The 55381-nt window shown below is 51.3% G+C and overlaps 4 protein-coding genes across 4 annotated transcripts; 2 read left to right on the forward strand and 2 right to left on the reverse strand.

The window, feature by feature from the left end:
- Window positions 1-2163: 2163 nt before the first annotated feature.
- Window positions 2164-3366, forward strand: LOC120713904 (germin-like protein 8-7). The gene is made up of 2 exons (XM_039999868.1): window positions 2164-2352; window positions 2560-3366. Exons 1-2 carry the CDS (start codon window positions 2235-2237, stop codon window positions 3120-3122), a joined length of 681 nt encoding a protein of 226 aa, XP_039855802.1. The 5' UTR covers window positions 2164-2234; the 3' UTR covers window positions 3123-3366.
- Window positions 3367-5241: 1875 nt separating this feature from the next.
- On the forward strand, window positions 5242-6838 carry LOC120711640 (germin-like protein 8-7). Its single transcript, XM_039997235.1, has 3 exons — window positions 5242-5833; window positions 6001-6577; window positions 6630-6838. Exons 1-2 carry the CDS (start codon window positions 5716-5718, stop codon window positions 6558-6560), a joined length of 678 nt encoding a protein of 225 aa, XP_039853169.1. The 5' UTR covers window positions 5242-5715; the 3' UTR covers window positions 6561-6577; window positions 6630-6838.
- A 3573-nt stretch (window positions 6839-10411) lies between these two features.
- On the reverse strand, window positions 10412-20186 carry LOC120711638 (RNA-binding protein L-like). The gene is made up of 7 exons (XM_039997234.1): window positions 19766-20186; window positions 18667-19126; window positions 15915-15964; window positions 15701-15831; window positions 15502-15604; window positions 15250-15432; window positions 10412-10696 (listed from the first exon to the last, which is right to left on the reverse strand). The coding sequence occupies exons 1-7, from the start codon at window positions 20150-20152 to the stop codon at window positions 10694-10696; spliced, it is 1317 nt and encodes a 438-aa protein (XP_039853168.1). The 5' UTR covers window positions 20153-20186; the 3' UTR covers window positions 10412-10693.
- A 1034-nt stretch (window positions 20187-21220) lies between these two features.
- On the reverse strand, window positions 21221-22755 carry LOC120711637 (tryptamine benzoyltransferase 1-like). Its single transcript, XM_039997233.1, has 2 exons — window positions 22369-22755; window positions 21221-22207 (listed from the first exon to the last, which is right to left on the reverse strand). The coding sequence occupies exons 1-2, from the start codon at window positions 22753-22755 to the stop codon at window positions 21221-21223; spliced, it is 1374 nt and encodes a 457-aa protein (XP_039853167.1).
- Between the last annotated feature and the right edge of the window lie 32626 nt (window positions 22756-55381).

Raw genomic sequence — 55381 nt, forward strand, 5'->3', positions numbered from 1 at the left:
GCCTCCCTACCATGTCCACAACCCGTCGCCACCGCGCCGATCATCGGCCGCTGCCCAAGGTCCCTCTTTCGAATTCCGTAGACCCACCATACAAGACCCGGCCCAGCAATCCAGACCCTGAACTTGGCGGCAACAACACAGTAGCAGCGAGCATCGCATCCTTCTACAACATCTCTGTTCGCAGCCACGTGCGAGATAAATAGATTTCCCCGACGTGACTGCTATTGTCTTCCATGGGCAGCTTAATGATGCCAAGAAAACAAGGCCGCCAACACTGATCGTGCTTCAGGATATTGTAAGTTAAAACTAGTCTAGTAATAAGGGAACAAATTAATCACTGTAGGTCTCCCATAATAAGATTAATGGAGAAATAATCTTTATGTGGATGTGCACAATCATGATTTAGATTTAATTCTGAATAAATAAAATGGATTTTGCGTTTATGTAATATCAGTATTTTAAATAATATTGAGTTATGTGCATTAAGGCACGATTAGCTATTACCTAATTAATCTTGTAGTTCTTATATGTCATTAAGAAGAATAGTTGGCCTAAATTCAAGAGCACTTTCACATGCATGTTGCAGATCCAAGTTGCCTCAGAAGGACAGCATAGATAAGGGTGTGATATGAACAAGTCAAAGAGTTAAATAGGCAGATCGTGGACACGTAACTTGGTTTGACCTCATACCAGATTGAAGCCTCGCCTGAATAACTCAAAAGTAAAGCGCTTGCGACAGTTACTCTTATACAACTTCTACCCCTGTTGGTACGGATGCATTGTACTGGACTAAATCTTCTATTACTCACGGGTGGTCAGGGATCATGCCAAGGTGTGTGACCCAAAAGTAAAACGTGCACGACTGCTAAATTGACAAGTTCATCCCCTCTTATGTATGTGATCTGGGCACAATAGATTGACCGAAGCACCGGTCCATTTTTCTAGTTTTCACATCCACCACCGTGCGCGCATTTGCCAGGGTCTCATATATCGTGTGACTCTCTCCATTTTAGAAAATTGGATCTTCTACATATATATATTAGCATTTTTTCTGTCAACTAATTTGTAAATAAGAATGAGGTCACTTGTTATTTTAATTTCTTTTTGAACCATATCGACAACATTAATAACTAGTAATAATTAACAAACACTTACCTGCTTTAAAAAATTTTCTGGGGATCTTGAGCACTTTTGTGATTACTAGAAATCTCCCTTATGTACTCTACTCCCTAATTTAAAATATTTTTTTTAGAAAAGGTGACCATCTTGAACTTGCATCTCAAAAAACGGAAAAAGGCATAGTTTTTTTTTCTAATGTCTTGATAACAGCAAAGAGAACACATCAAATCTGTTACTTGAGTCTGTGATACATGTGTATCCTCTTTCGCACACAAAAAGATGCATAATGTGTATCATTTTACATGCATATATCACAGCGCCACAGGCCGCGTATGCTTGGCCTAACTAAATACAATTTTTCATGAACGCAGCTGCTTGGATGTTGCCTGAGGAGCAGGTAAGGATGGTTTTGTGATAGAACAAAGTCAAGAAGGTGACTAGTCAGACCACGTAGCTTTTGATCTGGTACCTATTGATGGAGGACTATTTCATTCTTTAACTTGCAATATTAATTAAGTAACCAAACAAAATGTAACCACTCCAACTCAATGGCGACCAAGTAATCCTAAAAGACAATCATTCTGTGATTAAAATTATCCAAGAATCCTTGTCATTGTTATCATATTTAGTATGTACGATATGCATAATATGGCTATATATGTCTGAGTCTTTTTCATACATGACTTTATTTTAGGGACGGAGGGTATAACTTTTTAATTTTTAAAGTCTGAGATTTCAAATTGAAAAGGGAAAGAAATCTTTTGTATGACACTCAACACAAAGTAAGGAACGGGTATGAGTATTCCATCTTTGGCCAAGGAGCAAAGCGACCCGATCAGATTTGGTACTGCCGTGTAAAGATATTGACAATGATATGCTTTGAAAGGTTCATATAGCTCCTTATTTCATCAGCAGGTGCTAGCAACCAGAGATCGTTTCTTCTGTTGGTCCATTCAACTTATTGACTTGCTCAATTGTTCAGAAGTTCGAGCAGCTGCGTGCATGCTATGGCTATATAAGCACATCCCATCTCCCTGCATCAACAAAAAACAAACACAAGTAGCTGGTTGGCCTACTGCAAAGAACGCAACAGAAAAGGCACGAGACGAAAGAAAATGGCCCCATCCTACTACTTCCTTCTAGCTGTTCTTCTAGCATTGGTCGCATGTCTGGGCAATGCTTCTGATCCTAGTCCTCTGCAGGACTTCTGCGTCGCAGACAAGCACTCTCCTGGTATGCATGCTTGCACTTGCTGTAATTCATGTAGTTTTGATTTTAATGCAATAAACAAAAATCAAAACGGTAATCATCTGTCAGAGGGTACATATATATTATTGTGTATGTGTTTTGCTTCTTCTATTTGTACAGTGAAACTTGTTATCGTTTGCGCCACCCAGTTTCTGATCTTGTATATCTATTTTGCTTCTTCTATGCGTACAGTGAAGGTGAATGGATTTGTTTGCAAGGATCCCATGGCCGTGAATGCTGATGACTTCTTCAAGGCAGCTAACCTTGACAAGCCCAAGAACACCAAGGATAGCAAGGTGGGGTCTATTGTCACATTGATCAACGCCATGGAGCTCCCTGGCCTCAACACTCTTGGCATCTCTCTGGCTCGCATCGACTATGCGCCATTAGGTGAGAACCCCCCGCACACGCACCCACGCGCTACTGAAATCCTCACGGTGCTCGAGGGGACGCTCTATGTTGGGTTTGTCACCTCCAACCCAAACAACACCCTGTTTGCCAAGGTCCTCAACAAGGGTGACGTGTTCGTATTCCCCCAAGGGCTCATCCACTTCCAGTTCAACCCCATCCATGACAAGCCAGCGGTCGCACTCGCTGGGCTCAGCAGCCAAAACCCTGGTGCTATCACCATCGCCAATGCAGTCTTTGGATCAAAGCCGCCTATCTCCGATGATGTTTTGGCCAAGGCATTCCAGGTGGAGAAGGGGACAATTGATTGGCTTCAGGCTCAGTTCTGGCAGGACAACCACAACTAAATCAAATCAAGCATGGGTTTCTAGTATGAAAATGTTTGTTTTACATGCATTTTGTATACAATTACCTGTTTTTAGTTTATATTCTATGTTTGGTAAAATAAATGGCGAGTATTTATGTACTGCGCCAATGTTATTGTGTACTTGCGAGGATTACTGCCCTCTTTGGATAATTATTTAAAGTGAACATTGTATACAATTTATTCAAGAATATGTATTCATGTTTTGTTGGTCTGATTGCATAAAACAATAATTATTACAAGCCCATTTTACATGTGTGTGTGTAGCACATGGGTTTTTTTGAGCCCGCAACAGAAAATTGTGATTTGTTGTATATGTGGCAAATGGTCAAATAGGTAGGGCACTGGAGTCACAACTACAAAAAAGATTTGTAGGAACACTCCCCATTTTTCCAAGGGCGGGTCAAAAAGTAACCCGCTCCTACAAAGAGAGCGGGGTTACTGTAGCAACTGACTCATCCATGAAAATATATTTCTAGAGGAGGGTGATGGCGTCACCCGTCCCTGTAATGCCATCACCCACCCCTAGAAATGACCATCATTTTTTAGGGCGGGTGACGCCATCACCTGCCTCTGAAAATTAATTTTTAGGGGCGGGTGATGGTAATGATCCGCCTCTACAAATGGTATTACACAAAAAATTATAATTTTTTATATGATCTCGGATAAAGATAAATTTTATACCAAAATTGTAGAGCTTGATGAAGATCTAAAATTTTATAGTTGATAACTTTTTCATTTAAGGTCATTTAATAGTCCAAAAAATTATTATAAGTTCTCTAGTTTCAAAATCCACAAGTTTTGGTTTATTTTCAAACAACCTCGGATGTAGAGTAGTTGCATATCAAAGTTGTAATGGTAAGATCTAAAATTTCATATTTTATATATTATTAATTTAACACCATTTAGGATGACGAGATCATTTACTAGTTGTACCCTACATATAGTATGACTATATACTATCTCATACAACTCAAGTTATATTATAAGTTGTCATAATCCTAGGGCTATTAACGTTGCCAATGCAGTAATTGGACCAAACTCACTTCCTTTTAGAAACCTGGTTTGTAGAGCTGCAACCCTTTGAACAATCTGTGCACCGATTCAATGAAGAAAATGAATCAGGTGGGGGATGCCCCGCGCCCCCGCCCCGCCCCCCCCACCCCAACCCCACCCACCCCTCCATTGCAATTGATCTCACATTTCTATGAGAATAATAATAATCAATACTAAAAGGCGGAACTTTATGGATATATAAGAAGATGTGTATAGAGAGTTTCCAAGGATTATTTCAATCTCTATGTAACAACCAACAAAATGAAGTTTCAGGGGATGTTTGGTTTAGCCTCAGTCAGCCACGCCACAGTGTGGCGTCAGTAGCGTCGCCACGGCCGAGGCAACGAGAAAGCTTGCCTCACCTGCCGCAACTCACCACACTCGCCACCAGCTAAAGGATAAGTGAACAGAAGCAAAACGACAAGCAAATAAATGTGTGGCAGCCAAATTTTACTAGACAACCAAACACCAGTCGGACAGGTGTGGCTGCCTCACTTTACTCATGGCGAGTTGCGGCGGCAAACAAACAGCCCCTCACTGCGTTCATAGTTCTATACCAATTACGTTTCCGGCCTTGAAATCGTTGAAAAAATAGGCTTCATATGTAATCATTAATAACATATGATGTGTCGTGCTCGACCCCTATATTATGTTAATTAATAAAAAGATAAATTTCTTAAATTCTTCTTACAAATTTTATACGATGCCTCAATCATGGTGTGGTTGCCCATGATTTCAAATGTGGAAATGTGCATGATGTTCACAACATGGTAATAAATATAAACCCTAACAGTCTCAAAATCCTTGTGCACACAATTCACACGTACGATGGTCGTGCGCACTCCCCTGGTCGGTGTATGTAGAAGCTGAGGGTCACTAATCAGTGTAACAAGGTTTCAATGGATCGGATGGTAAGAGACAATGACAAAGTCCATTTGCAAAGGTGTGCTTAAGGTTGAGCTCAGAGTGTCCCAAAACACGAACAAGTCACCCCCCCCCCCCCCCCCCCAAACGTCAGATTATATTACAGTAGTAATAGAAAGCTAGCTTTGAAAGGTTGATACAGAGACCATTTCATCCGTGTCTACTAGAAAAGTCAAGCAGTACTGGTGAGTATTGTAAGCTAAGATATAGGTGACTGGTACCACGCTAAGATAAACAATCTTGAATACGCAACGCAACATACATGAGCAAAAGAACAGGTATCATTTTACTAAAAAGTTTTGCTAGAGCAAAAGAGACCACGTCTGAATAGTTAGTTGGCAGAGTAAAAACGATTAAATTTAAAGTTGGTGTAGCTTTGAAGAGTTCATAAAGGTAACTGCGTATACTACGTAGTTTCATCAGCAGGTTCTCTACCACACCCGGAGACCAATTCTTCTGTTGGTCGGCTCAACTTGACTGGTTCAGTCTCTCACAAGTTCACGCTGCCGCGTGCTGTGGCTATATAAGCACATCCATCTCCCTCCATAGCGAACCATCAGCAAAACAAACACACCCACCTGTGCTCAATTAACCAAATGGCCACCTCCTCTTACTTCCTTATATCAGTTTTTCTAGCATTGGTGGCCTCTCAGGTCATTGCTTCTGATCCTAGCCCGCTCCAGGACTTTTGTGTTGCCGACCTGCACTGTCCTGGTATGTGTGCACTTAGTTTGTCATTTTCTAATGTTCTTGTTATGCTATAAGTCACTTATCAGACAGTAGTCATTCGTTAAAATACACAAATACACACTGCAAACATTTATATGCACAGCCCAATTTCTTATGTCTGTGTATCTATTTGGCTTCTATAATCCATACAGTGAAGGTGAATGGATTCGTGTGCAAGGACCCTATGGTTGTTAGTGCAGACGACTTCTTCAAGGCAGCCAACCTTGACAAGCCTAGGGACACCATGAAGAGCAAGGTGGGGTCTAATGTCACTTTGATCAATGTCATGCAGCTCCCTGGCCTCAACACTCTTGGCATCTCTCTGGCCCGTATAGATTATGCTCCCTTAGGTGAGAACCCACCGCACACCCACCCACGTGCCACTGAGATCCTCACGGTGCTTGAAGGCACCCTGTACGTCGGGTTTGTCACCTCCAACCCAAACAAACTCTTCGCCAAGGTTCTCAACAAGGGTGATGTGTTTCTATTCCCCGAAGGGCTCATCCATTTCCAGTTCAACCCCGTCTATGACAAGCCAGCGGTTGCTATTGCTGCACTCAGCAGCCAAAACCCTGGGGTCATTACCATTGCCAACGCAGTGTTTGGATCAAAGCCGCCAATCTCTGATGATGTTTTGGCCAAGGCATTCCAAGTGGAGAAGGGGACAATCGATTGGCTCCAGGCTCAGTTCTGGGAGAACAATCACTACTAAAAACTATAACACGTGAGGTGAGGCTCAGTTCTGGGAGAACAATCACTACTAAAAACTATAACACGTGAGGTGATGCATATCTTGAATCTTCGGTCGGGAAGTGCATATGTGTTTAATCTTTATGTAACAAACAACAAAAGCAAATGGTGTGTATCCAGTCGTATACCAAGTATGTTTAAGGCCCTCAAATCACTTTAAAAATTAGAGTTTGTATTAAAATAATGTTGTATGATGTACTACTGAGTATTCCTTTACATTAACAAAGTGGTAAGTTGCATGAAGTTATGGCAGAAATTTTATATTGACAGCTGACTAATGATGCAATAATTATACATAATTTCAAATGCAGAATATGCATGAGAGCCATAACAGGGGGAGGGGGGGTTGGTCTTGTAACAAGGTGTGTTTGGGATAGCCTTGTCACTTCTAGACTTAACGAGGGTGGGTTCACAAAGGCGGAAAGACAAACCTATGTGTCATCAAACCATCTGCAGCTACCATTTGCACAATCGAACAAGGCAGTCTCCGTGCCACTTATTCACCGTCTCCGTCTAGCACCCTCCCTGCCTCCCCACCATGCCACTTACATGTCGCGCCATCTCCATGCTGCACACACTACTACAAAACAGGCCTTTGATCCTCACATTTGTCCCGGCTGCCGTTGGACCCGGGGCCAATGGAGGCTTTTATTCTGGGTCCAATGGCTAGCCGAGCAGGCGGAGAGTGCAGGGGGCTTTTATTCCAGTTGGAGCCACCAACCGGGATCAAAGACTCTTCTTTGGTCCCGGTTGGTGGCTCCAACCGGGACAAAAAGACCAAATCTTTTAGTCCCAGGTGGTACCACCACCCGGGACCAAAGGGTACCCCTTTGGTCCCGGGTGGAGCCACCAACCCGGACCAAAGGGTTCTTTACAGGTTAGTACAAAATGAATGCGCCTTGTATAGAGTCACATGTGACGCGTAGGGGAGATGGTAAGGAATCTGTGTGGGAGGCAAGAGGTTCTGAGTTGAAGTCCTGCATGGCGCTAAATATTTTTTTCGTGTGACAGGGACCCTTACAACCGGGACTAAAGGCCATTTTTGTAGTAGTGACACCACCTAGGGTGGTAAAGGGCTGTCAAATTTGACCGAAAGAGCCGAGCTCTAATTCTATTTAATTTTGAGCTAACAAATTAAAAGGTCTAGTTGGACTATGAAATGACCACTACCGCTACCACCCCTAGTCACCACCTCTCCCCAGAGCGAGGCAGCTCAAGGTCACGGTGCCGGCCGTGAGGAAGATGGCATCCACCTGCTATTGTCAGCTCCCCCACGCCGTGCAGCCGCTCTCCATTGCGCCCCCCATCTCTCTTCAACGCCCCCCACACCACCTCAAATCAAGCCAGAGAGGCGCCACAAATATACGCGGGAGGAATCGGTGATGATCGATGATCTTATCATAGGAACGAATTTCACAACGATGCAGCTCAAGGGCATTGCCATCCATGAGTAACTGGCGCTAAGGTGGGCAACAAATCAAGGCGAGGTAAAAAGCATGGTTAGGCTCTCCGCAGTGGACTCTGGATCGCGCTCTCTACACGTTTTACAGTTCCTTTTACCGCAAAAAAGTGCTGCAGCGGCACTCTGTAAGGCGCTCTCCATCGTTGCGTGCGGGATTTCCGCGCGCCAAAGCTGGCGCGGTAGCGGCCGCTCTCTACCGGCGACGTGGCGTGGGGCCCGCCTCCGTCCGTTGCTCCCGAGCATCCCTCCCGCGCTCGCCCATGGCCGCCCCCGCCGCCGCGGCCGCTCCGCCACGCCGAGCTCGCCCGCGCGGGGCTCGCCCGCACCGCGGCGGAGCGGAGCTCGCCACGGCGGCGCTGCTCGCTCGCCTGCGGGCCGCTGCAGCGCCGAGCTCGCCCGCGCGGGGGACGGGGCGGCGAGCTCGGCGCCCACCCAAGGCAGTGAGCCGGGGAGGAGGGGCCGCCGGGAGGGGAGGGGCTCGGCGCCCACCCAAGGCCGTGGCGGCGCGGAGGGAGGGGCGCGGCGAGGAGGCCGAGGAGGAGGGGCCAGGGCGGAGTAGCCGGAGAGAGGGAGAGGGAGGACGACCGCCGGTAGCCGGCCCTGCTCGCCTCGCCATGGCCGCTCGGAGGGGTGCCGCCCGGCCGCCGCGAGGCCCGCCGCCCCGGCCCCACGCCAGCCGTGCCGGGCGCCGAGGCCATGGGAGGAGGCGGGAGGAGCGACGAGGAGGGGCGAGGAGGGAGGACCGGGGCGCGGGGAGGCGAAGGGGCCTTCGGTGCGGCGCGTTCCCCGCCAGGCCCACCGCTCGCCGGCTCGAGATGGAGGGGAGGGTGGGCGGCGCGCGGATCCGGGGAGGGAGCTCCACCGAGCCATGGCCGCCTCCGCGCCTGCCTCGCCGGTGCGCGCGGGCCTTCGCCTTCGCCCGCCATGGCCCGCAAGGCCCGCCGCAGCTCGCGGCGGAGGGAGAGCGGAGGGAGGAAGGGAGGGGGAGGAAGGCCGCCGGAACGGAGGGAGGAAGGGAGGGGGAGGAAGGCCGCCGCAGCTCGCGGCGGAGGGAGAGCGGAGGGAGGAAGGGAGGGGGAGGAAGGCCGCCGGAACGGAGGGAGGAAGGGAGGGGGAGGAAGGCCGCCGCAGCTCGCGGCGGAGGGAGAGCGGAGCTCGCCTGCGGGCCGCTGCGGCGCCGAGCTCGCCCGTGCGGGGGGAGCAAGGCCGCCGCGCCATGGCCGCGAGGGAGCAAGGGCTCGCAGGGGAGGGGGAAGGGGGGAGGGGAGCAAGGCCGCCTCGCCATGGCCGCCGGCGGAGGCCGGGGGAGGAGGGGCGCGGTGGCGGAGGGAGAGAGGAGGGGGAGAGAGAGAGGCTGTGGGGGAGAGAGCGGGGAGGGAGGGCGGGGTAAAAAAAGGAAAAAAAAATACGACATGTGGGTCCCACGTTGTGGTAGTTGGTATAGAGAGTGATATAGAGAGTGAATGAACGCGGAGAAACTGAATATAGAGAGGAGAATCTCGATGACTAGGCAGGAATATTCCTTTTAGAGAGTGAATTTAGAGAGTGACGAGTGCGGAGAGCCTTAATGGTTACGCCTACACGCTGGCGTCTTGGGCTCCAGCTCACCCGAGTGCCAAACTTGTGGTGGTGGGCTCCGCCTTCATTTAATAATGTTTATGGGTCAGCAACTTGCCAGAGCCAATGGGAGGCAGAGCAGCTGCGCTGCAGAGCAAGTCGTCCGGCTTTTGGCCGGTGTTTGCCCAGACGCTCGCCTCTCTCTCTCTCTCTTCGTTCTCTCTCTGCCAGCAATGCTTTTATTCCTACGTGTCCAGTAAGTCATCTGCTGACGTCTACGTGTCGAGCAAGTCGCCTACTGATCCAGGCTTATAATACTTGCTCTAAGACAACTCTGCAGTCCGTGAGTAATTGAACTATGGAGCTGCTCTACTCTACCAGAGAAGCTGCTCATGTGCATGTTAATTATCCATGCTGTTGCCTTTAAGACTCTAGCATGAACATTACAACATTACCCGTGCCAGCTCTTTTTTTTTTGTAGCTGGAAAGGATACTCAATATCCCCTACTGTTGTGTTGGTGCGGCCCTGCATGATCTGTAGTAGCAGCAGGGGCACCTCACCAAAAGATCGACATTTGCAAGGGGCTCAATGAATACCAAGTGTATAGCCAGTGATTTTTGTCCGTCCTTCGCGGAGTGAAAAAAAAGAGCAATCCCAAAGCGGGCAAGGAAACTCTGATTATAAAGGATAATCACAGATTAATCCTGTCGCCGAGAAAAATGGGTGCAACTCAATCTGCACGTTCGTTAGCTAACAAAACATAACCGACCGAAGGCAATCATCCATGCCACACTTAAAATTTTAAAGCGCGATAGTATAAAGAAAAATGCCAGTGATAAAACGACTTGACACAAAAGCATACGAGCTAGCAAAAGGTAAATTAACGATACCATGACACGCAACTTGTTTTAGGATCATGGAATACTAGAATAGAACCACAGTGCACCATACAAGGCGCTAAAACTCTGAAGGACTACAAATCATATTTGTATAGCCTTCATGCAACGGTCGCTCTATATCTTACAACTCAGTAAATCACGCTTGCATCCACGCACCCAAGGGCTGTCTCTGGATCTCACTGCGCAGGATGGAAACAATTTGTCAGATTCTCATAGCAATATACATGCAAACTAAGTACATATTATGCAGATAAAAAGGTCAACAATGACTCGAGGCCAGTGGGACCAAGGTCGATGCATCAATTTATTTTGGTCTACAAGAAATAAGAGATAAAATTCAGCAAGTTTATAAGATCTAGTTTCAGAGCAGTTTACAAGAAACAATCCTAGGTTCAGAGCATGAAGGATTGTGCACTTTAGTTCAATTAATCCAGTTTCTTCAACTGATCTAGGCCCTGTTTCTTTCTGAATATAATCGGCTTATCAGTGAATATAAGCGACAATCCCACCAAACACCCCACTTATTTTGCTTATTTTCGCTTCAATGGGCTACAGAGCTTTGAACTACGAGAAGCGATGAGCGAAAAAATCTTCGTTCGGTTTATAAAATAACCGTGGCCAAGAGAAGCAGAAACAAATTGGGCCCTAGTGTTTTAACTGTTTAGATTTCTACAGCAATGTCCAACAATGGTCATTTCAGACGAAAGTACTCCCTCTGAACAAAAAGTACAGTTAAAAAAAGGAGGATATCTAAACAGTGAGGGTCCTGCAAATGTAACTCTAATGTCTTTTCGTACCAAATACATCAATACTCAAATGATGGCTGATACAAATCAGCCAAATGAAAATAATAAAGTTCCATCAAAACTAGTCAAATCTTAAGAGTTAATGAGATACTGAATTACTTAAGTTAAAGGAACTGGCATCTAAGAGTTGTGAAGAATATAAGTGTCGGAGCGCTTCTCCAGCCGGGTGGCGGATTGCACCCGCCTAATCCTAAGTGTAGGATGAGCTTGGGGGCTGACAAGGGATGCTCGATCTAGAGGCGTAAGAACACAGAAAGCACACAAGGATTTAGAGTGGTTCAGGCCGCCGAAGCGTAATACCCTACGTCCACTACGTGATGTATTGCCTGAGCTTGTGTGCAAGCTGGGGGAGGAGCTGAGCTAGTGAAAAGTTGTTCTTTCTACCGTGCGTGCTCTCCCTTTTATATGTCCAAGGGGAGCACATACACTGAGCGGGGCCCCGACAGGTGGACCCGGCGATGTATTATAAACTACATTTTGGCCTTCAACGCCTCAGATCCGGAGATCTTGTCGTCGGCTTCCATGCGTAGCTTCTGACCAGGTATGGTCTTAAGCTGTCTTGTCGGTGTAGAGTCTAGCCTCTGCAGCCGCGCGTCGAGGTCATGATAAAGCGCTGAACTACTGACTCAGTCCACTGTAGCAGCGTGCACTGTTGCTCCAGTCAGTAGCTGGTCATCATGACTCGTCGCCCATGGGCGCGGCGCTGCGTCTTTAGTGCTTGCCTTAGTAACTGACGAGCCGCCTCGGTAACTGGCGATCCACAGTGTGGACTGACAAAAGCTGCCCCGTGCCCAGCGGCAGCAGAGCCTGCCTCAACCACTCGCACTTAATGCGGATGGGTGAGGGAGCTTCCAGCGGAAGGCTTGCGCCCGCGCCCGCGCCCGCGTCTGCGTGACACGTGGCGGCTCCGGACCCCTCCCGAGGAGCTAGCTGAGCCGAGAGCTCACGGGGGGTCCGGATAGGCACGTGGAGGTCCCGGACCCACCTGTGGGAGTCCGGATGGCACGTGGAGGTCCCGGACCCACCTGCGGGAGTCCGGATGGCACGTGGAGGTCCCTGACCCACCTGCGGGGGTCCGGGTCCGCGGCCACAGGTGCTGAGCATTTCCACCTCTGGGACACGTGGTGACACCGGACCCGTCCCCGAACGGGAAGCGGGTCCGGGACCGTTGGTCCGGTGAGATGGAGTCGGAACCCAGGAGTCCGGCTGCTCGGCTCCTTAGGGCGTAGTTACGGATAACTACGCGAGTCTTGGCACAGTAGGAATGGGTACCCCAGTTGTAGGGTACCGACAGTGGCCCCCGGGCCCGCCTCGGGAGAGGCAACGAACCCGCAGGTGGGGCCACTACTGTGAGCAACTTGGCTGCTTCTGGCGCCCAGCGGTGCGCACCGCAAGGGTCTTGTCCTGCATCGTCCATCCTTTGGGTCACCTGCTGCATCATCACATTTGGACCTGCACATGACTCAAGGTAGATGCTTAGTAGCGTGCCCACGGGTCCCAAATCCTGTTGGCTGTAATCCTTTGAGATAGACAGCTAGGTTCAGTGAACGGAGCTCAAGAGGCCGGCCTTTAGGTTAAGAGAAAGTCCGGACCTCCAGGTTCCCAGTCCTAGGTACTACGGCACTTATTCACAGGAGGTGGTGCGTGCAGGCTTAGGGTACGGAACCAGACTAAACGGCTACACGGCTCCGGACCTCCCCGGAGAATGAGTGCGCTTCCCTGAATCTGCAGGTTCCCAGGGGTCCGAACCCCTCTCTTCCATGAGGGGTCTCGAGCTAAGTCACTAGCTAGCCAACTCAATTCGGACCACAATCACCACACAAGAGTAAGAAGCCACGTGGGGGTTAGCGCAAACAGAATGCGTAGATTGAAATTGGAATGTAACATCCTTAGAGGCGAACCGAGAATAAATTTTTCCTTTATAACTAGATGTACATGAGATGTGCGATGTAAGCCAGAACACGGGTTTATGAGGCCGGAGCTGTCCGGACCTCCGGGCCCCAGTCTTAGGTACTACGGTACTCGCCCTAGGGAGGTAGAGCATGCAGACTTAGGGTACGAAACCAGGCTAAGCGGCTACACGGCTCCAGACCTCCCCGGAGGGTGAGTACGCTTCCCTGAACCTGGTTTGCAGAGGTCCGGACCCCTCCATGGGGGAGGCTCACCGGACTGGACCACACGGAAGTACTACCTAGTTACTAAGGAAAATGTTTTATTCCCTGCTGTGCCTCTAAGGGTTGGACTTACAGAGATGTAGAGTCGGGAGCGGGCCACCGGAGTGGACTTGAGCGACTGTGGCGAGCGGTCTCCGCCGGAGCGGGCCACCGGAGTGGACTTGAGTGACCGTAGCGAGCGGTCTCCGTCGGAGCGGGCCACCGGAGTGGACTCAAGCGACCGTAGCGAGCGGTCTCCGCCGGGGCGGGCCACCGGAGTGGACTCGAGCGACCGTAGCGAGCGGTCTCCGCCGGAGCGGGCCACCGGAGTGGTCTTGAGCGACCGTAGCGAGCAGTCTCCGCCGGAGCGGGCCACCGGAGTGGTCCCCCCAGACCTGCTTGATGACGAGCTGGGAGAGCATGACCCGCTGTCGCCATCCTGCTGACGCGGGCGCTTGCCGCGCGAGTTCTGGCCCTTGGCGCTCGCCACCTGGAACATGGTGATGCCGAGCCGATGATCAAGCAAAAGCCAAGCAGCCCCTACCTGGCGCGCCAGATGTCGGAGGGCTTCTCCGCCGGGTGGCGGATTGCACCCGACTAATCTTAAGTGTAGGATGAGCTTGGGGGCTGATGAGCTTGGGGGCTGACAAGGGATGCTCGATCTAGAGGCGTAAGAACACAGAAAGCACACAAGGATTTAGAGTGGTTCAGGCCGTCGGAGCGTAATACCCTACGTCCACTGCGTGATGTATTGCCTGAGCTTGTGTGCAAGCTGGGGGAGGAGCTGAGCTAGTGAAAAGTTGTTCTTTCTACCGTGCGTGCTCTCCCTTTTATATGTCCAAGGGGAGCACATATACTGAGCGGGGCCCCGACAGGTGGACCCGGCGATGTATTATAAACTACATTTTGGCCTTCAACGCCTCAGATCCAGAGATCTTGTCGTCGGCTTCCATGCGTAGCTTCTGACCAGGTATGGTCTTGAGCTGTCTTGTCGGTGTAGAGTCTAGCCTCTACAGCCGCGCGTCGAGGTCATGATGAAGCGCCGAACTACTGACTCAGTCCACTGTAGCAGCGTGCACTGTTGCTCCAGTCAGTAGCTGGTCATCATGACTCGTCGCCCATGGGCGCGGCGCTGCGTCTTTAGTGCTTGCCTTGGTAACTGACGAGCCGCCTCGATAACTGGCGATCCACAGTGTGGACTGACAAAAGCTGCCCCGTGCCCAGCGGCAGCAGAGCCTGCCTCAACCACTCGCACTTAATGCGGGTGGGTGAGGGAGCTTCCAGCGGAAGGCTTGCGCCCGCGCCCGCGTCTGCGTGACACGTGGCGGCTCCGGACCCCTCCCGAGGAGCTAGCTGAGCCGAGAGCTCACGGGGTCCGGATAGGCACGTGGAGGTCCCGGACCTACCTGCGGGTGTCCGGATGGCACGTGGAGGTCCCAGACCCACCTGCGGGAGTCCGGATGGCACGTGGAGGTCCCGGACCCACCTGCGGGGGTCCGGGTCCGCGGCCACAGGTGCTGAGCATTTCCACCTCTGGGACACGTGGTGACACCGGACCCGTCCCCGAACGGGAAGCGGGTCCGGGACCGTTGGTCCGGTGAGATGAAGTCGGAACCCAAGAGTCCGGCTGCTCAACTCCTTAGGGCGTAGTTACGGATAACTACGCGAGTCTTGGCACAGTAGGAATGGGTACCCCAGTTGTAGGATACCGACAATAAGGAAATGGCATTCCAGTTCGCAATTCTAAGAGATCAACAAGCAAGAAAATCTCACCTGTTGTTGTGGCTGCTGTGCCACTGGTTGCTGCTGATAATTTGGATAGCCAGCATAAGCTCCGGCTCCATAACCATAAGCATTAGGGTCCTGAGACTGAGGATACCCATATGCCTCATATCCTTGCCCGTAGCCATAATAACCTGCATTAGCCCCAGCCCACTGGTTGGAATCCTGTTGAGGCTGGAAATATGAATGCATTAGCTTCAATTGATTGGTACGGAAAAGGTAAGTTAATATGCGAGAGCCAACCTGAACTTGTTTGTTTGAAGGGCTGCGACCCCAAGAAAGCCTCACATTCTGCCCTCCAATCAGGGTACCCTGCAGAATTACCAACGCCTCCTCTGCAGAGGATCTGGACGCACAGTAACAAAACTTTTATTACTTGGATGCACACAATCAAGCATATATCGACAAACCAAAGAAAAAGTAGAGTACAAATTCAGTCAACCTGTTAGCATATTGAACAAAACCACATCTTTTGCCCACAGGGATCTTAACATGGACCACTTCTCCGTGAGGAATGAAAACTTGTTTCAACATATCTTCAGTGACATTGGGGTCAAGGCCGCCAACAAAAATCTGTGCTCAACAACAGAGACAGGTTATTAGTAACTGGTTAAAAACAATTACCTGCAGGCAGGAAAATAGCGTAAAGAACGCACGGTTGTATTGTTAGGGTCACTGTCAGACTGAACTCCCTGGGCACTTGGTACTGTAAATAAAACACAAATAAAAAAAGCTTAATGTAAGACTTACTGAATATTGAGAATTGAGAATATAAAGTGGATGTGGATGATTATCAAGTACACTATGAGATTGAATAGTTGCAAAATGTTGTTTGGTTAAGAGAATCATATGCAGATATTCCATAACATATTGCATTCGCAAAAGAACACGCTTCAGAGTTCAGACAATCAGATTTACAATTACTTGCTTACAGGATATATATACCACAGTAACAAGCACAGAGAATCACAACCTGATGACAAAAGTGTAAAAATGTAAAGAAGTCAAAATTTTGGGGGAAGCAGCGCATCAAATATTGGTTGCTCACTTCCCAACCTCACATTCAAAGAATAATATCAGAGAGCACATTGCATTATGGGACTTCATCAGCTAAAAGGTCAAATTCTAGCAATTAATGTTTACATGCATTTTGTTCAAAATTCATTACTAGACCTTGTTACAGCATGAACTCATTCAACTATGCTTGCACCCAGTGTACCTAAAATCAGAAGTCTAAAAACGTTGACAATTTTGGCTTCATAAAGGTTGATATTAGACACTAGTAGAAAGTCAGCAACCAGCTACTTTCCTACTTCCATCTAAATTCATAATATCTTGGAAGAAAATACATCCACAGGCACAAAGCAAGAAAAAAAAAAGCAAATATTGGGATTTGTTCCAGGCAAGCAAATCATAAAGGTTTTTTTTTTCAGATGACTTGCGAGTAAGGCAACTGAATTCCACATGCTGAATGTGACCCCAAAATCTCAGGATCACAAAAGCCAAAAATCACACTACTTTCAATGAGCAAACAAGTGGAAAATAAATATGTCCAAATACATAAGACAAGGAAGATCAGCAGAAAAAACATCACCGCTTTTGGTGTTTTCTAGAACTTATTTTTCATATTTGTGTGCACACATTCAAACATTCCATACTGAACTCTAGCAACTCCCTTGAGCTAGTTTACTAGAGAAGCTGGCAGATGGGGACTAAGCATGCTTATTTGAAGGATCCTAAGGCAACTTAAGATATCCCAGGAGCCCAGGAGCCACACAAATTGTGAAAAGGTTTGATTATTGGCATCTAACATCAAATCTCCTCCCTAGAAAGGGACATGAAAGCTTCTGCAAAGAAGCATTACCAGCTGGATAGGCACACCATTATATTTGTAGAACATATTATATTGATACTTATAGCTAAACACACTAAAAGAATCAGCAGTTTGCATGTTTTCCAATGTTACTTTGAGGGCATCGAAGTCAATTAGATATACGAAAAGAAATGATTCGGTACTGTCAAATGGAAGTTTACCAAAAAGATCAATGTGAAATCTTGCCCATAAAGATGCTTACGCATAGCATCCTTGCCAAAAAAAAAAGGTTACGGAAAGGATGATGTAGGAAATGTGAATCCATATGAAAACAAGTGCAGGTTCCCCATCACTAGGCTTGAAGCTTATGCACTATATACAAGCACTCCAACTTGGAACATTTGAGTGGTAAGGTACTTACTTAAGTAATAGCTTTAATAAAGGAAAAAGGAAATAAATGGATTGTGGCAGGAAGGGAGTGAATGGCAAAAGGTTCTTAAATGGGTATTAGACTTCATAAAAGAAAGAAGAAAATAACTGGACTGTGGCAGGAGGGCAAAAAACTAAGACATAAAGTAGATACCGTAGGAACCGAGATCAAATTTAGGACATAAACAATTAACACTGACCTAACAGAGGCCATGCATTACACAAGACATGCATTGCAGCTCAAGTCAGTTCCAAGGCTCCCTATATGAAGAGCCTCATGGTATCCTGCTTCCAGACAATAGGAGTTTCATGAGTACTTCATCAGAATCCTAATGTATCAAATGATCCGAATTCAGGAACGAAATGCTGTGGAACTTTTGACTTGTTCAGGGACTGCAACCTAGTTTCAATACATTTTGGAACAAGTATGCAAAACAAAACCACAGGAATTGAAACTAGCATAGCAAGTAACAGCAAACGTAACACAGTAACAAGGCTGACAAATGAAATAGTCTGGAAGTCAGATGTAATTGTGCACAATGTTTTCAAATCGAGCGACTAATCGCGATTAATCGACTTTATCGGTCCAGCGTGCTCGATTAGGGTCCACAACTCGATCAGGAAGCCTGATCGACCGACTAATCGGCGATTAGAGGCGATTAATCGTCCGACTAGGGGTGTTCTCGATCAGGTTTGTGTAACTGGGCTGGTGAGAAAATGAGAGGCCAAAGCCCACTAGGGTTAGAACTTAAGAGGCAATACTCGCAAAAAAAAAGAACTTAAGAGGCAAGACTGGAGAGGCTCCCAGCCAGGCAGTCACCATTTGCTCTATATTCAGTACTAGACATAGAAAACTAGACACTTTCTTGGCCTGAAATATATATGAGAATATATACTAGTACTTCAGGACTTAACTCCTATACTATATATATATATATATATATATATATATATATATATATACCTAAATGTCCTGGACGACTAGGGTCGATCAAACCCGACTAATCGACCCTAGTCGACGACTAATCACGATTAGTCGTCTGGTCCACCCATTGTTCGATCAGACGATTAGGCGATTTAAAAACATTGATTGTGCAAATGCAAAGAAATATAAAATGCAGTTATTAAAACAAGATAAATTCAACTGGTCTTAAGTTATTCCCCACCTTTTTCTTGAACACCTGTAGCTTTCTTGTTTGCAGCTGGCCCAATACGCATGGGTCTTGAAGAACAGAGCATTCCATTCATTTCAGTCATTGCACGAGCTTGCTCATTAGGATCACCGAATTTTACAAAGCCATAACCCTTTGAGCGCATAGTTAGTTTGTCTGTTACAACTTTTGCACCCTTGACAGAAGGATAATGCACCCTGAATGTCTCTTGTAATATGTAATCCGTAACATCAACAGCCAAGTCACCAACAAAAATTGTATAATCAGGGGAGTCATCACGTTTTTCACCAGCAGTGGCCCAATTCAATCGGAATGGTAACTCAACATTGGGCATCATTGTTCCATTGTAGGTCTGAAGAACTCTTTCAGCAGCGGCACGGCTCATGAATTCAACGAAACCATAGCCCTGAAGCTGTCCAGTATGCTTATCACGAATAAGCTTCACAGATTGTACCTACAAATTCAAGAAAAAAACAGAGGATCAAAATACACCTATGCACAAAACCAAAAAAGAAAGGTGTGAAAACTACAAAAATAAGTAAATAATTACTGGGTGCAGAGGCAGCAGAAACATTCTACAATCAACCAATCAGCCAGTAAAAATAGAAATGCAAGGCAAAATTGTAAACATCACGGTCACAGCACAAGTACAATTTTGCTTTAGCTAACATTGGAAACAAGAGCTTCAATGCATCTGAAGTAAAATCTCAATGAAAGCATGGCAACAGTTTTCTTAAATTTCTGTGAATTCAGATTTGGTGCTACACGTGATTAGTGCCATAACATCATATACAAACATGCACAGAAATTCTAAATCCTCTATTAATAGTTTGACACCCATAGCATCATACTCCAACCCTAAGGATTCACACATGATCAAATACAGCATTAAAAATGAATTCACAATCGATCCATACTGAATCGAACTCTAACAATCCTACGACAACGATAAGCATATCTGATTGACATCTGCCAGTAGAGTGTAGAAAAAACATAAAGGGTTCCAAATCAAACGAATCGAATCGAAGCAAGGCACGGACGGCACACGGCAGTTTCCGACCGCGAGAAATGCGGGAGCCGAGAAAGCGCGTACCTCCCCTGTGGACGCGAAGCACCCGTAGACGTAGTTCTCGTCCATCCAGTACTGCAGGTCTCCGATCCACAGCGTCCTGACCTCGTTGGACCCGGCGGGCGCCGGCGCGGCGGGTGGCGGCGCCCCGTAGTACCCGGCCTGCGGCGGGGGAGGCGCCTGCCCGTACGCGGGCTGGAGCGGCGGGGGCGCCTGGCCGTACACCGCCTGTGGCGGGGGCGGGGGCGCCTGGCCCCACATCTGCGGCGGGGGCGGGGCCTGCTGGGGCGGCGGCGGCGCGTACTGGTGCTGGGGGCCCATCGGCGGCGGGACGCCACCCCAGTGTTGCGGCGCGCCCGGGGCGGGCTGCGGGGGATGAGGGGCGACGCCGGGCTGCGGCTGCGGCATCATGGCGGCGGCGCGGGCGGGCGAAACCTAGGGGGAGGCGAGGAAGAGGAGGAGGGGGTGGGGGTGGTCAGGTGGTGGTGGGTTTGGATCCGGACGTTTCCATGTGTGTGGGGCCAGACCACATATTTTGGTCGCCGCTGGCCGATGGGTGGGACCAGGTGGGGCGGTTGCGCCGCGGCGGCCTGGAAGCATCTGGGCAACTGGGGCCAGTAGTGGGGAACGTGGACGGTGGAGAATTTGAAAAAAAAAAGTTCGGATTTATTAAGTAGCAATGTATTATTTTACTATGAACTTTTCAAAAAAAATGTACTTAAGCAAAATTATTTTTCAAATCAGTTTTTTTGTTGTTGTTATTTGAACTACAAAATGTGGATCTTGATATGTTGAAACGACAAGAGAGCTTTATTTCATCATCATCACGTGTTTTGCTGCAATGTTGTTCAAATCACAGCACAATTTAGATCATGAGTTGGTTTGGAGAGGATGATGCACGTACTATTTGTTTAGTTGCATGGAAGCACCGTATCAGTACTCCCCCGTCCCAAATAATTAGCCATTTTAATGTTTTCTTTCGAAATTCATAAATTTTACTATGCATCTGTACATATATATCTTTTTGAATTTATAGACTTTGCTATGCATCTGGACAAGATATATACGTAGATGCATAGCAAAATTTATGAATTTATAAAAGCCAATACTACTAATAATTTGATAGGGAGGAAGTAGAAATTAATACAAAAGAAGATTTTCTCAGAGTTAAAACTAAAATGGATGGATAGACTGCCACTTTAGTAGAATTTGGAGTTTTGATGATCCAACTTTCAAAAACTAAGAATGATGCGATGAAGAAAATATGAGGCTGAAGACAAAATGTAGAAATTTGAATGACGATTTGACGGCGGAGACGTACTACTAGGTTTTATTTATTTATTACGAACAGATAATAAAAGATACTAGTGCAAAATAACAACAAAGAAGAATGGACCATACACCGTTTGGGCCATTTGGATTCTAGCAAAGGCCCACCAGCAGCCCATTAACAGTATATGGGCCTGGGCCCTGCATTGGTCAATCCATAGAGTAGCAGATCTTGCGGAACTCCTCGACGTGACCCTCCACGAGGCCGATGAACAGGTCGACGCCGCCCCTCGCCGCGCCCGACGGCACGAAGACCATCAGCCCGTCGACGGGGATGTCCGGCGCCAGCAACGCGCGCGGCGGGCCGGTGCCGAAGTCCGCCCGGTCGAACTCGAACCCCAGCCAGCTGTCCACCTCCAGGTCCGGGCTCAGCACCGTGCCCGCCGCCGTGGCGGCGGCGGCGGCGGCCGCGGCGAGGTCCTCGCCGCTCGCGTCCGCCGCCGCCCCGAAGTCGACGAAGGACTGGATGTACTCGGCGTCGACGCGCGCCACGGTGTCGCGGATCGCGGCGACCACGCGGCCGTAGCTCGAGCGCAGGAGCTCCCCGACCTCGAGCCTCGGGAACGCCCAGAGCACCATGTTGCCGAACAAGTCCGCCGGCAGCGGAGGGTCGGCCCTGCCCCTGCAGTTCACCGCCACCTTCACCTGCGTGAACTCCTCCGGGCTGAGGCCCCGCGCCGCCGTGACCTTCTTCCACACGTGCGCGAGGAGGCACTGGAACGTGCTGCACCGGACGGCGCCGCCGCCGCCGTCGCCGCGCGCTTTGAGCTTGAGCTCGGCGACGAACTCGGCGGTGAAGGTCACCGTTAGGTTCTTGACCTTGTCCGCGGGGACGACGGCGTAGGACCTGGAGCCGTGGCCGTCCCCGGCGTTGAACTCGACGGCCCGGTGGTCGAACACCGGCGCCGGCGGGCTGCGGGGCACGGCTGTTGCCGCACGGTCGAGGAAGGGCGGCGGAGCGATGAAGTCGCCGTCGTCGTCATTGTGGCCCGCTCGTACAAGCGTCGCCCACTTGGCGAGGAAGGTGCTAAAGGCGTGGCCATCGGCGACACGGTGGTGGCAGATCATGCCGATGATGAGGCCGCCGCACTTGTAGCGGTTGAACTTTACGTGCAGCACCGGCGCCCCAATTTTCTCCTATGGCAAAACAGTAAGTATGTATATATACCATCATCGATGTTCTAGTATTATTATATACTCCACACGCATATACTATTTGTTGGATCAGATACATTCTAGAGTAGCTACAAGCGAGCCAGCGTAGAAGAATTTTTTTCTCTGTACAAATAGATATGTACCTTCGGGGCCGGTGGGTATAGCTCGCTGAAGTGGTCATTTGCAACCACGCCGCCGGCGAGCAAGACGGCTTCCATGTCGTCGCCGGACAGCATGGTCGCCTCCATTACGAGGACGCCCTCGTTGTTGAGGTGGAGGAATGGCCGGCCCTGGTCGTCGACGGCGAGGCGGCCCGCAAGGTGAGGGTGCGCCGCGACGGCCCTGAGGAGGCCCTCCTTGAGCGCCCGGTTGCTGGGCGGCGCCGGCGCGGGGTACACGAGCACGATGGGTACGAGGATGTTGAAGGCGGCGCGGTCGAAGACGGTCAGCGGGACCTTCTCGCCGGCGAGCGGGTGCGGGGTGGTGTACACCGGCTTCACCATCGTCGTCGTACAGGCCGTGACCTCCATTGCTATTGCACTCTACCTCGTAATCTCCTTATTGATCTCCTGTGAGAAGCTACAAACTTTGCTATATATATAGAGCCAGATTGGTTGGATGTTAATTTTTGCCAAACCAAAATTATGACAAGCTAATATATTGGCTTAACAAAATTAGGGCATTGCCAAAGTATTGGTAAAAAATTTAGGTAGTCATTTGGTTTAGTGCCAACTAATACTCTCTTCTATTGTACGGAGTAAGGTTTAAGTTGCCATAATTTTGATCAAAACTAAATGATCAATTTCTAGGCATGAACTAATTGATAGCCAAATTTTATTATTGGCATGTCTTGATTCGGATGTTATGGCCAAAATTGATAGCAAATTACCAATGCAGCCTCATAGTGCACATTATCTCTAACAGCCTCCATCTAGCCATGGGTTGGAGCGACTCAAGGTCACTTGCTTGGGAAAAAAATTGCAAGCTCTAGATGCGCGGCACGTGGACTCGGCGCGTGGACTCTCAGAGGATCCGACGCCTCCTGGATGGAAAAACAATTGGTGCAACTTTTCAAAAAAAATAATAATTGATGCAGCCGGGCTGCCGATTCTCTCCAGTGCAGCCCAGCACTATATGGGCAGCACGTCGACGGCTAGAATATCAAATAGATATCAATATCTATATCTGTGAATTGGCTTGGAGTCCAATGGTAGGACAGTCCAGTGGGACGCTACCCACTAGGGTTCAAATTCTGGTGCTCGCATCTTTTCTTGGGATTTTCCTAAGATTTACCAGTGTTACACGATAAGTGGTAAGCGACGTTCCCGTCGACGACGAGGCGCCAGTGGTGACTTCGGGAATCTTCAGATCTGCCGGTGCTCAGTCATTCAGAGGTGCTCATAGGGGTAGGGTTTGCGTACATGTATTCATAGGGTGTGAGTGTGTGTGCGAGTTGTGGGCGTCTTCGTTGTACTGTGTGATTCTAAAAAAAAGATATCAATATCTATATCTGATATGGAAATGTGAATATGGTTATTTAAAATATCTTATATCCATATATCTACTAAAACATCAATACAGATATCCATATTCATATCTGAATTTAATGTGGCATTAAAGTGGATGTATCAAATTCCAATGTTTACCGATTTTCTCGTTCCACATATCTGGCATGCGAATCTATCTAAAACTTATCTTTGCAATTGATAACAAATATAATTATAATTTTAACATTAATAATAATAGTACAAAGTTCAGTGATACATATTTTACAGTGATCAATGATGCATATTCCAATAATATATCCACTGGAAATATTTTGAAGTTGTAACAGCCTTATGTTGATTAACTAGTTAAACATGTCATCATGTGCATCTTAAAGCATTAAGCATAATTAGCGCCCAATTAAGAAGAGAATTAAACCTTAGGCTAATCCACTGTTTTGGTAGTGGCGAACGGCGGACTATATGGCGGACGGTCCGCGACCTTGCCACGTGGCCGACCACGGTTCACCTCGGGCACATCGAATTCACTGCCACGTCACCCTACCCGCGGACGGTCCGCTAGCGCATCTCTGATGCGTGTCACGCGCGCAGAGTCTAGGCGCCACGTCCCACCCTCGGACCCACTCGTCAGCCCGAGCTCTCTATCTCCCCGACACCCCTCTGCGCTCTCTCTCTCTCTCCCTCCCACTCTCCCCAAACACCCTCTCTCCCTAGCAAAGCCATGGAGGAGCTCCCCTTCCTCCACTCTTGCCATTGAAGCCCTACCTCGCCGGAGCACCACCGGAGGACGCCGGAGAACGACGCCTATGAGCTGCACCACTCCGATCTCCTCTTCTTCCCTGGGGAGGAGCTTCCCCAACAAGCTTCTTCCTCTACTTCATCCTCTTCCTCAAGCCCAAGCAAGGAGGACGACCCCGAGCTACTCCAAGCCTTCCCCCGACGACTTGAAGCCCTTACCGGTGACCCACTCGACGCCGGTGAGTGTTTCCCCTCCCCGATCCATCCGCGTTGCCCTAGGATTCGAAGCCAAGAACACACCTAGAGCACAAATCACCATTGATGACCTAGAGCTTCGAAACCCTAATGCATGTGCGGTTTAGTTACCAAAGTGAACTCCCTAGACTCCCAGGCACCTCTAGGAACACACCCCACCCCAACCCGTGGCTGGAATCGTCGGCAGCGAACTCGCTGGTGAGCCTCGGCCGTGTCGCGGACGGTCCGCCCGACATGGCCGGACGGTCTGCCAGCTCCTGACCAAAACCAACAGAGCCTCTGCAAGAGTTCTGGCCTTTCAAGATTTGAAAGGCGGATAGTCCGCTCAACCCACGCGGACGGTCTGCAATTTAGTCAAAGAGCATGTTTTCCACCCAACACGGTCCGCGACTGACCGGCGGACGGTCCGCCACTCGGTCCGCCATTCAGACCGGACGGTCCGCTTCCCTAACCCGGACGGTCCGCAATTACCTGTTCAGCACCCTTTCACTCATTCATGTACCACCCACCTTTGTACCTTATGTCCAGTCTCTATACCATAGTTTAGCCCTATTAAAGCATGCATTCTCCTGTCATTAGCAATCATTGCACGTATTCATAGCATGCTCATTTCTCGAGCATCATTTGCATTCATGTAGAGACCGTGACACCGGAGCAAGAGGAGGGTGAGCCGGAACCCGTGGGAGACGACGCTTCTTTTGAGACTCAAGGCAGGCCCCTAAGCATTTCTTACACCCTATTTTGGATCAATGAAATATATGTGTCTTGGTTGCGCATGAGTTACTATATATATATCATTGATTGCGTAGAACCTATTTGATGCATTATCAACCTTGATTAGGATATCATCTTTAGATGAGTATGCTTGAATAGGTGTCACGAACTATATGCTTAGCCATGCTTAGCTACGGTACAAGACGAGAGGTGGCAAGGTCACCACCACTCGCGAGCTATAGGATGTTTGATTAATTTACATGATTAGTTAAGAATGGATAAAAGTTGTGCAAATATGAAAGATGATTCGGACTTGGACAAGTATGATAGGGCCATATTGGGATGGAGCTCACATGGTTAGTCTTGCTTGAGTTGATTAAGGACTGATGCGTAATCGCTTTGATACTTGAGCACCTTTCCGTACAAACCACATACTATATAATGGGACGGTAAGCCAACTAGCATAAGTCACACCTTGCCTTGATCGGATTCGGTGCGAGTTGTGATGGAGTGTGATCGGCGTTTCCGGTGCACTTGTCCTTCTCGGCCGTTCGCTCATAGTCGGTTGTGTTTGTGTGAAAGGTTGAGGCATGAATCAACACTTATCCTTGGCCGTGGGTATGGTCATTGGTCTTGTTCTCGTGTGGGAAAAGTTGTACACCCCTGCAGGGTTTTTGATCTATTGCAATAGCCGCGCTCTCGGACATTGAGCACGCTCTTGTACTTTGACTTTAACGTAGAGTTACCGAGGAAGTTCATGGAAGATTGAGCTTATTATTTATGAACACTTTACTTATGTAATTATTTGATGCATGCTTTAGAGATCATAGATGCTCTGTCTTTTGCTTATTACAACTTGATCAAAGTTAGATGCTTTTATACAAAAGTTAAATATCGTACCCTATCCTTGCTACTAACCAAATGCATTCTCCTTGAGGTCGGGATATTATATACCCGTATTGGATAAGCCCTACGAGTACCTTTTGTACTCATGGTGCTATCGTTAAAGTTATTGCAGGTGATCTGCGGTCGGAGGCCGTCTTTGGGTACTTCTACCCCACGGACGGAGGTGCGGGTGAGGAGTAGATGGCCGGTGGCTATGTGAAGGGCACTATCGGCATATAGTGTTACCTTCTTATTTTGCGATATGTATGGAGTGCTAGTAGTAGAATTTTCCGCTACAAAAACTCTGAAGACTTGTTGTCTTAAACTTTGAACCGCTTTGTAATATAATCTCATGTGTTGGACGTGCCTATGTAATGGTATTACTGTTGTGCTCGTGGAGTGTGTTTAAATCCTGGGCGGTGCTCATGACACATTCCAAGGACTACCGGGGTTGGTTCCCTCTAATCAAGTTGATCAATGGACGATGACTCGATTAGGCGGGATCAACTTGGACTGGTTCCTCACAGAAGTTATCCCTAATTCCCTATTTTTAATGATCAATGTTATTAATTCTAAAATATATCAACACTAAATTTATTTTAAATACTCTACTTTGTCCATTTGCGGATGAAGAAAATTTGGTGTCTAGATGCGCGGCACGTGGATATTGCTGGTTGCCAACCGCTCGGCACGATTCTGCTCGGCTTCAACGTTGTCGTCCATGGACGCCCACGGCTCAGTTGTACGTCGTCGTCTAGCTATCTATGATAAGCGACGGCCATGGAGACTCAAGAACATGATCTTACAGAGAGCGTGGACATGCGCGCGGAGAGCTAGCTAGCCTTGGCGTTCCTGAACTCAGGGCTCCACCGCATCGTCCACCAACCAGCATCTGCATTTTGCCGTCGTTGAGCTCCATGGTCGTCCTTCTCCTCGAGCTATACTCTCGTGATCCTTTGATGTCTTAGGTATATATATTCAGAAAAATTCAACCGTGAGGGCCTGCCCCTTAGTGGTTGATCTGACCAAGAGATGTAGGGGGGCTGATGTCTTCTTCACTCCTCTTCCCCACCCCCTCCCCTCTCTATTTTCTTTTCCTCCCTTCATCTCCTTCCCTAGCTTTTCTTTGCTTCTAATGGAGGTTGCAGCCAGTAGAGGGCTGGAGGCCCCTCGGCCCCCCTACTGGATCCGCCCCTGCTGCCCCTAGTCCTCGGTAGTCGACACCATTGCACTCACGGCATGCGCGCGGCTCAAAGGGTTTTTGGATTCAGTCCTAAGTATAACTGAATTTCGGCGAAATTCACCCGATAGCCCGAAATAAAATCGAATTATCCCAAGATTCAACCAAAGTTGAATATTTGTGCCATGACTATGGTCCAAAGGAGGCGACGTACTCCTATAGGTATAAAAACTTGAGTAAAACCTAATTATGTATATCTTTTATGCCTCTCACTTTTTGATAGCTAACAAATGCAGAAACACGATTTCGCCATTTTTCTTCTTAGTTTCTCATTGTATCTCCCAATTCTTCACCATCCTCTACAATAGTGGTCATCGCCCAAATTTACATCAAGTTCATCCAAATTTTACTAAAAAATAAATTCATTGACTAGCCAAACAAGTGAATTCTAGTTTGAGGTTTCCGATTTTTTGAAAATTCACCCACTTTGGTGGCAACAAAAATTTTGAGTCCTCAGAGGAGACAAGAGTTGAGTGGGAGGCTGTAACAGCTACTTAAGTAGGCGATTTAAGCATATGCTAAACAAGGTTAGAATGTTCAAATTGAGTCAAAAACAAGTCAAAAATCTCCCAAACTCCTCACCTGCTACCGTCCGGAGTCCATACACGCGCGACGCGCGGCGAGCGCTTGCTCGTCGGCATGTTGTGTTGTGGCCACACATCGGCCATCCTCGGTGTTCGAGCGAGCCAGGGGACGGCGCAGGCAATAGGGGAGTGCCGTCGTGCCGTCGCCCATGCCAAGACTGAGCGCCGGTCCTGTCGTCACCACGCGCCGGCCACCTAGAGGCGAGTCCTCCCCTCTTTTCCGGTCATCCTCGACGTCATGGACGTCCTCATGCATCTCCCCAAGCTGACGGCAGCTTCTTTTCTTCTCCCACTCTCGCTCAGCTTCATCTTCTACCTTCAGACACAAGAACAGAGCTAGCAGACCACCCTTGCGATCCAAAATACGGCCACCAATCATCCATGGATTCTAAATCCCTCACACCCGAAGCTCCCCCACCTCCATAGCTCCCTCCCCAACCCCTCCAACTGCAGCCCCGACCCTCACCTCACTGGGAATCGAGGATTCCCCGGCCGTCAGTCTGAGTTTCGTCCAAACTCGACCTTACCGTGGAACTTCGTCGTCCGAGCACCGTTCCTTCCGTCCAAGGGCTCAAATCGACTGTAAGTGAGCCACTCATTCTCGTCCTCCCCTCGTTCTTCCAAGTTCGCATTGTTTCCGCGCTCGTTCATGAGCCTCGCCGCCGGCCGGAGCTACAGCTCGCCGTGGGCATGGCAGGCCGATCCTTCTCATGCACAACACCCATGGTGGGATTCTGCTCATCACGTAGATTGTGTAGGTGCCAGCCCCACGGGTTGGTGACCTCGCCGCCAGCCCTGGCACTGCCGGGACATGGCGTGCGTGGCCTGGGAAGAAGGCCAGCCCCTTCCACTGACCAGTGGGGCCGGCTGGTCAGGGAGGTTGAGTAGTAGATTTGTGATTTTTTTATTAATTCCGCTGAATGTTCTAAAATGCATAACAAATCAATGAAAAATAGTAAAAATTAATTTCTATAGATATGTTAGTCCAAAAATTATGAAATTTAAGTAGTAGCTTACTTTATGCATGAGTAATTCACTGTAAAATTCTGGTGTCCAGAAAATATAGTTTAGTATGTCATTATAAAATATATATAAATTAGTGCATTTTACAAGGAATAAAGAACACCTTTACACATATAATTATATAACAATTATAAGAACATGTTAATAGTTTCCTTGCAGGTTAGGGTCTGTCTGGAATTAATTTATGTTCTAAATCGTTAGTTTGTTTTTGTATATAAACATACTCGGTCAATAGTTGCTTTATGCATTGTAATTCATGCCTGCATTCTCATTATTTCATATGCATGCGTATAGAGCCCGTAGCCGAGGAAGTCGTGTACAGTGCAATCGCGGAGCCACAGAAGCAGACGGAGCAAGCCCAGCAGGAGAGTCACGAGAACTCGGCCCAAGGCCCGACTGACGCTAGCGCAGTGCAGCAGCCCGAAGGCAAGCTCCGGTGCATAACCTACTATTTTAAATTATGAATCGTTATATGTTTATTACTTTGCATTATGTTTTTTAGGAACTATTTGTAACCTTAGTTGCATGATCCCTAAGTTTCCTTGGGTATTATACTAGTATGTGTAGGTCGATAGCACTGCTATGCTAAATAGGACTCGGTAGAAGTCGAGTAATTTTCTGTTACTCGCGAGATCTAGGGTTCTCTATAATTCAAAAATATGGAGTATTGTAATATGGAGTATAGGAGAGGAATTGGAGATCGGGCGGGGAATGTTTAGCCCCGTCTGTATCGGATAAGGACCGTTCGTTGTCTGGCCCTGTTGATCGAGTTTGAACTGTACTAACCGCATGCCGGGAGTAGGAGGTAGTCGAAACCGGTAAGACTAGTACTGCCTTGCTTCGAAAATACAGAACTTCATCACCACCCCTTAGGGCAGTCGAGTGGCCGCGGAGAATTGGGGATGCATGTATTTACTTTTGGTGGTCTCTCGTAGGACTCGGCAGACTATATGTAGGTGGGCGGTTCTGTAGTTCGAGGCGGGGAGCGGAATGGTTTGTGCGTGTGGTCCGACAGGATATATGCGAGCCGTGTTGGCTAGGTCCACCTTACAAGGTTAAATCGAATCGATTCGCCATCAGTCGCTCTCGGATATGAGCACCCTGCTTGCAGCACTGCATCGTAGTAATGAGATGAAATATGAATGATACATGATGATGATTACTTTGAATTGTTATTTAATGATCCACCATGTTTGCTCTAGTTGTTATGCAAATATTAGCTGATGGTTAGGCTAAAAATAATCTTGAGCTAAATATTGAAAATAAGGATACACTCTTAGTCGCTTTTCTGCAAAACAAAAACCACCAGCCAGAAATCCTTACATGTCTAGATATAGGGCTAAGTGTACCCATAGATGGGTAAGTCTTGCTGAGTATTAGTTGCTCAGGGTTTTATTGAAAAAAATATTTCAGAACCTGCAGATGTTGATTTCTGTCCTTACTGCGCCAAGTTCATCCGCCTTAACGCAGAAGGTTGGGAGGTTGCCGGCCCAGATGTTTAGATGGACTCCTGATTACACACCTTTGGGCAAAGTGTGTAATATGTTATCGTAGCTGTCGGATTATATGTTTATCCAACTTTTGCAAAATGGCATGTAAATTTTCTTTGTATTTGAACTCGGTTTGTAAACCTTAATATTTCGCACTATGTACTGTGTTAGTATTTTCCAAGTACTGTCATGTTGTACCATCTACGCCCACCTTTGTGTGAGACTACCGGTGTTGTTTCGATCGGGATGTGGGTTGTGAAAGAACTGTCAAATTAAATCATTAAGCTAATGCGCCTGATGTGTTCAAATGAGGGTCATTACGCTAAATTTATCGTTTTAATTTGGCGGTTCCGTCACAGCTGGTATCAGAGCCGAAACACATCGGGGGTGGTGCGAGTGTGACTTATTCAAGGATTTCAAAATTTAAAATAAATTTCTAACTTAAAATAAAAATGGTTTAGACGTGCAGGGTAGTGTTCGTATTAGCCCTATACTGTTAGTGGGTAAGTTATAGTTGGGAGTCGAGGTTTTGGTTGGGAAATGGGACGTAGGTCGCTCATGCATCATGTGCATCATGTGTTAATTTCATTAGGGATCCTGTAATAATAATCTTTTTGGGGTGTAGTTAAAAATCCTAAGGATTTTTGTATATTCTTTTCGGATCGATGTTTACCGCTGCCGTCGCTCTTTGCAGATGGCAGATTTGTCGGACTTCCATGTTGACGAGGACAGGTGGGTGCGTTCCACTTGTCTTCATCGGGGGGGCCTTTCCATGCTGCTGTGGGAGACTCTTCAGGAGTTTGGCCACACCGAGCCTCCCCAGTACTACGGGCGTGTATCCTCCATAGGGAGCATCTCTAGTTGGGAGGCTCGCCTGTGGGTTCCGGCACGTCTTGGTCTTTTCCAGTCGGACCCTTGGGAGGTGCACACGGATGGGACCGAGATCTTGGACGCCTGGGATCGTGCTACTGCGATGGCTATTACTCGGTTTTGTGAGGAGCAGCCCATTTTCACTAGTTACTCCTCAGTGATTGCCTTCCCTATCAGAGACCTGACTTCCGAGTGTTCGAGGCAGCGGATCGCCATGTTGCTGGATACTGCCCTTCCAGGCCACGTCCCAGCTTTGGGCAAGGTGATCCGTTACGCAGCTAGTCTGTTGGGTGTGTGTGTGTGTGTGTGTGTGTGTGTGTGACAAATTGCAGGGTGAGAATGTGTTGTACCGACAGATACTTCAGGTGGCATGCATCCAAGACCAGGCGCATGCACAGCAGATTGCAGAACAGTCACAACAGCTTGCAGAGTAGGCACAGCAGATTGCAGAGCAGTCGTAGCAGCTAGCAGAGCAGGCTCAGCAGATTGAGGAGTTGACTGAGCAGTTAGGGAACCAAGTGGGTCTGGTAGAACAATTGGAGGATGACTTGTAGAATGCATTGGAAGATGTCCATCAATTACAGATTCAGCAGCAGGCGGCCGCAGCGCAACCAGAGCCACCACTTCAGTTGTCTGGTGTTGAGTCTGGGGTGGGCCCTTAGGAGATGTCTGATGCGGAGAGTTCAGTCGGTCAGAACGACGTTCCACCTCAAGCAGGGTCCACGGCCATTCTAGTGAACGAGTAGAGCGTGGCACGCCTGCAGGAGGAGCTACGCGCGCGTGGGATCGGGGTTGAGCGCGTCTTCGAGTACCAGCCGTTGCGTTGAGTAGTAAGAGTTTGAGTGTAGGAAGGTTTAGTTAGGTATTGTAATTTAGTGTATGCCTTAGGCACAACTGAACCTCGTAGTATGATTAGAATAACTCTGATGTAAGATAGGGATGTGGTTTGTATATGTTTGGACTAAGCTTGTAGGTGTGTATTCCCATTGTAAAAGTTCATCCTAACGTTCGACTTATGGTATTTCCAAGTTGTGAAATCTGAAAATTTTCGCGGCACCTTAATTTAGTACATAAAAATCCATGAAGACGGTCCATGTGGTAGAAGTAGGTTATACAAAAGTGGTAAAATATTTTGTTGGCCATTCATTGACAAAAGTTAAGGATTTTTGGATGTTCCGTTTGGGAAATATGAACTTTCGAACTTTACACTACTCATGTGTCGAATCACGTGGTAAAAAAAAATCTGGGGATAAGTTTAAAGGGGATCAATATTGCTCTCAGCAGTAGATACAAAGGTGCTAAAAATTCTTGTAGATGATCCAGATATTTCTATGTGTAACTATTTGATATAAGGATTAACAGTTATGATGCTAACATTGAGTCACTGTCCGGTGTTCTACATTCAGCATTTTCCATAAATTGAATGCTAGTTGCTATCATGATTATTTCTATTTAATCAAGATAATGTAACTAATTCCACCATGATTAAATGCAGAATGGCAGAAGATGGGTCTAGATAGCCTCCACCGCCGCCGCCGCCTCCTGATTTGGTTCAGGCAATTGCGGCTATGCTGACTGGGCGTGATGAGCAGATGGCACTATTACGTCAGCTCGTTCAACAGGGTGTTGTGCAGAGGCAAGGAAACCACAACCACCACCAGCCACCTGTTCCTGGGTATCAGAATTCTTGGGTACTCACCCACCGCTTTTTCATAAGGCGGATGATCCACTGGAGGCTGACAGCTAGCTCAGGACCATTGAGTCCAAGTTCACCTTGCACCCGTACAATGGTAATGACAAGGCAGCATTTGCAGCTCAGCAACTCAGAGGTCCCGCCCGCACATGGTGGGATAATCATACTGCCATGTTCCCTACTGCCAATCGGTTTTCTTGGGCCCAATTTAAAGAAGCCTTCCGCGCACATCATATCCCGGCAGGACTGATAAGAAGAAAGCTCACAGAATTCCTAGCCCTGAAACAGGGCAACAACAATGTACTGCAGTATGCCCAGGCCTTCAATACTCTATCTCAGTACGCGGGCTATCATGTGGATACTGATGAGAAGAAGCAAGCTTGTTTTAGGCAAGGCCTTAGTAGCAAGCTCCAAGATCGCCTGACCATGTTCAAGTTCAACACTTTCAGTGAGCTAGTCAATGGGGCCATCATTTAGGAGGACGCCCACCTAACTCACAAGGCAGAAAAGAAAAGAAAAGCACCAGCAGCGGGGTCTTCTCGTAGCAACCCACAGAGGTTCCGTCTCGTGCAGTCTGGGCCACAGCGAGCCCCCTTCCAGCACCAGCCGGTGTATACGCCACCACAGCAGTAGTGGGGATATCGGCCACCTCATCACCACAGCCGCAAGGGGCAGCTAGACCTCCTGTTCCTCAGTAGAATGAGCAGAAGATTTGGGTGCCGTAGCAGGAGTTGCGCCCAAATTTATCCCCATGCTACAACTGCGGACAACCTGGCCATTTTTCGCGTAGCTGCCCGATGCCACCTAAGCAAGGTCAGAATTCCAACCAGCAGAGTCAAAAAAACAAAGTGGTTCACTTCAAGCCGAGGCAAGTGCACTACACTACCCTTGAGGGTATTCCAGAGGGAGCTCCGGTAATGGCGGGTACGTTTTCTGTAAACGATCATCCCATTACAGTATTATTTGATTCTGGAGCATCTCACACGTTTATTAGCAAGGAGTGTGCTATTAGACTTGGGCTGGAGATAGAAAACATGTCGACCCTGTACAATATTCATTCACCTAGGGGGGCAATTAATAACCAACCAAACTGTCAAGCAAGTACCTTTGCAGCTCCAAGGAAAATTTTTTGCCACTCATCTGATCATGTTACCAGCTCAGAAAGTGGATGTTATACTTGGGATGAACTGGATGAAATTTTATGGAATTCTTTTGGACACTTTATCACATTCTGTGCACATAAGTTCTCCCACCCATGGTTCTATGACTTTTCATCTTATGGACCATAAAACATTTACCCCTACAGTGAACCACATTGAGGTCAAAAGCCTGGCTGACATACCAGTGGTGTGTGAGTATCCGAATATTTTTCTGGATGATTTACCAGGCATGCCACCTGATCGTAATGTGGAATTTGCCATTGAATTGCAAACAGAAACGACACTAATTTCTCGAAGACCCTATCGGATGCCACCCAATGAATTAGCAGAGTTGAAAAAGCAATTACAAGAACTGCTTGATAAAGGGTTCATTCATCCTAGTACTTCACCTTGGGGTTGTCCGGCAATCTTTGTTAAAAAGAAAGATCAGACCCTCAGGTTATGTGTGGACTACAGACCCTTAAATTATATCACTATCAAAAAACAAATATCCACTTCCCCAGATTGATATATTGTTTGATCAGCTAGTCGGGGCCAAGGTATTCTCAAAAATTGATCTTCGCTCAGGCTATCATCAGATAAAGATCAGAGCTGAGGATATTCCAAAGACGGCCTTCTCTACCAGATATGGGCTCTATGAATATCTGGTTATGTCGTTTGGGTTGACAAATGCCCCTGCTCATTTTATGTATCTCATGAACTCGGTATTCATGCCTGAATTAGATAAGTTTGTCTTGGTTTTCATTGACGACATAATTATATATTCCAAGAATAAAGAAGAACATGTTGAGCATCTTCGCGTTGTTCTCCAACATCTTCGGGAGCACCAGTTGTCGGGTACCACAATTAGGGATATCCTAATCGGGGTACTAAGATCACCCTAAAAACACAAACACATATTAGGCAACTGGGCCCACGAAGGCCTATGGCCTCCTTCCAACATGGAAGAAAGAAAAAGGACTCAAAGAAGCCCAGCACGCAGCCCATTCGCACCCCCCTCGGACCTGTGGGGCGATCTCCGCCTCGCTCGAGGGCTCCCATCGAGACCCTCAACTGCGCCTCGCATCTCCGCCTCGCTCGAGGGTAGCGAACCTACCCTCGAGCGGGCAAAACATCTCCGCCTCGCTCGAGGGTAGTGGACCTAGCCTCGAGCAGGGCGAATCATCTCCGCCTGGCTCGAGGCCACCCGTCGACGTAAAGGACAAATGGTCCTTCCGCTCCCGTCGTACGGAGGCATTAAAGGCCAACCACTCCTCCACAGCGCCCAGGACCAACGATGTCAGGCTGCCATCCCCCGCAGTGGCTGTGACCGGAGTCCCGTCCGCCAACTCCTGTCACTGCTCCGCCATCCCGGACGCTGTGGCAGCACTGTGGGAACCTGCAACGAGGGATGAGACGTGCTCAGCACAGTTCCTGTTACTATTCTGCCAACTCCTGCTGTCCGGACCCGCCCCCTACTCGGGAAGGGGTCCGGTGTCGCCACGTGCCCCTCAAGGAGGGACGTCCAGCACTAGTAGCCGGAGGCCCGGACCTCCCCCTCGAGGGGGTCCAGGACCTCCATGTGTCTCCCGGACCCCTTAGTGCACGCTCTAGCACTCCGCCCAGGGGGGGTCCGGGACAGCCACGCGCCCCGCTACCGCTGGCGCACATGTGTATGCAAGACCTTGGCCTGCAGGGCCCACGGAACGCCACCACGCCACGTTTGGAAGACTGTACACATTACAGAGACGACCACGCCGCCTGCTGGGGCTGGCAGGACGCCGGCGCGATCTCCGCAAGATCAAGGACGATACCCAGGACGACTGCCAAGCCCGACGCCATGCCCCACAGTGTATTTTCCACAGTGCTCGACCACTACACCTCCGCGATTCAGGGGAAGACGACAACTTCCACGATCCCTTGCGCATGTACACCATCCCTCCTTGTGACTATAAAAGGAGGAGGCGGGCTTCCTTTAAGGGGGATCGTCACCTACATCATTGACATCGCGCAACACTCAGCACCACTGAGCACCCGATATTGGCACTCGCCTCAATCAGCTTCTCCTCTAGCAGAGACCTGGGAGCTTCCCTCCCTTTCTCGCCACGCCTATACCCCCTACTACAGGAACCTCCGGTGCAAGATAATACAGTGCCCTCGCACACCCCCTTGCTGGACGTACGGCCCCACGGCCGGAACCAGGATAAACCCGTGCGTTACTGTGTTGCCTATTGCATCAACATCTGGGATGAGAAAACACGCAGCATTACTAGTTGGGATCCAGACCGCCGGGTCAGGACACCGACAGTTGGTGCGCCAGGTAGGGGCTCGCTGCATGACATTTTCTCTTTTGTTCCCATTTGATGTCCAGGGATGGCGAGCAGATCCAACCCATTCCCCATGGGTGTCTCGGATCCGCTCCCAGCAGGATACGTGATCTGGTTCGGGAGTCTCGAGTTCAGAGCAACTGGCAATGGTTACCTCATGGAGATCCTCTCGCCCAGACGCAACCCAGACACTCCGACTTCACCAGCCCGGCGCAACAAGCTCGCGCAGAGCGGCGCCGGGCGGCGCGCCTCAGCTCCCCCACGTGGGTTGAGGTTGCCATGTTACGGCTCAGCGTCGCGGCCGACGGGGCCATCGCTTCATCATCACGTGCTTCAGCGTCAGCTGCGCCGGCACCATCATCAACTGCAGCCCTAGTACCTCCCAGGGGGGTGCGACTGCGGCGTCGCCCTTCCCCATCGGGATGCGCAACGCTGCCTCCTACGCCTCTTCGTCCAGCACCAATTTCGCCAAATATGAGGATCTGCCGGGTCATCACCTCCTGTCGATCCGCAACCTCATCGCATCATCTCCTAACGACTCCAACCCCGAGACGGCGAGCTCGATCACCGACGACATCAACTTCTTCATGGACAACTTCGCGGCCGAGGAGGCCGAGGACTACTCCGGGGTCCACGACCCCGGTGCTTTCCGCTCGTTCCAGCTGGCGACGGCTTACTGCCTCACCTGCTCTGAGGACTCCAGCGAGGGGGATTACGATCCCGCCCGGGAGTGCTTCATGGTCCAGCTCGCGGACGGGCAAGAGGACAACGCTCCGGGTGATGATGGGAACGGCGGGGCAGACGCGCAGGCGAACCAACCGAAGGTGCTGCCTGCGGCTCCTTCTTCTTCGTCAAGCTCGGCGGCGCGACTGGCACAGCTGGCGCAGCTCAAGGAGCTTCAAGCCAAGCTCGACGAACAGCGTCAGTAGACTCAGGAGCTGCGCACCGGACTCGAGCAATAGCGCACCACACATGGTGCACATGCCCATGCGGCGGCCCGTGTTGCACGGGAGCGGATCCGTGCATATGACAACGTCGACAAACCTCCGGAACTGAAGATAGCCAGCGAAAAACTCGTCGCTGCGGCCTACCTACTCCAAGCGATGCCCGAGCCATCGACTACTTCGGGTCGTAACCTGTGCCGCGAGGCACAGGCGCTCATCGAGCAAGCTGTTGTGCAGCAGGCCGAGAGCTCTGCGTCTCGCATGCGCTCAATAGCCCCGAACCAGCCTGGTGGGACTGCACGTCAGGACCACGACGCTTTGGTGCAACTCCACCAAGGGGGAAGAGAAAGGCAGCCGTAGCGCATGACGCGAAGGCACCCTCGGTGCACGACCGCATCGGAAAGGCTCCCGCAAGGGAGCGACACCACGACACGCGCGGGCACGCCGGCGATGGCGATGCCCGCTACATCATCAATGGTAGGAAGTACACCCCTCGGCTGGGTGGATGCTTCGACCCCGAGCACGACAGGGGTGACTCACCGGAGCCTCCGGGCACCCGGGTGTTCAGCCGGGAGATTCAAACCGCTCCTTTTCCCCCACACTTTCGACATCCCACCACCCTCGTCAAGTACTCGGGCGAGACCGATCCCGCGGTCTGGCTCAATGACTACTGCCTAGCATGCCAGCTGGGTAGTGCGACGGAAGACGCGGTTATCATCCGCAACCTTCCCCTTCACCTTGTTGACGCCACACGAACGTGGCTCGAGCACTTGCCCGCGGACCAGATCCACAACTGGGCCGACTTGGTCCAGATCTTCGAGGGCAACATCCAGGGCACATACGTGCGCCCTGGGAACTCCTGGGACCTCAAAGGGTGTCGCCAGAAGCCCAATGAGTCCCTGCGCGACTACGTGCGGCGCTTCTCCAAGCAATGCACCGAGCTCCCCAGCGTCACCCACGTCGAGGTCATCAACGCCTTCCTCGAGGGCACGACGTGCAGGAACCTGGTGCACGAGCTTGCGCGAAGCCGCCCCGCCAACACCAACGAGTTGTTCGATGCTGCCACCAACTACGCCGCCGGCGAGGAGGCAGTTGGTGCCATTTTCGACGACAAGCCGAACAAGCGCAAGGACGATGCGGCCGCAGAGGGCAGCAACGCCAAGATCAACGCCCCCACCAAGAAACAAAAGCGGGGGGAGGAAAGGGAAGAAGCATGCCCCAACAATCCAGCGTGGACCGGGGCAGGCAGAAGACTCCGACAAGGCCTTCGTCGCCGCCCCGGACCGCAAAGGACCTAGAGGCCCCCCTCGAGGTGGGGGCGGCCTATTTGACGACATGCTGAAGAAACCATGTCCTTACCACAAGGGCTCGGTCAACCACACCCTCGAGCAATGCGAAATGCTCAAGAAGTACTACAACCGCATCGCACATCGCAATGAGGACAAGAAGAAGGATGCTGGCGACAAAGGTGGAGATGACGAGTCCCCCCCGGTGGAAAATGCCTTCTTCATCTTTGGAGGACCAACAATGAACATGACCTACCTCGACTGGGAAGCGTGAGTGCCGGGAAGTTTTCTCCATCACCAAGGCCACACCATCCTACCTCGACTGGTCGAAGGACACCATTTCCTTTGGCCGCGAGGACCACCCCGACTACGTCCCGCACCCGGAACGGTATCCGCTCGTTGTTGACCCCATCATCGGCAACACTCGCTTCTCCAAGGTGCTCATGGACGGGGGCAGCAGCCTCAACATCATGTACGCCCACACCTTGGAGCTCATGGGGATTGGATTGAACAAGCCTCGCCCCAGCAAGTCGCCATTTCATGGTGTTGCGCCGGGGAGGCGAGTCCAACCCCTCGGCCAGATCGATCTGCCTGTCTCCTTCGGCACGGCAGTCAACTTCCGCAAGGAAGTACTCGCCTTTGAGGTGGTGGGGTTTCGAGGATCCTATCATACCATTCTTGGTCATCCCTGCTACGCCAAGTTCATGATCATCCCCAACTACACCTACCTCAAGCTGAAGATGCCGGGTCCGAAGGGTGTCATCACCGTCGGCTCTACGTTCGAGCACGCCTACGAGTGCGACGTCGAGTGCGTTGAGCACGCAGAGGCTAAAGTGGAGGATGAGGCCCTTGCAGCCACACTCGACAAAATGGCAAGTGAGGCCTTGGACTCCACGCACCGACACGCGGGAAGCTTCGAACCTGCTGAGGGTATCAAGAAGGTGCCCCTCGACCCGAATCGCTCCGACGACAAGGCGTTGCAGGTCAGCGCCACCCTCGACAGCAAATAGGAAGTGGTGCTCATCGACTTTCTCCGCGCCAACGCAGACATCTTCGCGTGGAGCCCCTCGGACATGCCTGGCATACCGAGGGAGGTCGCCGAGCACTCCCTTGATATCCAACCCAACTCCAAGCCGATGAAGCAGCGCCTACGACGCTTCGACGAGCTCAAGCGCCGGGCGATCGGTGAGGAGTTGCATAAACTTCTGGCGGCCGGATTCATCAAGGAAGTATTCCATCCCGAGTGGCTAGCTAATCTTGTATTAGTGAAGAAAAAGAATGGGAGTTGGCGGATGTGCGTAGACTACACTAGTTTAAATAAAGTATGTCCGAAGGTTCCCTTTCCTTTGCCACACATTGAAAAAAAATCGTAGACTCAACTGCGGGATGTGAACTTTTATCCTTTCTTGATGCTTACTCCGGTTACCATCAAATTAAGATGCTTACTTCTTTTATCATGCCTTTCGGCATGTACTGCTACGTCACGATGCACTTTGGCCTCAGAAACGCCGGAGCTACATATTAGCGGTGTATGCTCCACGTTTTCGGGGACCATCTCGGGCGGAACGTAGAGGCATATGTCGATGACATCGTTGTAAAATTCAGGAAGGCGGACGACCTGGTAGCTGATCTCAGGATTGCATTCGATTGCCTAAGGGCTAAAGGGGTGAAACTCAACCCCGAGAAGTACGTGTTCGGAGTCCCTCGAGGCTTGCTCTTGGGCTTCATTGTCTCCCAGCGGGGCATTGAACCCAACCCTGACAAAGTCTCGGCCATCACTCGGATGGGGCCGATCCGAGACCTAAAGGGGGTACAGAGGGTCATGGGATGCATAGCGTCCCTCAGCCGATTCATCTCGCGTCTCGGCGAGAAAGGCTTACCCCTGTATCAACTCCTGAGGAAAACAGAGCGCTTCACGTGGACCCCCGAAGCTCAAGAAGCCCTCAACAGGCTGAAGGCATCGCTCACTCACGCCCCCATTCTCACACCACCCGCGGATGGCGAGCCCCTCTATCTGTACGTAGCCGCGATGACCCAAGTGGTCAGCGCGGTGGTCGTTGTTGAAAGACAAGAGGAGGGCCATGCTCTGCCCGTCCAATGGCTGGTGTACTACATCAGCGAGGTGTTGCCTGAAACTAAGACACACTATCCACAGATTCAGAAGCTGCTATACGTGGTGATTTTGGCACGGCGCAAGCTGCGCCACTACTTCGAGGCCCATCCCGTCACCGTGGTCACGTCTTTCCCTTTGGGAGAGATAGTCCGCAATAGGGAAGCCGAGGGTAGAATTGCCAAATGGTCCGTGGAGCTGATGGGAGAAACTCTCACCTACGCCCCCCGCAAAGCGATCAAGTCCCAAGTATTGGCTGACTTCGTGGCTGAGTGGACGGACACTCAGCTACCCCCACCACAAATGCAGGCTGAATGCTGGACCATGTACTTTGACGGGTCAGTGATGAAAAATGGCACCGGCGCTGGCCTCCTCTTCATCTCACCCCTCGGAGATCACATGCGATACGTAATATGCTTGCACTTCCCTGTGTCTAACAATATGGCGGAGTACGAGGCCCTCCTCAGTGGCCTCCGCATCGCCATCGAGCTTGGAGTCAAACGCCTTGACGTGCACGGTGACTCTCAACCCGTCATCGACCAAGTGATGAAGGAGTCTAGCTGCCACGACCCGAAGATGGAAGCATACTTCAAAGCAGTACGCCGCCTCGAGGACAAGTTCGACGGCTTAGAACTCAATCACATCTCGCGCAAGTGCAACGAGGATGACGATGAACTAGCCAAGATCGCGTCGGGACGGACCACCGTCCCCCCGAACATCTTCGCTCGTGACGTCACCAAGCCCTCCGTCGAATTCCAGGATCCGGCGGAACCAGCCCCCTCGAACGCCGGGCCCTCCGGCGGGAACCCCCCGGCGGACGAGGCCGAGCCCATGGACATTGACTTCGGGACCTTCTCCACGGATGAGGCCGAAGTAATGGAGATCGACGAGGCCCCCTCTTTGCAAGATTGGCGTGCCCAGTACCTTGACTGGATGATTCGAGGGGTCCTACCCTCGAACCGCACTCAGGCACGGCGCCTCGCTAGGCGGGCCAAGTCCTTCGTCCTAATCGACCACGAGCTGTACAAGCGCAGTCCCTCGGGGGTCTTGCAGCGATGCATCCCCATCCCCGAGGGCAAGGAGTTGATCCGTGATATCCACGCTGGCACCTGCGGTCATCACGCAGCGCCACGCACCCTTGTGGGTAACGTGTTTCGACAAGGTTTTTACTAGCCCACCACGGTCGCCGACGCCACCGACGTCGTGCGGACCTGCGAGGGCTGCTAGTTCTATGTTCAAAAGACGCACCTCCCGGCCCATGCTCTGCAGACCATCCCCATCACGTGGCCATTTGCCGTGTGGGGACTGGACCTCGTCGGCCCGCTGCAGAAGGTGCCCAGGGGCTTCACCCACTTGTTGGTGGCAGTCGACAAATTCTCCAAGTGGATCGAGGCTCGACCCATCGGCAAGATTAAATCCGAGCAAGCCGTTCTGTTCTTTACCGACATCGTCTTCAGGTTCGGGGTCCCGAACTCGATCATCACCGACAACAGCACCCAGTTCACAGGCAAGAAGTTCTTGGCATTCTGCGACAGCTTCCACATACGTGTGGACTGGCTGGCTGTGGCGCACCCACGGACGAACGAGCAAGTGGAGCGAGCCAATGGCATGATCCTCCAAGGACTAAAACCAAGGATCTTCAACAAGTTGAACAAGTTTGGCCGGAGGTGGCTCACAGAGCTACCCTCGGTTATCTGGAGCCTGAGGACGACCCCAAGCAGAGCCACGGGCTTTACCCCATTCTTCCTCGTCTATGGCGCCGAGGCCATACTCCCCACGAACTTGGAGTACGGGTCGCCAAGGCTCAAGGCCTATCAAGAGCAGCGGAACCAGTGAGCCCGCGAAGACTCACTGGATCAAGTGGACGAGGCTCGAGACGTGGCACTCCAACACTCTGCGAGCTACCAGAAGTCTTTGCGAAGATATCAAGCGCAGAGGGTCCGGCGCCGAGACCTCAACAAATGGGACTTGGTGCTGAGGCTTCGACAGGACAACAGGGGCCGCCACAAGCTCTCACCACCGTGGGAAGGCCCATACATCATCACCGAGGTGCTCAAGCCCGGCACATACAAACTGGCGAACGAAAATGGCGAAGTCTTCACCAATGCTTGGAACATACAGCAGCTACGTCGCTTCTATCCTTAGAGTTCCGAGCTATTTGTACATTGTTTGTACTCGCATTTTTGATTTCCCGAAATAATAAAGAAGTACGCTTTACTTGTTTATTTTTGGGAACCTTCCGGACCCTCGGGGGCTCGGATGCACATGAACACTGAGGTATGCCTGGCTTTACCCTCGGCAAAGCCAAGCCTCCCTCGGGGGCTACTACGGGGGGAACCCCCGAACGTCCCCAAAAATCGCCAATGTTTTTTCGAAAAACTTCCGTCTCTAAGCTTCTCGTACACTTGGAAAAAACGGACGCGAGGCATAAGCACTACGGTACGGGGCCGGCCGAGTCGTGGGGCCGCCTCTGCCTCCGGGATATGGCACCCCCCTCACCACCCCACGCCTAAGTTGCTTATGAACGCGAAATTCCTCGCAAAAGTTTACCTAAGTCGCATACGAGAACACGGAAGTGGAGTAAAGAAAATGAGGGCTCGAACGCACAAGGCCTCGATGGGCCACACTGTCGATTTGACAATAACGAAATTCTTAAATTCACAAGTACAATTACAATTACAACGAGTGCTAATCCATTACATGGGCTCCGAGGCCCAGTTTTTCTACAGGTTATCATCCCCCCTTTGTGGATCTGCAACAGCATCGAACTCGGCTATCGGGGGGATGTCAGCTTCGAGCTTCTCGGCTAAGGCTGTGGCGAACTCCTCGGCGGCTGCGTCGACGTCGTCCATGATAGCCGATGCGGCGTCCGCATCAGCGTCGTTGGGAACGACGTACCCTGATGACACCCTCTGGAGATCCATGATATAATGCGTCGAGGCTACAGCGAGGGCTCGCAGGACACCGAGGCGGAAGGTGCTCTTGGCATGCTCAGTGATCCGGCCACCTAGCGCTCGCAGGCGGCTGATCACCGAGCTACCAGACACGGCGCCCTCCCCCTCGAGCTCCTGACACACGCTCACGGCGGTTCGCTCCAGGTCAACGTACTCCGCTTGCGCCGCCATGAGCGCGGTGTTGACCGCCTCCTTCTCCGCAGTCTCGTCTGCCACCCTCTGCCTCAGCTCTGATAAAAGAAACGAAGATAAGCTACGAAAGACTAGAACCCAACAACATCGAAATTTCGAGCACTCACCTGCGATGTTCTTCTGTGCCTCTTCTCACTGGACTCGGGTGGCCTCCTCGAGTAAAGACAAGGAGTTCTCCTTCTCCTTGAGGGCGGCCTCCGTATTCCGGAGGGCCACCTCCTTTTCTTCGAGGGCCTTGCCCTTCTCCTCGAGGGTCCCGGTGAGCGTGGCGACGGTTGCCTTCTCGCGATGGAGCTCGGCCTCCTTGCCTTGGAGCTTGGCCTCCTTGCACTGGAGCTCGACTTCCTTCTGCTCGAGCGTCGTCCTGGTGCGCTGCAGCTCGGCGGTTTGCAACTCGGCTTCTCGAGCCTTCTGCTACGCTGTGGCCCGCTGGACGTCACGCTCACCGGCGGCCCGCGCCAGCTCCTCCTCTAGCGCCTGCTGACGTGCCCCCAGATCCGCCATCTTGGTGTTGGCGTCGATGTTCTAGAGCACCAAGCCAGCATTGTGCTGACCAAGCCAGCGCACTTGAGAGTACAGCCGGGTCATCTCGGTGCTCTTCTTGCGCGAGATGTCCCTTAGCCGGTGCAAGAGGAAAGGCATGGGTGAAACGACTGAAATCGAGGCCAAAATACGAACAAATTCCTGGGAGGGAGCCGCTTACCTGGCTGATCTGGTAATCTGTCGTCCGATGGAGCTCCAGGGCGCGATCGAGGTGGTTCAGGATCTGAGAACCTGCCTCGATCTGCGCTTGCCAGACGGACTCCTCCTCCCGCTCGTCGTGGAGAAACTCCGGGGGGACCCCGGATGATTGCCCCATGATGGGGCCCCACGGATGTCCCCTCGTCGAGCAGCTCCGCGCAGGCCGACGTAAACTCCGTGATCTTGTCGGTGGCGCTTGCCGCAGCAGCGGGGTCGATGTCTCTCGATTCCCCGAACTCCTCGCTGTTGTCCGGTAGCTGTACCACCGGCACCTCACTTTCTGTCGCAGCCGGCGCCGTCACCGCCACAACAACACCCTCGTCCCGGGCCTCTATGGGCACCGAGACGTGGGCTTCCTCCGCCACCGGTGCCCTCGGCGCCGACTCCTCCTCCGCGGCTACCTCGACCCCAGCCCTCGGGGGCTCAGGGACGAGGGTCTTCACCTCCGTTTGGCTGGCGGGACGCTCCTGCGCATCCCCACCAGCTCCTTCCTCTGCGACCGGCCGGGCGGCGCTATCCGCGTCACTCCAACCGGCCGGGCGGCGCCGTCTGCGCCGCCCCGGCCAGCCTCCCCCACGGTGTCAGCCTGAGCGGCTGCTTCAACACCACTCTGGCCGGCATCGCCCCCGTTCCCCGACGCTCGAGCCTGTTGGGCCGCTTGGGCCCTCGAGCCATGGCCTCCCGCAGCTTCGCGGCCTCCGCCACGATATCCACGACGGACGGGGGCTGCGGCGCCGAGTGCGGCGTGGCGCGCGCCCCGGTCTTGAGGGCTTTGGTCGGTGCGAGCGAGGCTGCGTCCTTGGTAATGGCCCCGGAGCTGGAAAACGGGGAAGGAAAGCTAAGGTTAGCAGGATTGGGGGGATCAATTAAATGAACACAGAAAACAAAACCAAAAACACATACCCGGACCGAGCACTCATGCTGTGTTGGCCCGTTCCACTTCTTCGGGCCCGCGGCACGCTGACGCCCCTCGACGACTGATCCGAGGGTGTCGTCCTCGAACCCGCCTGAGGCCTCGAGGTCGTCTATGCGGGCGTCCCCTTGTTCGCCACGGACCCATCGCCGCCCGTCAACATCACGGGTGCGGGGCCCCCCTCGCCCGTCGCTGGCAGGGGCGACCTCCGCTCTGTCACGGGCGTAGATGATCTGCCGCCCGCCGCTGGTGTGAGCGACATTCACCCCGCCACTGGCGTGGGCGACCTCCACTCCGTCCCCGCAAGGGGCGGGTCTGCCAACAGCCCCGATGCGGGCCTCGCCTCACGCGGCGCCGCTGGCGCGTCCTCGTCGCCAGCCTCTTGATAGACCTGCGGGGAATCCGCACCTGTTGCCGCCTCGCCATCACCCAGAAGGTGGGCCTCGGCATCCGAGGCGTCCTCCTCCTCCTCACTCATGGACTCGGGCATAGCGGGCCGCGGCTTCCCCTCCACGCGTGCGATTTTGCACGCCTTGTCGTGCTTCTCCTTCCTCCTCCTTTTCCTGTCGGCGGCCGCCTCCGCCGCTTCCTTCCGCTTCTTCACCACCTCCGCGTGAAGGCAGTTGACCTCGCGTTCCTCAGGAATAGGAGGCCTTGAGGGGTGCCACTTACGGCCCACCCCCTGTAAAATGCAGTCAAATCGGAGTCAGGAAGCAGGAACGGGAAAGGAATAACACAAATCGACAACGGGTTGAAATCGAGACTCACCACTGAAATGTACCCCGACTCGGGGTGCATCTTGATCTCCCAGAGATCATTTGCGTCGTCGGGGAACTCCGCCACCGCGTTCTTGGCCCTCCGAGCAGCGATGCCTCAAGGGAGCAGCACCGTCGACGTCCTCGAGCCCGAGGCTGGGACCCCAGGGGTGAGGCCAAAAATTGACAGGCTCCTCTCCGTCAGACGAATCACCCTCTGCCAGTGGAAGTTCGCGATGACGGCAGCTGCCGTCAACCCCTTCCTCGCCAGGTGCACCAGCGCCTCGGTGAGGACCTCGAGCCTGGCTTGGTGCGCTGGGGGCGACACCCCCCAGTCCCACTTGGCTGGTCTCTCCCGAAGCACCTTGTTGGTGAAGGCCAGGAGCTTGTTGCCGAAGTTGCACAGGTAGAACCACCCACGAGTCCACCCGGTGTTGTTCGTGGTCATCTTGTTGGGGATGTAGAGGTTCTTCCGGCTCGGGCGCAGATGGAGCATCAGTCCTCCGGCGCGCGCGAACCTCTTCGGTTGCCCCCTCATGTTCTCGACGAAGAGCAGGTGGATCCACAGATCCCAGTGGGCTTCGATCCCCAGGTACCCCTCGCAAACGGCAATGAAGACTGCCGCCTGCCAGATGGAATTGGGGCCGAAGTTGTGTAACTCTACTCCGTAGTGCTCGCACAATGCCCGCATGAACCTACTGACGGGGACGCCGAATCCCCGCTCGTGCAGACGCATGAGGCTCACGACGTAGCCTTCGGGGGGGTTCGGCTCGTTCTCCTCCTGCTGCGGGGAAATCCACGCCAGCCGCTCCGAGCTGATGTTCATCGATAGCAGCCGGTCGGCGACCCGCTGCTCCAGAATCGCCTCTGTGGTGGTGGACTTCCCCCACGGCAGCGGCTCCCGGACATCCGACATTGCTTCGAACTGCGGGGAGATGTGGGAAGGCAAGCTTTGTGGTGCCTAAGGTGCGCTCTCGCTCTCTCCTTCTTCTTCCTCTCGCTCTTGGTTGTGGGCTCAGGATGCAGGGGAGGCGAAGAAGGCAAGGGAGATGAAGGCAAATGGCCAGGTGAGCCCAAACAATCCCCACTCTCTCACTTTTATTTTACCACGACGCGCGGATACGCCGCCATGGCCCGAATCCGCCGCATTCAATGCGGTAGATTTTTCCGTCGCCGACGGATGGGTCCCACGACCGCGGAGTCTCCCACGCACGCACTCGGCAATAACTACGGTGCGGTAATCGACGGGCGTGGCGTGACTGTTGCGCTGTCCCATCCGTCAGCCGCCGCCCACGCCGCTTCGTCTACCCGAGGTAGCCGCCTGAAAAGGCACGCCCGCACTACACCACATGGACTAGGCCACGTCGCCCACGACCAGCGGAAGACCCATGCACACGACTAGCGACTCCGCGCCGTTTGTGAACCATGACGGAATATTCCTTCCAGGGGCTCTTCACCCTCGAAGGAAACTTATTCCGAGGCCTTACTGATCAGGGGTTCGAAGCCTGGCCCGTCGAGGGTTCGACAGGTGCCCCAGATCGCTAGAGTCAGGGACTGCATGGACGTGCCATACAAGCTACCCTCGAACGTGGAGTTCGAGACATCCTACGCAGTGTTCAAGGCCAGTCGAGGGTGCCTAGAAGGGGGATCCCATCGAGGGAGAGCATCGAGCCCTCGGACCCTATCGAATGGGTCCAAGCCCCACCTAGCGAACCTTTGCGGGTGCTTTATGTGATGTGTCCATGGACCACGAGCCGACCCTTATCGAACGGGGCACGGACATCCACTTGAACTATCCGATAATAGCTCACCGAAGCAGCCATAGCTCGCGGCCCGGGCATGGGTAGCATGGTGCGCTTCACCCCTCCTCCCTGCGGAAGGGCGACGAGGGCCGTAACCGAAGTCGAGGGCTCCCCGAATGCCCTTATGTAGGCCGGGGCTCGGGGGCTCCTCGCACACTGCGGCTCAGGCCGCACCCTCGAATGGATCGACGACCTTCGATTGTGAAGTTCCGTGTGTCTAACCAAAACTCCCACTCTTAACGCACGCCTGCTAGATGGTTAAGCTGGATACTGGGTCGCTGTGCCAGCATGAAGAATGCCGAGGCCGGCTAAAAGAGTGCTGATGCCGGCTAAAAAAGACGCTGGACGGCCACCTCAGTAAAGCAACCAAGCAATGCGACGTTTATAGCCCTTGGATGAGTACAAACACTCCTCCAAGGCCTCGGGGGCTACACCCGCGGGTGCGCTGACGCGCCCCCACGGAGGAAACTTCACACATTCGAGGACTGAAATCTCCTGCAAGGGGTGGCACCCACCCATACACTTTCGGTCATCCTCTCCGCGAAGGAGAAGGAGACTTTATTGCTCTTTACAAACAAGGATTACAAAGGGCTACCGGCTTAAAGCCGTCGAAAAGTACAAACGCATTGCCACTTGCGTGGCAATTTTCTCTATCTTGGGGAGGAGTGAGCGACGAAGAAGAGCACCAAGCCCCTGGCTGGTGCGATGGCCAGGCTGCTAGGGATTGCGAGGAACAGCCCCAGACCGTACGGGTCCAGCGGGATGCCCTCCTCGCAAGCTTTCTTCTAGCATCTCTCCACCGAAGACCCTGCGGGGGGTCAAGCTGGCGGACAGCACCCTCCACACCATCTCCCCGAGAGCAACCTTGTCGCCAAGGGGGACGATGCGAAGAACAGCCAATAAACCTGGCGCCAACGTCATGGTTAGGCATCTCCATCTCCCTTCAGGCTAAGGGACATCGCAGAAGCAGGACCCCATGGGCCCAGTGCTCTTCTGCTGATCCCACTGAAGCTACGGGATGGTGTGCACGCCCTCTCTGGCTTTCTCCCACCGCTCGCAAGCATTCTTCTAGCATCAAAGCCTAAAAAAGCCAAGCCACCCTGTCTGGGGGCCGGTCGTGAAAGGCAAAGAAAAACATTACGAGACTTAGGCGATGCTAGAAATAAGAGCAGGGAAGTTAGAGAAGAAAGGGAGTCCCACGACCCATATTTATAGCTGCGGCGGGCGCCAAGCTTCAAGCCTGTCGAAGGGCGAAGGCTTGGACCGCCCGTGATGGCGTGGCCCTCCATGAGCGAAAGATACCCTCGGTCACCGTGCTGAGACACGACGCGACAAAGCAAAGCCGAGCCCTTGGACGCTGAGTGGCGCAGCATCGGCGCTGGCCGACTGCTCTCGAACGGCGTGCCACGAGGCGACCAGGGGAAGCTGGGCCAAGACCCTGAGCACGGGACAGCATGACAAATGCATCGGCTGCAGAGCAGCAGGCGCCATCGTGGCCCTGGCCCGCTCAACACGCTGACGCGTCTTGTCCCAGGAACGAAACAAGAAGGGGCGCGTGCCTCGAAGAACTCTTTCCGCAGGCACACTACCCCGACCGACGAGTTGTCACACCCGCTGGGCCGGCACCCAGGTGCGCCTAACGGGAGCGCAGCATCGATCGATCACATCAAGGGGTAAAATCACCGAAATACCCATTGGTCGAATCCCTTGACTCAACCAAAGCCTCAGGGGCTACTGTCGGGTACCACAATTAGGGATACCCTAATCGGGGTACTAAGATCACCCTAAAACGCAAACACATATTAGGCAACTGGGCCCACGAAGGCCTACGGCCTCCTTCCAACCTGGAAGAAAGAAAAGGACTCAAAGAAGCCCAGCACGCGGCCCATTTGCACCCCCCTCGGACCCGCGGGGCGATCTCCGCCTCGCTCGAGGGCTCCCATCGAGACCCTCGACTGCGCCCCGCATCTACGCCTCGCTCGAGGGTAGCGAACCTACCCTCGAGCGGGCAAAACATCTCCGCCTCGCTCGAGGGTAGCGGACCTACCCTCGAGCAGGGCGAATCATCTCCGCCTCGCTCGAGGCCACCCATCGACGTAAAGGACAAACGGCCCTTCTGCTCGCCTGCCCGTCGTACGGAGGCATTAAAGGCCAACCACTCCTCCACAGCGCCCAGGACCGACGACGTCAGGCCGCCATCCCCCACAGTGGATGTGACCGGAGTCCCGTCCGCCAACTCTGGTCACTGCTCCGCCATCCCGGACGCTGTGGCAGCACTGTGGGAACCTGCGACGTGGGATGAGACGTGCTCGGCACAGTTCCCGTTACTATTCTGCCAACTCCTACTGTCCGGACCCGCCCCCTGCTCGGGAAGGGGTCCGGTGTCGCCACGTGCCCCTCAAGGAGGGACATTCAGCACTAGCAGCCGGAGGCCCGGACCTCCCCCCCCCTCGAGGGGGTCCGGGACCTCCACGTGTCTCCCGGACCTCTTAGTGCACGCTCTAGCACTCCGCCCAGGGGGGTCCGGGACCGCCACGCGCCCCGCTACCGCTGGCGCACATGTGTATGCAAGACCTTGGCCTGCAGGGCCCATAGAACGCCACCACGCCACGTCTGGAAGACTGTACACCCTACAGAGACGACCACGCCGCCTGCTGGGGCTGGCAGGACGCCGGCGCGATCTCCGCAAGATCAAGGACGATACCCAGGACGACTGCCAAGCCCAATGCCATGCCCCACAGTGTTTTTTCCACAGTGCTCGACCACTGCACCTCCGCGATTCAGGGGAAGACGACGACTTCCACGATCCCTTGCGCATGTACACCATCCCTCCTTGTGACTATAAAAGGAGGAGGCGGGCTTCCTTTAAGGGGGGTCGTCACCTACGTCATTGACATCATGCAACACTCAGCACCACTGAGCACCCGATATTGGCACTCGCCTCAATCAACTTCTCCTCTAGCAGAGACCTGGGAGCTTCCCTCCCTCTCTCGCCATGCCTGTACCCCCTACTACAGGCACCTCCGGTGCAAGATAATACAGTGCCCTCGCACACCCCCTTGCTGGACGTACGGCCCCGCAGCCGGAACCAGGATAAACCCGTGCGTTACTGTGTTGCCTCTTACATCAACATCTGGGACGAGAAAACACGCAGCATTACTAATTGGGATCCGGACCACCGGGTCAGGACACCGACGCCAGTTATATGCCAAACTCAGCAAATGTGAGTTTTGGCTCAAGAAGGTTCAATTTTGGGCCACGTCATATCTGAGGACGGTATTTCTGTGGATCCCAGTAAGACTCAGGATGTCCTAAATTGGAAAGCTCCCACATCTGTTCCTGGGATTCGAAGTTTTCTTGGGCTTGCAGGGTATTACCGGCGTTTTTATCTAGATTTTTCAAAAATTGCTAAGCCCGTGACTGAATTGCTCAAGAAAGGGGTGAAGTTTAATTGGGATGACCAATGTGAACATGCTTTTCAAACTTTGAGAAAGCTTTTGACGTCGGCCCCTGTTTTGGCTCAACCTGATATTACTCGATCCTTTGATGTTTATTGTGATGCATTGGGTACAGGTTTAGGTTGTGTTCTCATGCAAGACCAGCGGGTGATAGCTCAACATGAGGAGAATTATTCCACTCATGACTTGAAATTAGCTGCATTGGTTCATGCATTGAAGATTTGGCGTCATTATCTCTTGGGTAATCTAGTTCATATATATACAGATCATAAGAGCCTCAAATATATCTTTACTCAAAATGAGTTGAATCTACACCAAAGGTGATGGTTAGAATTGATCAAAGATTATGATCTGGAAATTCATTATCACCCGAGAAAGGCCAATGTTGTTGCAGATGCTTTAAGCCGCAAGGCTCAGTACAGCTGTATGTCTATTGTGCCTCTCAATGAAACTCTCTGTTATGAATTGGAAAGATTAAATTTGGGGATCATCACGCATGGCAGTCTTGCTAATCTGGTCCTTTCACCTGCTCTTCGTGATCGGATTATCTCTGCTCAAGAACATAATATCGGGATGGAAAAGATTCGTCAAAGACTTGTTGAAAATGACCCGAGGACGAAGTGTTTTCGTTTAGATGAAGCTGGAGTTCTATGGTTTAAGAATCGTTTGGTGGTACCTAAAGATTTGGAGCTCTGAAAACAAATTCTTGATGAAGCCCATCTCTCTAGATATTCTATCCACCCAGGCAGCAATAAAATGTATCAAGATCTGAAATAGCAGTTTTGGTGGACAAGGATGAAGCGGGAGATTGCTAAATATGTGTCTGAGTGTGACACATGTAGCAGGGTTAAAGCGTGCCATTTAAGAGCAGCCGGTCCTCTTCAGCCATTAAACATTTCTAGCATGGAAGTGGGAGGATATTAGTATGAATTTTATTGTTGGCCTACCCAAAACTTCAAATGGGTATGACTCTATCTGGGTTATTGTGGACCGTCTTACAAACTCAGTCCATTTTCTTCCTGTGAAGACCATCTATAGGGCGCAACATTATGTCGAGCTGTATATCAGTCATATTCTGAGTTTGCATGGGATACCTAAGACTATCATTTCTGACCGTGGTGCCCAATTCGTTGCACACTTTTGGGAACACTTCCACACATCCCTTGGTACTCGGCTTATTCATAGTTCTGCCTATCATCCTCAGACAGATTTTCAGACTGAGCGAATAAATCAAATTCTTGAAGATATGCTTCGAGCCTGTGCACTCTCTTATACTCAGAAATGGAATGAATGCCTGCCACTGGCCGAATTCTCGTACAACAATAGATATCAAGAAAGCACTAAAATGGCACCTTTTGAGGCCTTATATGGACGGAAATGTAGAACGCCATTGAATTGGTCGGAAGCTGGGAAAAGAAATTTCTTTGAGCCTGATATGGTTTGTGAAGCTGAAGAACAAGTTCGTTTTATACAGGAAAATCTCAAGGCTGCCCAGTCTCGTTAAAAGAATTATGCAGATAAGAGGCGCCGACCTCTAATATTCCAAGTGGGTGATCATGTTTATCTACGAGTATCCCCAATGAGGGGTGTTCAGCGATTTGGGGTGAGAGGAAAATTGACACCTCAATATATCGGACCTTTCCCTATTATTACAATGTGGGCCGATAGCATATTGGGTGGAGCTTGCTTCACACTTATCGGCTGTACATAACATCTTTCATGTCTCCCAACTCAAGAAGTGCTTCCGTGTTCCAACTGAAATGGTGGACACGAAAAATCTACAACTGGAACCCGACCTTACTTATGCTGAGCATCCGGTTAAAGTTGTTGACCACAAGACCCGAATTACTCGGAATCAAGCCAGTAAATTTTATAAAGTTCAATGGAGTAATCACTCTGAGCGAGAAGCTACGTGGGAAACAGAAGAATTTCTTAAATCCAATTTTCTGGAGTTTTTGGCTAATCACCAAGGTACCTAACACCATCATCTTCTTTTCAACTTAGCATTCACTCTGAGTTTTAGAGGGGAGGGCTGTAACAGCTACTTAATTAGGTGATTTAAGCATATGCTAAACAAGGTTAGAAGGTTCAAATTGAGTCAAAAACAAGTCAAAAATCTCCCAAACTCCTCACCTGCTCCCGTCCGGAGCCCATACGCGCGCGACGTGCGGCGAGCGCTTGCTCGCCAGCATGCTGTGCTGTGGCCACGCGTCGGCCACCCTCGGTGTCCATGCGAGCCAGGGGACGGCGCAGCCAATGGGGGAGCGCCATCGCGCCGTCGCCCATGCCAAGACCGAGTGCCGGTCCAGTCGTCGCAACGCGATGGCCGCCCAGAGGCGAGTCCTCCCCTCTTTTCCGGCCATCCTCGACGTCCTGGACGTCCTCATTCATCCCCCCAAGCCGACGGTAGCTCATTTCCTTCTCCCACTCTCGCTCAGCTTCATCTTCTACCTTCAGACGCAAGAACAGAGCTAGCAGACCACCCTTGCGATCCAAAATCCGGCCACCAATCCTCCATGGATTCCAAATCCCTCACAAAAGCTCCCCCCACCTCCATAGCTCCCTCCCCAACCCCTCCAACTGCAGCCCCGACCCTCACCTCACCGGGAATCGAGGATTCCCCGGCCGTCAGTCTGAGTTTCGTCCAAACTCGACCTCACCGTGGAACTTCATCGTCCGGGCACCATTCCTTCCGTCCAAGGGCTCAAATCGACTGTAAGTGAGCCACTCATTCTCGTGCTCCCCTCGTTCTTCCACGTTCACATTGTTTCCGCGCTCGTTCACAAGCCTCGCCACCGGCCGGAGCTGCAGCACGCCGTGGGCATAGCAGGCCGATCCTTCTCATGCACAACACCCATTGTGGAGTTCTCCTCATCACGTAGATCGTGTAGGTGCCAGCCCCGCGGGCGGGCGACCTCGCCGCCAGGTGGGAACAGCGCGCCATACCACCAGCCCTGGCACTGCCTGGACATGGCGTGCGTGGCCAGGGAAGAAGGCCAGCCCCTTCCACTGACCAGTGGGGCCGGCTGGTCTGGGAGGTTGAGTAGTAGATTTGTGATTTTTGGATTAATTCCGCTGAATGTTCTAAAATGTATAACAAATCAACAAAAAATGGTAAAAATGCGAAACCAATTTTGTTGGGTTCATCAGTTCCATATCTACAATATCTTTTTTGCCCCTGCTAGAAATTAAATTATGTTTAAGCTTGTGTAATTAATTTCTATAGATCTGTTAGTCCAAAAATTATGAAATTTAAGTAGTAGCTTACTTTATGCATGAGTAATTCACTGTAAAATTCTGGTGTCCAGAAAATATAGTTTAGTATGTCATTATAAAATATATATAAATTAGTGCATTTTACAAGGAATAAAGAACACCTTTACACATATAATTATATAACAATTATAAGAACATGTTAATAGTTTCCTTGCAGGTTAGGGTCTGTCTGGAATTAATTTATGTTCTAAATCGTTAGTTTGCTTTTGTATATAAACATACTCGGTCAATAATTGCTTTATGCATTGTAATTCGTGCCATT

Source organism: Panicum virgatum, chromosome 6K, assembly GCF_016808335.1.
Source record: "Panicum virgatum strain AP13 chromosome 6K, P.virgatum_v5, whole genome shotgun sequence".
Taxonomy (NCBI): domain Eukaryota; kingdom Viridiplantae; phylum Streptophyta; class Magnoliopsida; order Poales; family Poaceae; genus Panicum; species Panicum virgatum.

Coding starts and splice junctions, on each gene's coding strand:
- LOC120713904 (XM_039999868.1), top strand. CDS start 2,235: ATGGCCCCATCCTACTACTTCCTTCTAGCTGTTCTTCTAGCATTGGTC. Junction 2,353..2,559: donor CGCAGACAAGCACTCTCCTG/GTATGCATGCTT, acceptor CTATGCGTACAG/TGAAGGTGAATGGATTTGTT.
- LOC120711640 (XM_039997235.1), top strand. CDS start 5,716: ATGGCCACCTCCTCTTACTTCCTTATATCAGTTTTTCTAGCATTGGTG. Junction 5,834..6,000: donor TGCCGACCTGCACTGTCCTG/GTATGTGTGCAC, acceptor TAATCCATACAG/TGAAGGTGAATGGATTCGTG.
- LOC120711638 (XM_039997234.1), bottom strand. CDS start 20,152: ATGATGCCGCAGCCGCAGCCCGGCGTCGCCCCTCATCCCCCGCAGCCC. Junction 19,127..19,765: donor GCTTCGCGTCCACAGGGGAG/GTACGCGCTTTC, acceptor TTGAATTTGTAG/GTACAATCTGTGAAGCTTAT. Junction 15,832..15,914: donor GTGACCCTAACAATACAACC/GTGCGTTCTTTA, acceptor TGTTGAGCACAG/ATTTTTGTTGGCGGCCTTGA.
- LOC120711637 (XM_039997233.1), bottom strand. CDS start 22,755: ATGGAGGTCACGGCCTGTACGACGACGATGGTGAAGCCGGTGTACACC. Junction 22,208..22,368: donor TATACCCACCGGCCCCGAAG/GTACATATCTAT, acceptor GTTTTGCCATAG/GAGAAAATTGGGGCGCCGGT.